We start from the raw sequence: 72089 nt of genomic DNA, 5'->3' as shown, positions 1-72089 counted from the left end.
TAACTGCCATCGAACAAAAATGAGCTCAGCCGAGCCATCTCGATGACTATCAGAGAGCACATTTAGAGAATGTTTTTCCCATATACAATAATATTTTTGAAGATAATTCTGGCTTCAGTTGTCATGAGTGCAGATTAGATCGCATACCTGACGAACCGTTTAATCTCCCGCCTCACTCAATCCCCTAGACGAAACGACCAGCTGTCTAGGAAACGTTAAATGAGAGATTATATTGGGGAATTATTGAACGTGGTTTATATCCTTATCAGGATACGAAAACTTTCTGTAAGTAAGAAAATGTATGCGATACTAGTCATTCCCTACATATGTTTACAGTTTCCCTAAAATGAATTTATGTGACTTGTACATTTTAGATTTAGATCATCGACACAAAGCGCCGGCAGTAGAAGACAGTCCGATAGAGCTACTGATGGCCTTGGGAGGACCAGCCACGGCAAAACTCTTCCATCTGGTGAGCAAGATGTATGAGACAGGCGAAACACACTCAAACCTCATGGAAGAATATAATAACTCCAATTCCAAAGAAAGCATGTGCTGACAGGTGTGTAAATACCTTACTATCAGTTTAATAAGTCAATGTTGCAAAATACCGACACGAATCCTTTACAGAAGAAAGGAAAAACTGGTAGAAATCGACCTCTGGGAATATCAGTTTGTATTCCGTAGAAATGTAGGAACACGCGAGGCAATACTGACCCTACGATTTCTCACAGAAGACACGTCAAGGAAGGGCAAACCTACCTCTATAGCATTTGTAGAGTTAGAGAAAAATTTTGACAATGTTGACTGGAATACTCTCTTTCAAATTTTAAAGGTGGAAATGGTATAATACAAGGAGAGAAAGGCTATTGCAATCTGTACAGATACCAAATGGCAATTATAAGAGTCGAGGGGCACGAAAGAGAAGCACTGGTGGAGACGGGATAGGACGGGGTTGTAGCCTACCCTCGAAGTTATTCAATCTGTATACTGAGCAAGAAGTAAAGGAAACAAAAGAAAAATTTGGAGTAGGAATTAAAGTCCAATGAAAATAAATAAAAACTTTGAGGTTTACCGATGACGTTGTAGTCCTGTCAGAGACAGCAAAGGACTTCGAAGAGCAGTTCAACGGAATGGACAGTCTCTTGAAAGGAGGACATAAGATGAAAATCAGCATTAGCAAAACGAGGATAATGGAATGTACTCGAATTAAATAAGGTGATACTGAGGGAATTAGATTAGGAAATGGTACACTTATTGTAGAAGATGAATTTTGCTATTTGGGAAGCAAAATAACGGTCAAAGTAGAGAAACATCGAGTATAGATTTAAGTGTCAGGAAGTCGTTTCAGAAAGTATTTGTATGGAGTGAACCGTATATGGAAGTGAAACATGGATGCTAAACAGTTTAGACAAGAAGAGAATAGAAGCTTTTGAAATGTGGTGCTACAGAAGAATGCTAAAGATTAGATGGGTAGACCACTTTACCAATGAGGAGGTACTGAATAGAACTGGGGAGAAAAGAAATTTGTGGCACAATCTGACTAGAAGGAGGGATCCTTTGTTAGGATTTTGAGGCATCAAGGGATCACGTATTTAGTTCTGGACGGAAGCGCGGGGGGAGGGGGGGGGGTAAACTCGTAGAGGGAGTCGAGAGATGAATACAGTAAGTAGATTCGGAAGGATGTAGGTTGCAGTAGTTACTCGGAGATGAAGATGCTTGTACAGGAGAGTTTCATCAAACCAGTCTTTGGACTGAAGACCACAACAACATGTGTGTGGTAACAAGTAAGATATTCTGATTTTCCTCGTAGTAAGATAAGGATGTTTCATTATTATATCCAGGCACCTCGTTTGACATCTAGTTCGACTAGATATATCATGGGTAACATGTATTGGGGAAATATGATACAGGGGAGTAAGGTAACTTCATCAATTGTGATGGTCATGTACGTGGAACGCTGCTAAGCGTCAGTTGTGGTCTACGTGTAGATGGTCCGTTATCTTATGGAAAACAGACATGACTGCGCCCTGAATTCCTTCTGTAATTTTCGAGAATGTACTCATGCAGAGTTTGCCTATGAAGGGCCGATAAACCGATAACATTGCCAATACAAAGCGCATGATTGTCCGGGTCCAACTTCTGAACATATACTAAGACAGACGTTGGGGTTCTACAAATTAACAGGGAATAATCTCTATGCCAAGAGGTGTGTCCGTAAGTTACAATTTGGTTCGGTTTGTTTGCTCATTGCATTTAGGTTTGTTTTCCTGTGTTCAGTTTTTGTTATGTAAGAATGTAAATGTTCTGCTTGTGTTACGGGCGGAACGTTTCTATCGACAGATATGTGTCAGAAGCCGTGATGTTTACTTTCACAGGTCCTGATTATGTCTGACATCATACGGGCGTGCATATGCTAGGTTGATATTAGGAAGAAATGGCTGCGAGAGGCTAATTGTTGACTCAAATTCCGTGGTTCAAGTAAAAATGACAGTGAGCTGTCTGAGTTCATGGCGGCAGTCAGATCTCCAGATAATATTAATATTCCAGAAGCACGCTGCAGACCTGTTTGCGGCGATCTAAGAATGCTTTGTCCGAAACTTATCCACCTGTACTGGCGTTAGCAGAATGAATAACTTTAGGCCATTCATGTTTCTACGCAGTTAGTATTCTTTACTTATGTTATCACCTCTTGTGCCTATGTTTTCTGTATAACTAACCCAATCAGAGTAGTGACTATGCGTCCCACAGAACTTATCAGAAAACAGTTGGTTTCTTGTACGATCTGTTGCTTGTGTGACACTCTACGTTGCTGTTGTCGACTTGTGCCGCCTACCCGAAGTCATACTATACCAACAGCAATGGGCTCATGATATCACGATGCCGAATGCCTCTGTGTTTTGGTTTTTTGGAGAGGGTTTCCCAGGCGCTAATGCCAGGGCGAAGAAACCCTACCCTCCACGTAAAGTTAAATAAATACTCAACTTCCTGCCATAGTCAAGGAACCAAGAATAAGCATAATTAAGCTGCTGTAAATAAGGAAACTATGACTGAAAATTTAGTGAGCCAAACTTCCTATCACAAATGTGTAAAAATGTAGATAATGCCTATGCAATGCTTAACTTCAACAAAAAGATTGGGAGAAATTATAACCGAACGATTTCCAAACCAGCATGCACTGCAGGTATATGTACACTTATGTAAAGTATATATTGCTCTGAGCGTCATTCTGAAAAACTTCGCTGTTTATATGAACTGTGCTACAAAGATATTAACTATATACCAGTGTATTCAACATCTCATGTTACACAACAGTTTAACTGATGTGTAAAAATGGCCACTAACGAAGCAACAAAACATGGTACTGATATTTAATATACTGTGACAGAAAGATGGTGTAGTCTTCAATGCAAGTATTTGCATAATGTAAGTTTTGTGTTACAGGTATTCATGTAATTTCTGTCAGCATGTGTAAACTATTATTCTAAAACTATCTAATCTTCTATCAAAGATACAGCAAGGTGATTTTCATTAACTAATAGACTTTAAAAATATGAAAGTGGGCCATGCGGTGTGAAAACAATACACGTGACGTTTGTTACGTAAGGCAACTTGTGTGTAAACTTTCGGAGATATTCCTTGTCAGTTAATCTTAGCAGTTCACTATCTCCATAAGTCAATATGAATAATGTTAACTTACGAAACATTTATTTGGACGTAGGTCAAAATGATACTACCAGAATAATTTCGCCGTACTTTCCTGGCACTGTAACATCTCAGTTTCGCCTCCAGCGTAGATAAGACATTTTCCTTAAGATATACATTGTTTGATCCTCTGCGACTTTTAGCACAATGTAACCAACAGTCGCTACACTCCCTCTATTTTCTGATACCCAGCGTGATAACAGCGCGCCAAGTGGCCAGCAAACTACACTCCTGAATGCGTTATCGCATCTGTGCGGATACTGTTGTTTATACTAATTTGTAACGTAGTTTGTACAATAGGGAGCGTATGTAGTGCAATAAAAATCGACTATAACTAAAAACAGACTGCACTTTTGTCGTTCTTTAGTTTCCTAAGGATTCTGGGAGGTATGAAATTGCGTCTTACAACACAGTTTATAATTATTCTCTTGTTACGTACAGATATTTACTAAAGAATGTCGTTCTTCTTTGGAAATTGGAAATTTGTGGTAAGTTCTATGGGACGAAACTGCTGAGGTCATCGGTCCCTAGGCTTACACACTACTTACTCTAACTTAAACTAACTTACGCTAAGGACAATACACACACCCATGCCCAAGGGAGGACTCGAAACACCGATGGGGGCAGCCGCGCGAACCGTGGCAGGGTGCCCTAGACCGCACGGCTGTTCTTCTTTAATAACAGAAACTTGCTGTAAACACCAGAAGACCTGACCTTTTACAGAGAGGCATCGTGTATCTACCTAGTGGAGAGAAGTTTTCTTCGCTACAATTTCATACAAATCAGTGAATGAGGTACATAGGAAACTCGTACGGAATGTACTACCTACATTGAAGTACAAAATAAGCCACCACACCTGTATCTGAAGGGAAACCGTACAGATGTAATAATAAAACGTCAAAGGAACTAGAAGTGTTTTCCCAACACAGAAGAAACCAGTTCCACAGTAGTTGCTACATCTGAATCAAAAACGGCAAGAATCTCGAACATATTCACTTTTTTTTAAGCAAAAGTAATTGCATTTGCATAAATATTCGTCAAATGTTTTTTATTCCAGTCTCTGATCACAATATCAATTCTTTAGACGATGACCGGTTTCAGTCCGTAATGACCATCCTCAGATGTTTTTTAACCTTGTCGTAAAGTGATAAGGCCATAATGGCCTTTAGGCCATGGTTAAAAAAGATCTGAGGATGGTCATTACGGACTGAAACCGGTCATCGTCTAAAGAATTATTACTGTGATCAGAGATTGGACTAAAAAACATTTGACAGTACTGGATCACTGTTTATGTACGCGATTATGTCGCAGTTGGTGATAAATATTCGTGTATTAGAAAGTCGAATGAAGTGTAATAATGGGCGAACCATGACTGCATAAAAAAAATTTACGTGTAGTGGAGATGTCCCTGTGACAGTAAGAGCAGACACCAAGAGATATACATGTTTTTCAAGCATGAAATATGTGTTTACAATCTCTTGATTTCAGTTGAGTAACCTGTAATTATACAGACATACGAAAGTATTTCTTCATTAACAAGTTGTACCTGTAGTTATGTAATTGAATCAGTGAAACTTGGCTGTTTTTATATTTATTTCACGATAATTTATGTCTCTTGGTAATATAATTATGCATGGAACACGAAATATAACTACTATTCCGTTAATTAATTAGAAAAATAATTAAAAACGAGCATGTTCTTACGACGCAAGTAACTGTTTTCTCACCACTTGGAGCGCTAGTGTCTTTCCAGCTGTCAAGCAGTAACAACATTTCCAACAGTGTAATACTGTGATTTTAGGAAGGTAGTGACTTGCGTTTTTTACTGTCTAGACTTGTCTTCCTCTCTGTGTGGAGGCAGACGATATCAGAAATTACATCTGATTCATTAGACGAGTGGGTTAGAAGGTTTTTCGGAAAGCACCAATTTGCGCGTTCATCCTGCATTTTATGAGAGCATAGTTTAATGAAATATTACTGCGGCAGATTGAAATGTCCCCCCTTCTCTCTATAAAGACTGAGATATTTCAATAAAAAAATTTCCAAGTCACGATATGAAGATACTTTGAATACCAAGAAATTTCCCATAACCCGAATACCGCGACGAGGAAGAAAGCTCCAATGCCGATGAATAAAAGTGTCCTTTCCGACAAAATCCTGTAAAATCCTGAATGATGTTAAGTCAACATGTATTTATCAAATAATTAATCGTCAGACTTGAATTATGGGGCCGTGACATCCGACAATTGAGGAAATTGATGACGTCATTGTTCGGAGGTATCTGACCAAGAAGTTCGAAAAATTCTCACGTGAAAATGTATGCGAGAATGAGAAAACGGTCGGCAAATAAATCTGAGGGTGGCTATGATTTAAAATAAGGAACAAACAGCGAAAAAACATGTGAAATGTCTGGTCGTTATACTACCGTATAATACGCCATCAGTCTTCTCACTGTGGCCTATGTTCAGAGCTCGACATCAGGTAAGGAGGAGGAGCAAATATGAGGAAGGAAAAAAAAATGAAAACATAGTTTCATTTGTCAAAACGAAAATTGATAGTGTGACTTCTGGATATTTCGAGAGGTGTCGCTCGTTAATTACAGTCTCTGGCAACGATACAATTATTACTGTTATTTGACAATTCAGGTTATGTTATGAGAGAGAAAAGGAAACAAAAACAATACATCGACATAAATGTACAGTCACATGCATAGAGTTCTTTTCGACGTTCGAGTGCTGGATTACTGTATTAGACATATATAAACATGTAATGCTTTAATATGAAGTAGTAGCCACAATCGTATTAGAAAGTATTGACTGCACGTTAGAATTTAACACCTGCAGTTCTTAAAAATAACTGAGCAACAAGGTACGGTTTTCTCCCTTTCGTTGTTTAATAATAATTATATATACTTTAGAAATTTATATACACAGAGCTAACTGCTGAACAGTGACGGAAGATCAGAGGTAAAATAAATGTCGTACATGAGGTGGCCAAAAGACAAAATACACTTACGGAAAAAATCACATAAAGAATAATGTACAATAAGGAAATTTCGGGAATGTATTTAAGTGGTTAACATTGTAATGTAAGCGCGAGATAAGCCGTTGCAAATGTGGAAAGCTGGTACATTAATAACTGTTGTAACGGGCAGAGTATTGAATGCAAGCATGCAAACATGTATTCTTGACTGGTACGGGTTGACAATTTGTGGGATGGAGTTCCATGCCTGTTGCATTTGGTTGGCCAATACAGGGACGGTTAGACGGTTAATGCTGTTTGTGAATGACGCTGCAGTTGTCGTTCAGTGATGTCCCGTAGGTGCTCGTTTGGAGACAGATCTGGTCATCGAGGCGGCCAAGGCAATATGTCGACTCTCTTCATAGCATGTTCGGTTAAACAGCGGTTTGTTGGAAAATACCCTCTGGAAACAGTTCATGAGTGGCAGAACGACAGGTTGATTTTTCAGATAGACGTACAAATTTGCAGTGACGGTGCGTGGGATAACGACAAGAGTGCCCCTGTTGTCATACGAAATCGCAGCTAAGATCACAACTCCTAGTGTATGCTCATTGTGTCTAAGACGCAGACAGATTGGTTTCAGGCCCTCAACAGGTCTCCATGCTATCACCACGTTGCAATAACTGGCACCTAGTCAGTACCAGGTTTCATCAGAAAATGCGACAGATCTCTACCCAGCCCTCCAATGGGCTCTCCTTGGCACCAATGAAGTCGCAAAGAGCGGTGGTTTGGAATCAATGGAATGCACGCCACAGGGCGTCTGGCAGGGAGCTGTGCGAGAAATCACCGATTTGTAACAGTTCGTTGTGTCACCGTCACGCCAACTGCAGCTAAAATTGCTTCTGCAGATGCAGTACGATGTGCCACAGCCATACGCCGAACACAATGGTCTTCCTTGCCGGTAGTGACACGTGGCCATTCTGAGACCGGTCTTCTTGCGACCGTACATACCCGTGACTACCACTGCCAGCAGTCATGTACGGTGACTACATTCCTGTCAAGACTTTCCGCAATATCGCACAAAGAACATACAGCTTCTCGTAGCCCTATTACATGACCTTGTTCAAACTCAGTGATGTGGTGAGAATGGCGTCTTTGTCACGTTAAACGCATTCTTGCCTAACGTTAACTCACGACGTCCAGTTTCAAAAGTAACTAACGCTAGCCGTTACAGCGTGTATCTGGAGCAAACCGATTTGTATCCCCACAGTGGTGCTACTAGCGCCTCTCTCATACGACTGGCATCAAATCTGAATAGACATCATCTTTCAGATGTAGGAAGACGTCTACCAATTTTCCTTTATGTCGCACAACTCGTTCTTGGTGTTGAGATTCATACGAATCTGAGACTTATGGGCTTTGCATAAAAAACTGTTGTTTTTAATCGAGACATGGGCGTCGCCTGTATCGTCCAGCATGTTGTAGTAAGGCAAAACTTTTCCATCGGTGTATATGTAGGTGGTTGTGTATTATTAAGATTGTTACGACCTCACGAAACTGTAATCATCTAGTGATAACTGGGGATTCTTTGACTGCTGTGAGAATGGTTGGTCGGAACTATGTGAAACATTAGTCCGTTCTTACAAGAACAGTAAAAAAATTACAATGTATTGCCACTAGAATGTGTCTAATATTTACAGCTGTTATTGAATAGTAAAGTATCACTGATTCACACAACTATAGAATCTGCTCTTGAGGTTCAAGTTCAACATTTACAAAAGCACTGTCCCATCTGAGACTTGAATAGTTCAGGTGTTCTAACTGGATGATGTTGACTGCTTCATCGAAGAATACGAACTGGGCAGAGCGAGCCCATGCTCGGCTCTATATTACCTCCATGTTATGGCCCTGCAGTGCTGAGAGAGAGTGCGTGTCTTCAGGAGCACGTACCATTTGTCGTTGCGGACTGCAGCAAGACATCGCTAATGTTTGTGGTATCGATGTGCGTTGCCTACTTTGGTGTGGCACCGCGATCTTTGGGCGATACCACGTACATATGTCTCATTACGAACCTGTGTCATTGACTGTAACGGTATCTGAAGTAGAGCGCTGTCAGATCAACACAGTATTACAGTAGTTCACTAGAAGAAGCACACATCACCATATTAGTACAGTATTTAATTACAAGGAGCACACATAAATCCTTCCTTCGATTGATCAATGGATTTTGCAGTGTCTTTTGTAGGTATTTTCCTGCAAATGGTAATAGAAAATTTAGTGTTCAGAAATACTTCCTGTACTCCGTATTTTTACTAAGTGCTCTGTTGCAGGAAACTAACAAGATTTACCAACTTTATTCCCAACATCCATTGCCTATCACGTCCTACATTTCTATACACTGCTCAAAAATTATAGATTATCACCCTGTAAACTTGACAATGTACTTCATAGACAGTTACATTGAAATCTGTTTTCGCAGGACAGAGCAGATCAGGTTGTGGTAAGGGGCCCAAATCAGTTTCTGTCAGTTGCACAAACATACAAACTTTACTTTGCTACAACACTTAATCACACATGCGCTCAAAAGAATTCAGAAACAATACAGCTGAATGTCAGAACACAACTTATTAAAATTGCCTTAAGGAATACACATGGCTGAACGCCTTAGTTACAAAGTAGAAGAACTGAGGGCTTAAGGCCTTGATAACAAGAATCTCAGTAAGAAAATTTTAAAAGATTTTAAACAAATGACCTTTCAATTTTTAATTTAAGACAGCTGAAGGCCTTATTTTAAAATATTTAATATAAAGTTCGGCTGAAGGCCATACACAGAACATAGGGAACTCCAGGCTTAAGGCCTGGATAACAAAATTAAGATAGAGAGGAAACTTTTCAAATTTTCAAATGATTTTTCTAATTTTAATTTGTCTGAAGGCCTTATCTTAAAATATTTCACGTAAAAGTTCGGCTGAAGGCCACATGCTGAACATTAAAACAAAATAAATTAATACACCGCTGAAGTCCTTGCACAGTACTTGAGACTAAAAGTAAATCACAATCCAAAACAACAAAACAGTGGTGCTCAGAAGTGTTCCAAAGGCCGGTCTGGGGAGGAAACTCTAACATAAGTTTAGGCGAGACTGGCAGCCAAGCTTAATACTAAATAATCGGATGGCAACACGACCTAAGGACAGCTGAAGAACCAACCAACAACCTAATCAATTTCCTTCCACCCGACTAACGGCACGACAACCGAAAATATCAGCGAAGACGAAGATACCAGCAGCACTATGTCTTGACAACTGGCGTCTAAATACGAGGTGCATTCAAGTTCTAAGGCCTCCGATTTTTTTTCTAATTAACTACTCACCCGAAATCGATGAAACTGGCGTTACTTCACGACGTAATCGCCCTGCAGACGTACACATTTTTCACAACGCTGACGCCATGATTACATGGCAGCGGCGAAGGTTTCTTTAGGAGTCTGTTTTGACCACTGGAAAATCGCTGAGGCAATAGCAGCACGGCTGGTGAATGTGCGGCCACGGAGAGTGTCTTTCATTGTTGGAAAATGCCAAAAGTCACTAGGAGCCAGGTCAGGCGAGTAGGGAGCATGAGGAATCACTTCAAAGTTGTTATCATGAAGAAACTGTAGCGTAACGTTAGCTCGATGTGCGGGTGCGTTGTCTTGGTGAAACAGCACACGCGCAGCCCTACCCGGACGTTTTTGTTGCAGTGCAGGAAGGAATTTGTTCTTCAAAACATTTTCGTAGGATGCACCTGTTACCGTAGTGCCCTTTGGAACGCAATGGGTAAGGATTACGCTCTCGCTGTCCCAGAACATGAACACCATTTTTTCAGCACTGGTGGTTACCTGAAATTTTTTGGTGGCGGTGAATCTGTGTGCTTCCATTGAGCTGACTGGCGCTTTGTTGCTGGATTGAAAAATGGCATCCACGTCTCATCCATTGTCACAACCGACGAAAAGAAAGTCCCATTCATGCTGTCGTTGCGCGTCAACATTGCTTGGCAACATGCCACACGGGCAGCGATGTGGTCGTCCGTCAGCATTCGTGGCACCCACCTGGATGACACTTTTCGCATTTTCAGGTCGTCATGCAGGATTGTGTGCACAGAACCCACAGAAATGCCAACTCTGGAGGCGATCTGTTCAACAGTCATTCGACGATCGCCCAAAACAATTCTCTCCACTTTCTCGATCATGTCGTCAGATCGGCTTGTGCGAGCCCGAGGTTGTTTCGGTTTGCTGTCACATGATGTTCTGCCTTCATTAAACTGTCGCACCCACGAACGCACTTTCGACACATCCATAACTCCATCACCACATGTTTCCTTCAACTGTCGATGAATTTCAATTGGTTTCACACCACGCAAATTCAGAAAACGAATGATTGCACGCTGTTCAAGTAAGGAAAACGTCGCCATTTGAAGTATATAAAACAGTTCTCATTCTCGCCGCTGGCGGTAAAATTCCATCTGCCGTACCGTGCTGCCATCTCTGGGACGTATTGACAATGAACGCGGCCTCATTTTAAAACAATGCGCATGTTTCTATCTCTTTCCAGTCCGGAGAAAAAAAAATCGGAGGCCTTAGAACTGGAATGCACCTCGTAGAGCCAAGGCATAATAACAACTCAAGAAAATGTGAACAACACCAAGGCTGTCGAACTACACACCAATACGGACAGCATAAACACGGTGAGGAAAACACACTGCCTGAAAACTGTGCTAACGACCAGGGCAGGTAACTAGAACGTTAACGGTCACAATGCAGGAGATATCACTGGTACACTTCACTAATAAGTTACAATCAACTCGATAGTTAAACACCATACAGGAAGATGGCTGCAAAATTTTACTGACTCCAGCACACCATACGTTGCCACTTGCGGGATCCGACCAAGAAGCAACACCCGGCAATGAACAAAGAGATGTTACAACAGTTGAGGTTTCATAACAGGTTAACTGATTTCTCAACCCCAGTATCTAGGTTCGGTGGGCGACGAACTTTGCAGCTCTCGCAGCCAGTGCCTCACAAATCCGACCACACACGCACGCCGCCAGCAGCCCCGGCCTGACCTCGAGCTGCGGAGACATCCTCGCTGCTCTGTTGCAACCGTCTGACTGCCTCACACACACCGGCACACGAAAATATAGCGGTCTCACCAAAGATGGTAGAGCAATACTAGTATCGATAATCGCTGCTGCTGCCACTGATGGAGGCAAGTCAGCAACTTGTTATGGTAGTAACTCAGGGAGCGATAAGACGCCACTCTGTTGTGAGAAAATGCCAAAGAAGAAACAGCATCAACACGAGCCAGTAACGGCTCATACGTTGCCATATATACAGTGCATGTTTCTATGACAGATGATGGCATAATAAATGCTGGCAAGCAGTGCTTCGCTTCAGTTGCCTACTGAGTAAAAAAGGTAATTCTCTTTAAAGTGGGAAGTGGACATACTTGCACATACAGTCATGAACCAGTCCACTATGGCTGATTAATAGTATGTTGATCTACTTTCCAAATGTAATCTCGCAACTATTCCGTGGGGTATGGATTCGTCAAGTCCTTGGCAGGTTTCCCAACCCTTGTGGCACCAGGTGTCTAAGCACAAGTCATGCAAATTCTGCATCCCACAGGCGTTCCATCGAGATCAGATCAGGTGAATTCGAGACCAAGACTTTAATGTCATTGTCACTCCCGTTAAATCACTGTGGCGTGATTTTAGGCTTGTGACATGGACAGTTGTCATATTCGAAGATGCCACTGTCGCCAGAAATGACATCAAGCATAAAGGGACACAGCGCTCCGAACTAATGGTCATGTAAGTCACACAGGTCTTATGGTGTCTCAGATTACTAACACAGGCCCCGCGAAAGCCCAGGTGAACGTCCCCCATAACACAATATGCACACAATCATCAGCATCCGTGGCGCGGTGCATATTTCGAAGAACCGTTCGACTGGATAATAGCATATCCCAACATAACCATCGGCCTGGTGAAACGATAAACTTGAATTTACCCGACCAGGCAAAACGTTTCTATTTTTCCACGGTACAGTGTGAATGTTCCAACAGCTACCGTCATCGCAGTTGATAATATCACTGGGTTGACATGTCAACACGTAAGTTTGCTGTAGAGCCCCATGTTTAATAAAGTACACTGAACGTCATCCTACAAAACCCTTATGCACCTGCATTGTACTCTGACGTGATATGTGCAACAGATCGCCAGGCATCCTACTTTACCAAGTGCGCAAGCCAGCGATCTCTACGATGTGTGATGAGCCTTGGACGTTCAATACTTTCTTTTCTGATTCTTAAGTCCTTCAACCACTTTACGTAGATGCTCACGACATTACCACAGGAGCAGTCAACCAACTTTGCCGTTCCTGTTGTGACCAGACGAAACTGTCGTCCGGCCATAACTGTGGGTTCTTTGATTGATCTGGGAAAGGATCATCGTACTAGAACACATGAAATATTAGTTCACTTTATTACAAAACTGATAAAAAGAATTCCAAGCAAAACATCACCTAATGCACTAATTAACAAACTGTTCTGTTGAGGTACAATGTTTAACATTTACTAAAGTGCAAGTTCATCAGAAACTTTAACAGCTCGAAGATCCTACATTATGATGTTGACTGCTTCAGAAGAGGTCACGAACTGGGTGTGAGCGCTTGCATTCTCGACACTATACTGACTTCATTGTGAGGGACTGCTCGACTTTGGTGTGGCATTCGAATCTCTGGACGATTACACATTCCTCCGCCACTTTCCCCCTCCACCCCCAAACGTCCGCAGCATCGTCTTCTAGGATAGACGCACGTGAGTAGTGACTACAGTGATGCTGATGCAGATAAGGTGACAGGGAGGGTAGCTACGGCCGATAATGCCTCCCAGTCAACATCCTGGTATCCCCTGCGAGAGTGACCAAGAAAACCAGCGTAAGACCCATTCATAAGATGCACGTCCCTGTGCAGAGACGCAGACGTTGTGGTCGGCTGGATGGCAGGAGAAACTTCTGGAGCAGTGTGATGACTTCACGAGAAGTTCGTCCATGGACATTGTTTCGAGGAGTTGGATGGGAGCTGGCCCCAGTGACGTCCTCAGCGGCGGCGGCTGGGCGTCGATCTTCATGGGCGCCACAGTTGAAAGTGCTGGACATGACTGGCGCAAAGACGGGTGCAGACTCGGGTGAGGCCCTCAGCGACATGCTGCGTCTGTGGACAAACGTTCTGCAGGAGTGTCACTGATATACGAATGACACGGTACGGGTGGTGTTCGTGGCACCGCAGTAACCCAGCAGAACCGTGGAACCGTGGGCGACGTAAGATTACATGTTTGCTCCAAACGCTGTTTCTTTACAAAGACTTAGAAAAATATTCCATTTTGCAGCTGGGACTTGGTCCGACCTTGTCCAGAGCGGTCACATAAGATTTAGCAGGGTGCGGTTCGTTCGAGTGGGTAATAGTTTTGCCTGTGAATTCCTGCGTCTTGTTTAGTGCGTAGGAGGAACGGAGCCTCTCCATGTGACTTTTGAATGTTCGAACAAATTGTTCAGTTTCACCATTAGACTGTGATGGAAAAGGTGCAGTGGCCACATGGTGGACGACATAGGCGGCACGAAACTGATGGAAATCGTCTGACATGAATTGTGGTCAATTGTCAGAAACAATGACCTCAGGAAGATACTAAAGACGAAAAACAAAAGACAAATTCGCTACCATTCACGTAGTAGTGCTGGATATCATGGTGACAAAAAACGAAATGTGGTGTGAGCATCTACTACTAACAGTCATTGCTTGTTCCAGAACGGACCCACTAAATCAATACGAATGCGTTGCTATAGACTGTATGGATGTGGCCACTCAATAATACACGAGCGGTCATTTCTTCAATCTGACCCTTCGTGCTCTGGCAAGTACAGTGACAGCGGCTGAGTTTATCTTGTGAATTACATCCTAACAAAGTTGGTGCAATAGAGATAGTACTTCACACTGTACGAGGTGCATTCAAGTTCTAAGGCCTCCGATTTTTTTTCTCCAGACTGGAAAGAGATAGAAACATGCGCATTGTTTTAAAATGAGGCCGCGTTCATTGTCAATACGTCCCAGAGATGGCAACACGATACGGCAGATGGAATTTTACCGCCAGCGGCGAGAATGAGAACTGTTTTAAATACTTAAAATGGCGACGTTTTCCTTACTTGAACAGCGTGCAATCATTCGTTTTCTGAATTTGCGTGGTGTGAAACCAATTGAAATTAATCGACAGTTGAAGGAGACATGTGGTACTGGAGTTATGGATGTGTCGAAAGTGCGTTCGTGGGTGCGACAGTTTAATGAAGGCAGAACATCGTGTGACAACAAACCGAAACAACCTCGGGCTCGCACAAGCCGGTCTGACGACATGATCGAGAAAGTGGAGAGAATTGTTTTGGGGGATCGTCGAATGACTGTTGAACAGATCGCCTCCAGAGTTGGCATTTCTGTGGGTTCTGTGCACACAATCCTGCATGACGAGCTGAAAATGCGAAAAGTGTCATCCAGGTGGGTGCCACGAATGCTGACGGACGACCACATGGCTGCCCGTGTGGCATGTTGCCAAGCAATGTTGACGCGCAACGACAGCATGAATGGGACTTTCTTTTCGTCGGTTGTGACAATGGATGAGTCGTGTATGCCATTTTTCAATCCAGAAACAAAGCGCCAGTCAGCTCAATGGAAGCACACAGATTCACCGCCACCAAAAAATTTCAGGTAACCGCCAGTGCTGAAAAAATGGTGTCCATGTTCTGGGACAGCGAGGGCGTAATCCTTACCCATTGCGTTCCAAAGGGCACTAGGGTAACAGGTGAATCCTACGAAGATGTTTTGAAGAACAAATTCCTTCCTGCACTGCAACAAAAACGTCTGGGAAGGGCTGCGCGTGTGCTGTTTCACCAAGACAACGCACCCGATCATCGAGCTAACGTTACGCTACAGTTTCTTTGTGATAACAACTTTGAAGTGATTCCTCATGCTCCCTACTCGCCTGACCTGGCTCCTAGTGACCTTTGGCATTTTCCAACAATGAAAGACACTCTCCGTGGCCGCACATTCACCAGCCGTGCTGCTATTGCCTCAGCGATTTTCCAGTGGTCAAAACAGACTCCTAAAGAAGCCTTCGCCGCTGCCATGTAATCATGGCGTCAGCGTTGTGAAAAATGTGTACGTCTGCAGGGCGATTACGTCGAGAAGTAACGCCAGTTTCATCGATTTCGGGTGAGTAGTTAATTAGAAAAAAAATCGGAGGCCTTAGAACTTGAATGCACCTCGTAATGACTGATGAATCACACTGTCGTTTTCCTGTATGTAACGGCAGAACACCTGATCGCCTAGACAACACGTGGCAATGCGAAAAACAGTGTCGCGGCACTGGATGGGGAATTTCTTTGAAACTGCGTGGCCTCCGATCGTGCATGTATTTCAGAACAATCTGAAGAGCTGCGTCAGAAGTAGTAGTTGTGGCAACATGCCGAAAGTCGAGACGAAAATTTTGAAGACATTCAATACCTTGAGAATCGATCTGAAAACATAATTACTCAAACTAATCGAACACTGTGTTGATACTGATCAATAACCGAGACAACATGTTGGCATTCGATTTCTGGGAGGTGGCCCTTTACAACAACTCAAACAGATAATCAGACAATATCAGAGCACAAAGTTACAATTATTGTGCTGTTCGAGCTGGGATGGAGATCGCAGGTTTCAACAAGGCTGTGAGCAAATACAGCTTCCGACTGTACAAATACTGGTGGAATTTCGTAACACCACAAATAACGGCGAGCACCTCTTGTTCAAGCTGACTGAAGCTACACTGCGCTTTGCTAAGAGTTTTCGAAGCAAAAGGTGTGGTATGTTAGTAGGTAAGGTAGGTATGTCAGAAGAACCAATGTTATGGGAGAGCATTGATCTGATCCAATAAGAAGATGCATCTACAGCTAACACGACAGGCCTAGATGGGCAAAGTGAATCGAACATCTACGGTTTAACAATGCCTCTTTCAATTGCTGAAATGTGGTCTGCCATTCTTTGAACCACACAAAAGTAAAATTTCTCGAACGCAGCTAGATAAGCAGAGCAACATTTTGCACAGCACTAGGAATAAATTTTGTGTAACTGGTGAGCTTCCACTAAACTTATTGAAACTCCTTTATGTTACAGGGAGCAAGCAGTTGTCTAACTACGGCCAAGTGCGATGTAGTTGGATGTATACGCAGTACATTTATTATACGATCTAAATAGTTCAATTATTCCTAGAAGAACGAGCACTTTACCTTTTTGCACCTTAACGCACCTGCAGAAAGAACTTGAAACAAACAGTTTAAATTTAACAATTCTCTGCAGGCATACGAACTGCTTCGACAATGTCGTCCAGGTAGTACAAGAAGGGACTTACGCTGTTAACACTTTCAGCAACCATTGAAAAATTGCAGGATTTGAACCATTTCCAAACGGTAATCTTTGAAACTGGAACAAGCCTAAGCGAGTGTTTATGACAAAATATTGCTTGGACTCTTTAACCACGGCAACTGTACACATGCCTCTCGCAATCTATTTTTGGGATGTATCTGCCCTTTCCCAATCTGTCCATCAGTTTCTCTGGACGTGGAACAGGAGAAGAATCCACTATACTTTGTGGATTTACTGTTGCCTTAAAGTCTGCACACAAACGAAAACTTCCTTAAGATTCCTTCAGAATAATCAAGGGCGATGCCCATTGGCTTGCAGAAATGGGTTTGATAACAGCATTGTCTTGCCATCTTTTCATTTCCTGAGCAATTTACTCACATACTGCATGGGGAACAGGTAGTGCTCGAAAAAAATCGCTGCACAGTGATGTATGCTACAGAGTCATTGTCCCTTCCTATACCTGGTTTGAACAGATCCTTGTGTTTGCTGCACTGGTGAAAAATTTTAGCTTGAGACATAGAAATACCAATTTGTAACATATTGTTCAGGTGGTTCAAATGGCTCTGAGCACTATGGGACTCAACTTCTGAGGTCATCAGTCCCCTAGAAATTAGAACTACTTCAACCTAACTAACCTAAGGACATCACACACACCCATGCCCGAGGCAGGATTCGAACCTGCGACCGTAGCGGTCGCGCGGTTCCAGACTGTAGCGCCTAGTACCGCTCGGCCACCCCAGCCGGCTAACATATTGTTCTGAATGAGTAAGTTGAATAAATAAAATAAAACTCACCCATGCACTGTTTATAGAACTGATTACGTGAAAAGAAACACACTATGTCTATGGAAAACTGCTGGCAGACTGCACATGCCAAATACTGGAATTTCTTGTCCATTGAGGGGAGACAGAATAGAAGTACGCTGCGGTAACTGTGGCTATCGATTCTGGCATAAGTGTCTTTATTTATAATGGAAACTGAAGCACGAGTGCCCAACTGCAACATAAATGTGTGTTGTTCCTCTTTAAAATGAACAAAAACTTTGTTCGTATGCCTTTGTATAGTAGTGGAAGTATTCCGCGATGCAACAACGCAAGGTTCAGCTTTCACCCGAGTGAGTGGAGACGCCTGCTCGTGAACACTTGTTGACAATGAAGCTGTGACCGCCGTGCCCCAGCACGAGGGTAGCTGTCGCCCTAACCGTGTCTGCCTCGTAAACAGTTTAAACGTGACGTTAACCTTTCTAATCATGCTTCGAAAATCACTGAGGGCACGATTTTCTGTCAGTACTTTACACCACTCATTATGTACTATGAGACGGAAAGTTTTTACTTCTGCTATACTTACAGTTTATCTACATAAATGATCTTTTGGATAGGGTGGATAGCAATGTGCGGCTGTTTGCTGATGATACTGTAGTGCGCGGGATGGTGTCGTCGTTGAGTGACTGTAGGAGGATAGAAGATGACTTGAACAGGATTTGTGATTGGTGTAAAGAATGGCAACTAACTCTAAATATAGATAAATGTAAATTAATGCAGATAAATAGAAAAAGAATCCTGTAATGTTTGAATACTGCATTAGTAGTGTAGCGCTTGACACAGTCACGTCGATTAAATATTTGGGCGTAACATTGCAGAAATGAGACACTTAAAGTAGTAAAGGAATTTTGCTATTTGGGGAGCAAAATAACTGATGATGGTCGAAGTAGAGAGGATATAAAATGTAGACTGGAAATGGCAAGGAAAGCGTTTCTGAAGAAGAGAAATTTGTTAACATCGAGTATAGATTTAAGTGTCAGGAAGTCATTTCTGAAAGTATTTGTATGGAGTGTAGCCATGTATGGAAGTGAAAAATGGACGATAAATAGTTTGGACAAGAAGAAAATAGAAGCTTTTGAAATGTGGTGGTACAGAAGAATGCTGAAGATTAGATGGGTAGATCACATACTAATGAGGAAGTATTGAATAGGATTGGGGAGAATAGAAGTTTGTGGCACAACTTGACTATAAGAAGGGATCCGTTGGTAGAACATGTGTTGAGGCATCGAGGGATCACCAATTTAGTATTGGAGGGCAGCGTGGAGGGTAAAAATCGTAGAGGGAGACCAAGAGATGAATGCACTAAGCAGATTCAGAAGGATGTAGGCTGCAGAAGGTACTGGGAGATGAAGAAGCTTGCACAGGATAGAGTAGCATGGAGAGTTGCATCAAACCAGTCACAGGACTGAAGACCACAACAACAACAACAACAACATTGCAGATCGATATGAAGTGGGACAAGCATGTAATGACAGTTGTGGGGAAGGCGGATAGTCGTCTTCGGTTCATTGGTAGTATTTTGGGAAGACGCGGTTCATCTGTAAAGGAGACCGCTTATAAAACACTAATACGACCTATTCTTGAGTACTGCTCGAGCGTTTGGGATCACTATCAGGTCGGATTGAGGGAGGACATCGAAGCAATTCCGAGGCGGGCTGCTAGATTTGTTACTGGTAGGTGTGATCATCACGGGAGTGTTACGGAAATGCTTCAGGAAATCGGGCGGGAGTCTCTAGAGGAAAGAAGGCAATCTTTTAGTGAATCGCTACTGAGGAAATTTAGAGAACCAGAATTTGAATCTGACTGCAGTACAGTTTTACTGCCGCCTACTTACATTTCGTGGAAAGACCACAAAGATAAGAGAGACTAGGGCTCGTACAGAGGCATATAGGCGGTCGTTTTTCCCTCGTTCTGTTTGGGAGTGGAACAGGGAGAGAAGATGCGAGTTGTGGTACGAGGTACCCTCCACCACGCACCGTGTGATGGATTGCGGAGTATGTATGTAGATGTAGATGTTTGTTTGACCACTATTCCTAGTTACTTGAACCCTCTTCTGTACAAGAGACTGAGTGTCTGACTTACTATGAACAACTGAAATATAAGGAGCCTCAAAATCAGTCTCTGTTGAGTCCGAAGTTGTTTGACTTTACAGAATAGACAGAACTGTTCTGTAAATCAGGGTCAGGTAGATTTAGAAGTGCAACACAAATGCATGCATCAGATTCTGAGTAATAGTATTATGCAACGTTACTTCACAATAATTAATTCTACGTTAACGTTTAAACCTACAGTGTCTGTGAAACCTCTGAGAACAGCTGTCCACTGTATAACTGAGAAGGCTGCTGTTTCAGACGAAAAAATTTAAACCGTGCAGCTGTTCCATGAATTTGACTGTCATAGTATTTGCTAGCAACTGCGCAAGATCATCGTACTTGACTTTCTCAGGAATAGTCTCTGCGCACAGTTTCACAGAGTGTTTGCTGTCTTTGGTGCCAACAGTGGACAAAAAGTGCGCTCCATACCTGCTATAGACATTTCCTGCGGTGTCTCCGATATAATGAAAACTAGTACACATACAAATAAAAGAGAACACAACAGGAAGAGCAAGGAATTCGATTGCAACTCACGCACAGGCAGGCAGCTGGGGTAGCGAATTGACAACAATGCGGGTGCGCATACTAATTCCCATCATGCCTCAGGGCCAACCGTGAAATTTGAACCGTTCATAAGTTATGACGATTTTGTTTCATATAGTTCAATAATTGTCACCCTGTACAAAATGGCCATGCAGTGAACGATTCAAACATGCCTTTGCTGATTCACTAATGCTGCCACTTTCGATATCAGTGGGCAATGGAATGGATGAACCACGTGTAGTGGGCGTTGTAAGTGTCCATTTTTTAGAGCAATTTCAGGCAAAATTTTGTCTTCTCAACGACTTTCGCAGCCAACTGCAACTAAAGGAAAGTCTAATGAATGTAAAGAGCTTTGTTGTGTGTTCCGTATATTTGTTTCCTTGCAATGTTGTAGTAGTGGAGAAAAATCTAATACTGTGGTACAGAAACGGAGAGGCGGTTGGCGGCAAACCGTACCCGGGACCGCACGGAGAAAACGACTGCGCAGCTGCTCACGCCGGCACTATTGAGCAGCGGCAGAGATGATATTTGCTTGTTGACGGCGCAGGGGAACGCTGTTCATTTGTTTGGAAAAACTGTTCAGGTTAATTTAGCATGTGGTAGACAGTTTATTTTTGACTCGAGCGGAGATCAGTGTCGCTTGGATTTCAGTGGAGATCAATATCGTTTGGACTCAAGCTGAAGCAGAGTATAAGGTAGTGATGGGCGGTTGTGGGTTGGCGACTGGATTTTTGTTAGCTTGCCAATGATTTGAGGCAAATTACAGCTATCAGCGCAGGGTGTAATAAATGTTTTTTCATGAGATTATTTACGTGGTTATTAGTGAGGAGTTTGAATGTCGGGACCTGAACTTATTGTAGGTTAACATGAAAGTAATTTCGTGAAATATTTTTATGTCGTTGTTCTGGAGGTATTGCAAGTGATGTTGAACTGAAGTAGTGTGCCTGTCGTGCTCGCTCGATGGTAGTTTAGTAGTACTGTTTGTTTACGGTTGTGAATTTGTGGGAAATTCGGAGAAGTAGTTCCATTGTGCGGTTAGATGATTTTTGGCGGATACTACATACGTGGCTGCAAAATTTTATACAGCAGCAGCAGTAAACAATTTATTTGATTTTACGATTCAGATACTCAACTTTAATTTTGGTCCTCATTGGGCGAACCATTTAAGCACAGAACCATTTCACCAAGCAGATAAAGCGGTGTTATCTACTGTAAAAGAAACGTTACGAACGGCTAATTTAACACCTTTAGTTCACCCGGTCCAACACCTGAAGCAACTCTGCAGCTTACTTTGAGAGTGTCAGAGTTTAAGTGGCAGTGACCCTTACTACTGCATATTTAATTAACTGTTTTTAATGTATAATCCGCTCAGTAGAGAGTTCCCTGCCCTCGTAACGTGACGACGATTAACTATTCTGTAAAAGAGAAAAAGTTTTATTTATTTAAAGAGACAAAAGAAAGTGCCCTGAATTAAGCATTAAATAGAATCACACCTACTAACAGACAAAATAAAGAAAGAAAGACAGAAAAAAATATTAAACTAAAAATAAAACAGTTTAAGAAAGACAGTTACGTAAAGTAATCCATAGAGATTACTACAAAGAATCGTTAACTTCTGCGTAACAGTCAAAGATGTTTAAAGTATATTACTCATTAAATAATCAATAAAATGCTTATGACATTTTAAAAGGTGGTATTTATATTTAATGTTTTTGAAGGAAAAATTCTGAACTATTTTGAGCTATGTGATACCATATTTCGAATAGTTAATATTACTAAGCTTTTCTTTGATAGCAAGGAAAGAGATTATTGACTGTCAGGAGGCCAATGGTTGTATCGCTGACTTGTAGTTACGGTCATCGCTAACGGTAGGTGAAGACTTATACTCTGTAAACGAGAATAATTAACATTGAACCATCGTATACAGATGGCAATAAAAATATGAGGTTCGCTTATTTAAAGAGCTTTGCTATAAAGGATGTGGATTTCATAAATATATCATCCGTGATTCGGTAAGTTTCAAGAAGTGAATAGCCAACGATATAATTCTGTGACGTTAAGAAAAGTACGCGACGGAACGCCATTTAATTGTAACTATTATTACTTTCTAGAAGGAAGAGATTTAATAGTTATTTCGAGATTTTGTCGCCGTACGAGAGTTACGTATAAAATCCAATATTATATCCACATAATAGGTTTTATGTAACGGTGACAGAAAAATGCTTAAACAAATTACGACATTTTTAAGTTGTTAAATCGTTTGTCTGACAGAAACAATTACCCAAGAGGTATCTCGCGGAGGAATTCGATTATAAAGAAAAGAATTTATTGCGAGCTGATTGAACTTTCTTTCGTAAACCATGATTACCGAATACTATTTTTCCAAAACTTTAGACGAAATGGATATACTTCAGAGCGCTATAAGCGTCTAAATAAAATCTAGAAGGCGCAGCATAATTAAAACTGAAGACAAAGTAACTATGGTCATTGAAATATTTGGACTGTAGGCGTGATCGCATTGCAAGATCCTGCGTCTTTCTGACAGAAAAGCAGCGCGTACAGAGTTATCGTGTCGTTCTTTCAGTGATAGTACAAACTCGTTTGAAGTTGGCGCGACTTGTACGTAACTGCACGGTTGTATGAGTACAGCTGCATCAATTAACACGAACGTGGTATCGAATAAATCTCACATCAAGAGTTTTATCCGCCGTTACTGAAGTTGGATTACTCACGTGAAGGAAAAGGGGCGACATAAGACAACATACAACACGAGCCAGCAATAGTGGAACTGCTGCATCCGACGCAGACGATTTTTTCACTGCTTTCTTTCTTGAAGTTGTGTTTGTGATGAGCATTACACCGTATTGCGCTCGGCACAAGTGTTGTTGGCGATAAGTGAATAAATCTGAGAGAATACGATGTATCTAAGGAAATATTGTATACAGGGTTGTCCGTTGATAGTGACAGGGCTAAATATCTCACGAAATAAGCATCAAACGAAAAAACTCCAAAGAGCGAAACTCGTCTACGTTGAAGGGGGAAACCAGAGGCGCTTTGGTTGGACCGCTAGATGGCGCTGCCATAGGTCAAACGGATATCAACTGCGTTTCTTTTAAATAGGAACCCCCATTTTTATTACATATTCGTGTAGTACGTAAAGAAATATGAATGTTTTAGTTGGATCACTTTTTTCGCTTTTTGATAGATGGCGCTGTAATAGTCACAAACGTCTAAGTACGTGGTATCACGTAATACTCCGCCAGTGTGGACGGTATTTGCTTCGTGATACATTACCCGTATTAAAATGGACCGTTTACCAATAACGGAAAAGGTCGATATCGTGTCGATGTATGGGTATTGTGATCAAAATGCCCAACGGGCGTGTGCTATGTGTGCTGCTCGGTATCCTGGAGGACATCATCCAAGTGTCCGGACCGATCGCCGGATAGTTACGTTATTTAAGGAAACAGGAAGTGTTCAGCCACAGGTGAAACGTCAACCACGACCTGCAACAAATGATGATGCCCAAGCAGGTGTTTTAGCTGCTGTCGCGGCTAATCCGCGCATCAGTAACAGACAAATTGCGCGAGAATCGGGAATCTCAAAAACGTCGGTGTTGAGAATACTACATTAACATCGACTGCACCCGTACCGTATTTCTATGCACCAGGAATTGCATGGCGACGACTTTGAACGTCGTGTACAGTTCTGCCACTGGGTATAAGAGAAATTGCGGGACGATGACAGATTTTTTGCTCGCGTTCTATTTAGCGACGAAGCGTCATTCACCAACAGCGGTGCACTACTGGGCAATGGAAAATCCACGATGGCTGCGACAAGTGGAACATCAGCGACCTTGGCGGCTTATAGTGCGGCATTATGGGAGGAAGGATAATTTTTCGATGGCAGTCTAAATGGTGCAATGTATGCTGATTTCCTACGTAATGTTCTACCGATGTTACTACAAGATGTTTCGCTGCATGACAGAATGACGATGTACCTCCAACATGATGGATGTCCGGCACATAGCTCGCGTGCGGTTGAAGCGGTATTGAATAGCATATTTCATGACAGGTGGATTGATCGTCGAAGCACCATACCATGGCCCGCACGTTCACCGGATCCGACGTCCCTGGATTTCTTTCTGTGGGGAAAGTTGAAGGATATTTGCTATTGTTATCCACCGACAACGCCTGACAACAAGAATCAGCGCATTGTCATTGCAAGAGCGAACGTCACGGAAGGCAAACTACTCGCTGTTGAAAGGAACGTCGTTACACGTATTGCCAAATGCATTGAGGTTGACGGACATCATTTTGAGCATTTATTGCATTAATGTGGTATTTACAGGTAATCACGCTGTAACGGTATGCGTTCTCATAAATGATAAGTTCACAAAGGTACATGTATCACATTGGAACAACCGAAATAAAATGTTCAAACGTACCTACTTTCTGTATTTTAATTTAAAAAACCTACCTGTTACCAAGTGTTCGTCTAAAATTGTGAGCCATACGTTTGTGACTAACACAGTTCCATCTATCACAATGCGAAAAAAGTGGTCCAACAGAAACATGCATATTTCTTTACGTACTACACCAATGTGTAATAAAAGATGGGGGTTCCTATTTAAACAAGCGCAGTTGATATCCGTTTGACCTATGGCAGCGCCATCTAGCGGGCCAACCATAGCGCCATCTGGTTTCCCTCTTCAAGCTAGACAAGTTTCGTTCTTTGTAGTTTTTTCATCTGACGCTTATTTCGTGAGATATTTGGCCCGGTCACGATCAATGGACCACCCTGTACTGTAACCACTGAAAGAAAGACCAGCAGGTGTTCCTAATGAGTTATTAACAAAGCCAGTAATTGGAAGTTATATTTAGTTGTCATTTGAGTACAGAGTTAGTTACATAGTTAGAAAGTGGTTTGTATATCGAAATTCAACACAGTACGACTTTCTAAAACAGTTAAGAAAATATAGTTCTTCGTCCATAAGCTGGTTTTGTATACGTTTTAGGGGCACTCAAATGACAAAAAGATGTATGACGAAAAGTAAGTGAACTGTTTATTAATTCAAAAATAATCACTGTATTTGTTAATACATTTATCCCACTGGGAGACAAGATAGTCAATGCCTTCGCGCAAAAATGTTTTGCGGTTGCTTACTGAACTACTATTGTACCCAGGCGTGCAGTTCTTAGTCTGGAGCAACTCAACGCCCTCCAACGTCTTTCTTCGTTGCTCCAACAGTATGGAAATCACACGGGGAGAGATCGGAATTGTATGGATGATGTAGAAGGGCTTCCCAGCGAAACTTCTCCTCGGTAGTCGAAACAATCTTGGCAACATACCGGTGGGCCGACATAAAATTACTGAATGGCATATAAAGTAATAGAGATTGGTAATGAATTCACAGAACCTGTTGAAGATTTCTCATAGTTATGACTGTTCAGCACAACGAGTGCTGTGACAGGAAACGAAAGAGACATATAAAAATGGCCTGGATTATTTTTGATAAAAAGGGTTTTCAAACGAAGTTTCCGATGTGTTGGAAAGGTAAGTTCACAATCAGGGCGTATTATCAGTTTCTATTTAAGTTAGTGTTACAGAGAATTTTAACGAGGAAACCGTTCAAAACCTGAGGGTTGTTTTTAAGAATTACCGAGTGAATCTGTCAGGAGAGATTAAAAAATGAGAAATAGACAGTAGTGGAAGAAGCATTTATGACCGAAATGAAAATGTTACGGTAGACGGAACAAGTAGCCAGTTGAATGGGTGGTAAATGAACCATGGAAACTGTTCATCAGATTTCTTGACGAAAGCCGAGGCAGCTATCAAACTAAATGACAAAAGCAAACATGTAGCAGTTTTATGCTTGTGTACAGTACAAGTAGGAGATAAAAGAATGTCAAAGTCCTGAAGCGACCTTCAATCAGCAGTGGATGGCAATTACACGTATTGACATATTAAAACTGCTGCACGGAATATTTACTCTGCTAAATGCCAGCAGGCACGGAGAAAAGGTATTTATTTTTATAAATTAATTGTAATGTCCTACTTCGTAGCAGTATATTGTGAAAAGGAGCAATGAAAATTTAAATTAATGAGTAACCAACAATAAGTTGTTCTCTCCACAATATTATGGGGATATCGTGTCACATTAATGTTACACGTTCTAGTTCATCGTCATGATGGATCGGTGACACTTTCTGAATTATCGATTCGGTGTTTCTGCAAACCTTTTTACAGATGTTGAAACTGAAAACTGTGGACGTGATGGATATCCCTATCACAGTATCCACCTGGTTAGCCATAATTACACATTTTCAACCCATAAAAATATCCACTTTAATTTTTTTTTCCTTTTCTGATGCACTCCTTTGTCACACGAGAATAATAAGAACGTGAAGACGTCGTCCTTAAGGAAAGTTTCAACACTTTCACACTCATTATAATGGCAACGAGGTGGCGTCAGTATTTTTAGGCAGGAGGTAGCCTGGAATTGATCTTTGTCAGACCCAAACGTATATTGGTTCTTTTAAAACATTTTTTCAAACGACTTCCCCTATCCCTGAATAATGATCAGATACCGACTAGTTTCTGACATGCAAGTAAGTGTTGACATTACGTGGAACCTTATTCGCGAGAAGCTCTTGTCTTACAAGAAAAAAGATATTGTTTCGCTCCATTTAGTTTTACTTATATTTAGGAAAAACTATAGAATCGAATTTCGAGGAGTCGAATCATATCTGCTATATGCACTGTCACTTCTGCCTTTATACAACACCATCTGACGTTTCTGGGCTGTTTTGAAAAAAGTGGTAAGAATGTTGAAGAGTAACAAATAGTCGGCGTCGAGATAACTACAGATAGAGCGCAGACTTAGACAAGAATCAATTTACCATCTAAAACTTGGCTCGAGGAGAAATCTAAATATGTATAGCCAATGTCTGAACTTTATTTCTCCCAAAGCCGAGACTACGGTTTTAACGACAGGACCATCCTGATAAACCCTTGGCGTTTTAGCTCTTAGCTACTAACTCTTTATGTTTATATTATCTGAAACTATTGACGAATAAGTCCCACGAAATATCTTATGTCTTTACGAGAATTAATTCTGAAGCTTTAGAGTGTTGTAGCGTTGGAAAACTAAACCTGAGCAACTCAGCTCTTAAATCACTGTACATCTTTGACGGTTGTTCTTCATGTAATTACCTTACCTTCAAATGAAGTCACCCTTAGACGAAACCTGGTCAAGGTATATAGAAAACCTATGCAACCGGTTGGCTGATTTTTACATATTTTTCAAAGTTGTTTATACTGTTGCTGCAAACGTCAGCCATGTTCATCATTGCATCACTTGTTTCTTTCCTGTATGTTCCCGGTAGGTGCCAGGATCAACTTAAAAAACTGTTTATCGTAGTGTCAGCATGTCTTCGACTAATAAAGGCAGTTTTGTATATTTTTAGTAATTTTGGATTAGAGTGCGTTTAGAATACGGTGTAATATGATAATATACCATAAAAATACCCAGTAAGAGATTGTTCATTTCATTACAGCAGTTTAGCGATATATTTTTTCGATGTGGAATTCAGCAACGACCTATATCTTCACATTACAGTGGCATTGTTTTCATAATTTTTAGGTGGCTACTATTGAGTTTTCAGAGTAGTAAATATTTTCAGTCATTTTTCGAACATAAATGGTATTATTCTTAAACATCGTCCAAGAGCTGGTGAATCACACCAGTTTTCTGTACCTAGTATTTTAATCTTACTTTGTGCCAGAACAACTCATTGATTAACGATATAAACTTTTCAGGTCTAAACTCAGGGCTGAGCCGAATTAAGGAATTTTGGAATAAAAAGGGAACAGATTACTTTAACATCCCTTTATATTACAAAATGAGTGTGTATTGTCAAAGAAGAGCGTTACGACAGTATCCCAGTAACTGCAAAATAAGTTGTAATGAAATTAGTAGAATCTCATTAAAAAACTCGTTAATATCTGCTTTAATTCCGGACAGTTGTATAACTAACATTTTGTAGTCTAACTTGAGCAGAAAACGCCTTCTGACACGAGCAGATTGTGTGAGGTAGTATGGTGACTTTTAAAAATTTCTTCGCTAAATATAGTCCTCAAACAAATAACCCAAAGTTTTGCAATATTTTCTTCTTTATAGTTCTTTCTGGACGTAATTCTATAAAACTCTCCTGGTCAACGACAATCAGTTCTTGCACTTCACGTATAATTCAGGTTCTGGATGTATTCCACGAAAACTTAGCTGCAACTCGTGAAAATGCTGTCTAGATGTATAGTACCGTGAACTGATGTTAACGCTCGAATACACGCGCAACCACTGGGGACTGCAGAGTGAATCACAGCAGGAACTAGTTCTAATTTCCTTACGACAGCTTGGATTTTGTCGTTCAAACGAAACGTCGTCTAACTTTATTGTCTTACAGACGTGGGTTTAATGATTTATAAATTATTTGAAGTAATTCAGTCATATACAAGGAATTGTTTCTTTTATAAATGTTTTTCTTCTAGACTCGTAGCAGAAAAGAAACTTTCGATAACCATTGAACTTCGGAATTTAGTGTTAAGCTTCGTGAGATTTCCATACCATTAGAAGACTGTGCGTATAGTATTGTATGTGAAGCTCAGGGGTTGGTAAAATTTACGATGTTGAGCACATGTTTAACATTCCCTTTAATTTTTTCCGGTATTCTCCTAGCTATGTTTCCTGTACACGAAAGAGTAACATCAAGACAACGAATGTGTTTTATGAACTTTTTGTTGGTGAATACTGTTAGCAGGACTTGTAACACAAGCACAAACTAAAAAAGGATGCCAAGGGCGTACAACTATTAATCTTTACTCTGACGGTTAGTTAGCGCTAGTGGAATGAGACGTTCGAGATACTTTCTCCAAAACGTTGTTAATGTAAATCGAGGGTAATGGAGGTACATTATTGCTTATAAGTGCAATTACGGGAAAACAATAAAACTCTCGTGGCTCATAAATGACGCGGATCCCATATTGAAGAACGATGGTGCTATGAATCGCGAATAGACTTCATAAAGATTTAAACCAGACTTTCGGCTTGATTGTAAGCTGCTCGTTAAAAAGGAAAGTCTGTTGGTAAATTACCATCAGTTCCGGCTTCAGAGGCCAGTTTCACGAAATACATGGAACTGCCAAATAATTCTCTATAATACTAGGATATAGGTTACAGCACTTTTCTACGAGACGTACGAGTAGAGATGCTTCAAAACACACCAACTGCTGAAATCTTGGGAAACGAGACAGAACATATGTGTGCAAATCGTTGAGTCGAGTGAATTAGAGTCTCCTTTGATGTTTATGTAACAGATGCCCTACCACTAATGGTATATATAAAACAGTATACATTTCCTTTGTTTTTTGTCTTTTAAATACTTTTTACTCATTTTGCGACCTTACAGTTTTGAACATTTTATGTAAAATTCTTCTATAAATTAATACTACCGTTTTAAATTGAAATATTATTCTCAGTGTACATGTACACATTGTCTATGAGTTTCTGGAAGCTTCGGCCCAGTAGGAAAAATTATATCTACGAAAAAGTTCTACGAACGCGAGAGAGACAATTCATGAGCAGTTAGTTCATGTGTGACTCGGAGGCGTTTAGTCGGATCGGTTGTGAGTACAGTATAAATCGGTGGAAATTTTCATTTAATTGTGAAGAAAAAATCAGTTTGCCAGTACTGGATGGAGGAGAAGTTTGTAAGAATTCAGAAGCAGGAATTCTGCATCGGGGAAAGATGTTATCATGAGGGAAGGCGAATCCAACGTGGAATGTTCCGGAAGACAACTGCTGCCCTTTTGTTGTTACAGTTTGCTAAGACTTTAAAGAAGAATTTATTTTGCGATCGATGCAAATGCGGAAGCGGAAGAGTAGAAGACTTCAGAAAGAGAAAGAAGAAATTACAAATAATATGACTGATAGGTCATCGCAGAAAATGTCAAGAAGGAGGATATGCCACAGAGCCATTAGAATCTTCTAGAATCAACAGCAATCAGCTTACGAGAGCGCCATTGTATCATAACGAATTGCAAAGTGCTAATCAAACAATTATCGTGATCTGCAAGACAAACTACAGCATACGAATTTTGCTGTTTCCGTACTTGAGGTGGTATGTGATCAAATGTGTTATGTACAACGAATTGGGTTTGAAAGCGTGAGGGCCAAGCTTCCAGTCTTTTATTTTACGTGGAATAATAAGCCAAAGGCTGGATATCTAAATTATGTAACTACGTTATGGTCATTTTTAAAATGGAACATCTGTGTCTGTATTGCTAAGTCCTCAATCCAGTTGAAAACAGTTAAAGTGTTATGTACAGTGCATTTTGCTACCAAATGAAGCGCCGGCGCCACAGTGAAGTTTTATTTTCATTTTTGATAACATTTTCATAAATCAACGTAATCGTCACACCATTTTACTCCAGATCAGATCAGCGACATTCAAGGACAGCAGAGCGTCGATTTCACTGCAATGATCATGACGTAGGAAGCATCTGAGTCTACACCCCTGAATTCAGCATTAATAATCCGCCGCCATTTACCTATCATCATATTAAAGTGTGGTACGCAGCGAAACGGTGTTCATATCTCTCGAAACGGTAACTGCCGGTATTCTGTAGTGTACTAATCAAGTTTACAGTCCGATAGATTTCACACGTTGTCAGAAAGATGCATCCCATTGGCATAGAGTAGAGATGTTAAAAATACAGATTATGAAAGACGTACTGAAGCTCTTAATTACTAATCGGCTCTGTCATTTACGGCCACGGTTTTTTAAAATTAATCTATAAGCAAAATTAGAGGAGATATTAATTTACTGGAACTTACGAGTTTAGAACAGTCTGTTGTGAAGCATAGCATTAAATTGCAGTTAACTGACAGCTACATTTAAGCGAAACGATAAACAGAAATGTTGTTATTAATCACTGGATTCAAGTCAGTGATGCCACATTGAGGGAAAATTGCCCACAAACGAGGAGAAAATAACCAAAAATTTGGTCTTGTAAAAAAAAACCGAAGAATGAATAACTTCAGCAAACGAAGGAATTTCGAAATGATTAGCGAAATAACTAAACTGAGAAAAAAGTTCAAATATGTACCTCTATTACATATAACGCGATGGTTCTCGACATCTCCTGCTACCAGTGACCTCACTGCAGGGGATTTCCCCGTTTATGGAACCTATACTGCGTAAGAGCAGCTTTTGAGTGTTAGTTTTCCATGCAGTTGTGTTATGTCAGTCGCAGTGAAACTGTACCTACATAGTACGCATGATTAGTGTGTAAAATGAGTGACAAACAAAGTACTCCGAAAGGAAAAGAAGAGATAGTAGTGAATTAATGCCAGAAGAAAATGGTGAGAAAATTTCGAGAAAGAAGAAATTTCAAGGCCAATGACTAACTGATCTTACATTTAAGGGACGGTGAAGACAGATTCCAGGTAATGAATTCAAATGTAGATGTGCTGCATGTAAAGTGGAAATACAATGTGGAAAAATTGTAACGGAGGAGAAAAAAAAGCAGAGGTTAAACCGTCAACTTTTGTTGCAGTACATAATGTTACATTTCAGATTGTTGACAATTTAATCCTCTTCGTGAAAGATGTATTTTCTGATTTTAAATTGCCTAGAACATTCGAATAAAAAGCTCTAAATGCACCAACATTATAAAAGAAATTGTTGCCAAAGTAGAAGCAGATGATATTGTAGAAGGTATTAAAGCTACGTCCTTCTCATTGTTGCTGGATGAATGTTCAGAAATTAGCATGCAAAAAGCCCTGTGTGTTGTGGTCAGGTAAGTTTCTACAGATCTGGGTGGGATCAGAAGGCTAATTTCGGAACTCATTGCTCTGCAGATAAACTTTATATGACTTTCGTCGCCTCAGTACATATATTGAGAAGGTTCGTGGGGTGGTGTGATGCCTAACGTTTGGGAAACGCCCGTATTTATTCCAGTAGGCCTACACGTATGCTTCATTTGGCTTTTTTTTTACTGAAACTCTAACGGAATTATTTCCTCTATCTGGACTATTCTCTAGCTGCGTTGTTGCTAAATACGGAAAAAGCGGTCTGAGTTTGGTGTGGCAGGTTCCCGAGATGATTTAGACGTTGGTTGATCTGGCAGAAGTCTTTGGGGAAATTTCGCGGAGACAATAGGATCCGGCCTATAACAGGCTGATACAGCAAGGAAGACTGTCAAAGTGAGTTGTATAGACTTTCGTCGAGGGTCATAATCGGGATCACACTGGGCGTAATGCTCTTAGTGTAAGCTGCGCTGCTGGCGGGCCATTGGCGTCTGGAAGGACGTCTGCAGTGAGTGGTGGGTGGTCCGGCGCAGGGCAGCACGTCGCAGTCCGGTGTGGCGGCTCGCCGTGCCCGTCGGCCCACCGGCATCACGGCTGGCCCGCGGGCGGGCGTTCAATTATCGGAGTCGGGATTACGGCAAATTGAAGCGCGGCGCGGGGTGGACGCCACAGCCACGTGGCCGGTTCCAGACTGGCCGTGAAAATCAAACTGCTTTCCTATCGCTCCTCCGCTGTATCGCTGGCGGGCGCCTACCGAAATGCGATGATTGTCGGACTGCATTAATGACGCGTATCGACCGGACAGAGGGGAGGGCGACACAGATGCCGAGTCAACTGGCGAACTGCAGGGGTGTGGAAAGCTGTAGTGCCAATGGAATAAGACTGACAGACCCACGTACCTATACGTGCTCTGCTTATGTTTCCAGATGAGTCTGTCACCTTACACAGAATTGCCAAGGAGAAACGGTCTATATCAAGGAAATGACAGGAAACACAATTTGAAGCAAAAATTTTCATATAAATATGTACTCTATTCCGAAAGGCATCCGAGCACATATAACGTTTTTTTTTTTTTTTTTTTTTTTGTCATCAGTCTACTGACTGGTTTGATGCGGCCCGCCATGAATTCCTTTACTGTGCTAACCTCTTCATCTCCTCAGAGTAGCACTTGCAACCTACGTCCTCAATTATTTGCTTGACGTATTCCAATCACTGTCTTCCTCTATAGTTTTTGCCCTCTACAGCTCCCTCTAGTACCATGGAAGTCATTCCCTCATGTCTTAGCTGATGTCTTATCATCCTGTCCCTTCTCCTTATCAGTGGTTTCCACATATTCCTTTCCTCTCCGATTCTGCGTAGAACCTCCTCATTCCTTACCTTATCAGTCCACCTAATTTTCAACATTCGTCTATAGCACCACATCGCAAATGCTTCGATTCTCTTCTGTACCGGTTTTCCCACAGTCCATGTTTCACTACCATACAATGCTGTACTCCAGACGTACATCTTCAGAAATTTCTTCCTCAAATTAAGGCCGGTATTTGATATTAGTAGATTTCTCTTGGCCAGAAATGCCTTTTTTGCCATAGCGAGTCTGCTTTTGATGTCCTCCTTGCTCCGTCCGTCACTCGTTATTTTACTGCCTAGGTAGCAAAATTCCTTAACTTCATTGACTTCGTGACCATCAATCCTGACGTTAAGTTTCTTGCTGTTCTCATTTCTACTACTTCTCATTACCTTCGTCTTTCTCCGATTTACTCTCAAACCATACTGTGTACTCATTAGACTGTTCATTCCGTTCAGCAGATCATTTAATTCTTCTTCACTTTCACTCATGATAGCAATGTCACCAGCGAATCGTATCATTGATATCCTTTCACCTTGTATTTTAATTCCACTCCTGAACCTTTCTTTTATTTCCATCATTGCTTCCTCTATATACAGATTGAAGAGTAGGGGCGAAAGGCTACAGCCTTGTCGTACACCCTTCTTAATGCGAGCACTTCGTTCTTGATCGTCCACTCTTATTATTCCCTCTTGGTTCTTTTACATATTGCATATGACCCGTCTCTCCCTATAGCTTACCCCTACTTTTTTCAGAATCTCGAACAGCTTGCACCATTTTATATTGTCGAACGCTTTTTCCAGGTCGACAAATCCTATGAAAGTGTCTTGATTTTTCTTTAGCCTTGCTTCCATTATTAGCCGTAACGTCAGAATTGCCTCTCTCGTCCCTTTACTTTTCCTAAAGCCAACCTGATCGTCACCTAACGCATTCTCAATTTTCTTTTCCATTCTTCTGTATATTATTCTTGTAAGCAGCTTCGATGCATGAGCGATAACTCTCGCACTTGTCAGCTCTTGCCGTCTTCGGAATTGTGTGGATGATGCTTTTCCGAAAGTCAGATGGTATATCGCCAGACTCATATATTCTACACACCAACGTGAATAGTCGTTTTGTTGCCGCTTCCCCCAATGATTTTAGAAATTCTGAATAAATGTTACCTATCCCTTGTGCCTTATTTGACCGTAAGTCCTCCAAAGATCTTTTAAATTCCGATTCTAATACTGGATCCCCTATCTCTTCTAAATCGACTCCTGTTTCTTCTTCTATCACATCAGACAAATCTTCACCCTCATAGAGGCTTTCAATGTATTCTTTCCACCTATCTGCTCTCTCCTCTGCATTTAACAGTCGAATTCCCGTTGCTTTTAATGTCACCAAAGGTTGTTTTGACTTTCCTGTATGCTGAGTCTGTCCTTCCGACAATCATATCTTTTTCGATGTCTTCACATTTTTACTGCAGCCATTTCGTCTTAGCTTCCCTGCACTTCCTATTTATTTCATTCCTCAGCGACTTGTATTTCTGTATTCCTGATTTTCCCGGAACATGTTTGTACTTCCTCCTTTCATCAATCAACTGAAGTATTTCTTCTGTTACCCATGGTTTCTTCGCAGCTACCTTCTTTGTACCTATGTTTTCCTTCCCAACTTCTGTGATGGCCCTTTTTAGAGATGTCCATTTCTCTTCAACTGTACTGGCTACTGCGCTATTCCTTATTGCTGTATCTATAGCGTTAGAGAACTTCAAACGTATCTCGTCATTCCTTAGTACTTCCGTATCCCACTTCTTTGCGTATTGATTCTTCCTGACTAATGTCTTGAACTTCAGCCTACTCTTCATCACTACTATATTGTGATCTGAGTCTATATCTGCTCCTGGGTACGCCTTACAATCCAGTATCTGATTTCGGAATCTCTGTCTGACCATGATGTAATCTAATTGAAATCTTCCCGTATCTCCCGGCCTTCTCCAAGTATACCTCCTCCTCTTGTGATTCTTGAACAGGGTATTCGGTATTACTAGCTGGAACTTGTTACAGAACTCAATTAGTCTTTCTCCTCTTTCATTCCTTGTCCCAAGCCCATATTCCCCTGTAACCTTTTCTTCTACTCCTTCCCCTACAACTGCATTCCAGTCGCCCATGACTGTTAGATTTTCGTCTCCCTTTACATACTGCATTACCCTTTCAATATCCTCATACACTTTCTCTATCTGTTCATCTTCAGCTTGCGACGTCGGCATGTATACCTGAAATATCGTTGTCGGTGTTGGTCTGTTGTCGATTCTGATTAGAACAACCCGGTCACTGAACTGTTCACAGTAACACACCCTCTGCCCTACCTTCCTATTCATAACGAATCCTACACCTGTTATACCATTTTCTGCTGCTGTTGATATTACCCGATACTAATCTGACCAGAAATCCTTGTCTTCCTTCCACTTCACTTCACTGACCCCTACTATATCTAGATTGAGCCTTTGCATTTCCCTTTTCAGATTTTCTAGTTTCCCTACCACGTTCAAACTTCTAACATTCCACGCTCCGACTCGTAGAACGTTATCCTTTCGTTGATTGTTACATCTTTTTCTCATGGTAACCTCCCCCTTGGCAGTACCCTCCCGGAGATCCGAATGGGGGACTATTCCGGAATCTTTTGCCAATGGAGAGATCATCATGACACTTCTTCAGTTACAGGCCACATGTCCTGTGGATACACGTTACGTGTCTTTAATGCAGTGGTTTCCATTGCCTTCTGCATCCTCATGTCGTTGATCATTGCTGATTCTTCCGCCTTTAGGGGCAATTTCCCACCCCTAGGACAAGAGAGTGCCCTGAACCTCTATCCGCTCCTCCGCCCTCTTTGACAAGGCCGTTGGCAGAATGAGGCTAACTTCTTATGCCGGAAGTCTTCGGCCGCCAATGATGATTATTTATCAAAATTTAGGCAGTGGCAGGGATCGAACCCGGGAGCGAAGACGTTTTGATTATGAATCAAAGACGCTACCCTTATGTTTATTTTTTATTGTATTTTTTTAAATTTAATTTTGTTCGTTTTCGTTCGTTGCATCTGGTCGGGGCGGACGTCGTAAGACACCCTTTTATGTTCGTTGTTGATATATTAACTCAGTTTTTTTTATTACAGAGGGCAGCTAACCTCCCTAGACCACAGGTGATAGTAACGTACATTGTTGTTATTTTCTCTGTAATTCAGTACATGTCAGGTTTAAATGGTTCAGATGGCTCTGACCACTATGGGATTTAACAGCGGAGTTCATCATCCCCTAGAACTCAGAACTACTTAAACCTAACTAATCTAAGGACATCACACACATCCATACCCGAGGCAGGATTCGAACCTGCGACCGTAGTAGTCGCGCGGTTCCGGATTTGTCTGGTTTACACACGTACACATGTGCAACAGTTAGTAAGCATTACGACATACGTTTTAAAAGCGTAAGTTGAAAAATGCGTATTTTCACCACATCCACCTCTAAGCACTGTCGTACATGTCAGTTGACAGCAGTTTCACAATTTTCAGTAAATGTACGAATATGCCGCCATCAGCTTCAATGCATTTGCGCACTCTTGGAGGAACGTGTGTTGCTTGTCTGAGATTCTCTACATGTTTCCAATAGAGGGCAGCAGCATCCATGACGCGTTCAAGTAGTGCGTGTTACCTTTCGTGCGTACACTTCAGACTTCATCCAGCCCCTTAAGCAAAAAGCTAAGAATGTAACGTTCGACAAGCTTGGTGAACATTTAACTGTGCTACCACGACCAATCCAGTGATAGGTCCTACACGCACAAGTGCACACCAGGAGGCCATAAAACAAATAATATACACCTAGTCTGTGTCCGTCTTTGGAACGAAATATATCACTGATTCTGCGTTTCGTGGATCTGACAGTTTGTAGGTAGGTTTGTGGAGGTATGCGGCATTAGATGTCTACGCAAATGTCATGTAAATCCCTTAAATAACTGGTCGCTGCGTACCTGCTGATGTCGCCCGATGACGACCCAGATGGCGAATTTGGTCACCGAGACACTCTAATGCTCCTCAAACCACTGCAGCACGGTTCTGTTTCGGAGACACGGATCCAAAATGCTACTCCAGGCAGGTGTAGAAGTGAATGTGCCCAACGGAAAATAATAAACGCTAAAATGATGATTTGGCCCTTTCTGACTACCGCCTGAAGTAGAACTTAGGATCTTTTTTACATACAATATAAACATTAATGAATGATGAAAGCAACTTATACTACTAAATGATAAACGTTGTTGTTCAATATATTTATTATACACTACTGGCCATTAAATTTCCTACATCAAGAAGAAATGCAGACGAGAAACGGGTATTCATTGGACAAATATATTATACTAGAACTGACATGTAATTACATTTTCACGCAATTTGGGTGCATAGATCCTGAGAAATCAGTACCCAGAACAACCACCTCTGGCCGTAATAACAGCCTTGATGCGCCTGGGCATTGAGTCAAACAGAACTTGGATGGCGTGTGCAGGTACAGCTGCCCATGCAGCTTCAACACGATACCACAGTTCATCAAGAGTAGTGACTGGCGTATTGTGACGAGCCAGTTGCTCGGCCACCATTGACCAGACGTTTAAAATTGCTGAGAGATCTGGAGAATTTGCTGGCCTGCGCAGCAGTCGATCATTTTCCGTATCCAGAAAGGCCCGTACAGGACCTGCAACATGCGGTCGTGCATTATCCTGCTGAAATGTAGGGTTTTGCAGGAATCGAACGAAGGGTAGAGCCACGGGTCGTAATACATGTGAAATGTAACGTCCACTGTTCAAAGTGCCGTCAATGCGAACAAGAGGTGACCGAGACGTGTAACCGATGGCACACCATTCCATCATGCCGGGTGATATGCCAGTATGACGGTGACGAATACACGCTTCATACACGCTTCCAATGTGCGTTCTCCGCGACGTCGCCAAACACGGATACGACCATCATGATGCTGTAAACAGAACCTGGATTCATCCGAAAAAATGACGTATTGCCATTCGTGCACCCAGCCTCGTCGTTGAGTACACCATCGCAGGCGCTCCTGTCTGTGATGCAGCGTGAAGGGTAACAGCAGCCATGGTCTCCGAGCTGGTAGTCCATGCTGCTGCAAACCTCATCGAACTGTTCGTGCAGATGGTTGTTGTCTTGCAAACGCCCCATCTGATGCCTCAAGGATCGAGACGTGGCTGCACGGTCCGTTACAGCCATGCGGATAAGACGCCTGTCATCTCGACTTTTAGTGATACGAGGCCGTTGGAATCCAGCACGGCGTTCCGTATTACCATCCTGAACCCACTGATTCCATATTCTGCTAACAGTCATTGGATCTGATGGTACGCATTTCTCCTCCTTACACGAGGCATCGCAAGAACGTTTCACCAGGCAACGCCGGTCATCTGCTGTTTGTGTATGAGAAATCAGTTGGAAGATTTCCTCATGTCAGCACGTTGTAGGTGTCGCCATCGGCGCCAACCTTGTGTGAATGCTCTGTAAAGCTAATCATTTGCATATCATAGCATCTTCTTCCTGTCGGTTATATTTCGGGTCTGCAACACGTCATCTCCGTGGGGCAGCAATTTTAATGGCCAGTAGTGTAGATTAAAATCAACCCTTTAAGTTCAATGCCTATATTTCCTAACTAAAATTATTAATCAATTTCCCAACTCTGTCCATTTTTATGGCCACGCGATGTAACGTAAATAACGCGAAGTGACTGACATTATCTACGTATGCCTATGAGCAGCACACCACGCCCGGACACGTGGCGCTCGGGGACCACAGCACAGCTACGACACCTGTGGATGGGTATATAAAGTCCGAAACCGGTCGTGTGAAAATAAAGTAATTTAGAACTGAAGAGGTATTTTCAACCTCTGCTATAACGCACATTTGCGTATGTTCTTCCAACAGGATTGTTTCCACGATTATTAATTCACATCGTTCGCTTCATTTTTAATCATATTTTCTCTTCATTCCCACAACTACCCTTATCCCAACGGCTATACTTATTCCAAATACTGTCACTATTTAAAATGACAAAAGTGCGAAAGTTTTGCAAGGGTCCCTAAATGTATTCAGTCTCAGACACCATTCGGAATAGGACATATGCCCATATGAATTTTTTCCTGTCATGTCATGTCCATGGATACTGATCATTCCTTCTGAGACATACTGTATACAAAACATTTAAAAAGGTGTCACACATCCGTTCAGGCGATAGTGTAGATCAAAATTATAAGAAAACTTCGTGTAATTATATTCCCGAAAACCAGTACGTGTTGGCATATGCGCCGGTTTTGCTTGTGAAGAGTAACGTGGTCTATTCGGCAGTGTACGTCGTCCTTCTGTTGCAGTCCACTGCGCATGTCTGAATGTCTGTGGTTTGCAGGACACTAAGGGTGGCGCCGACATCAGTCATAGCGGTGCAATAATCTGCTGCGCCAGTCAGTTGAGACTATGCTTCCTATGCACGACTATAACAGAGCAAGATTAGCGAGTCTGTGCAAAGTAAACAACTTTAAACAATGCAATCGAGGCCCACTGTTTCACGACGGAAGTGGCAGACATGGTAAGTAGTCGATACTCTTCCCTGTAACACTCGCGAATGACTCTTGAGAAGAATGATTGGCGGTAAACGTGCGAATGTCTCTAATTTCTGTGATTTTCTCGCCTTGGTCATTTCGTGGGACGTATGGGGGAAGTAAGTAATGCATTGCCCAGTAAGTAATACGTTGACCGACTATTCCACAATGTACGTTTTCGGTATTTCATCAGAAAACCTGGGCGTGAAGCACAACACCTCTGAAGTTTGTTGAACAACTCTGTAACAATCTCGCGCCAACTAAACGACGCCGCGATGAAATTCGCTGCTCTTCGTCGTTCTGCTGTTCTATTCAGCCAACCTGCTTACGGTCCCAGACCGTTGGTCAACACTCAAGAATCATTACAGCTAGCGCTATGTAAACCATTCCCTTTTTGTATTACATTTTCTTAAGTTTTGTTCGCTGAATATCAGCTTCGCATGTGCGTTTCCTACAATTTATTTCTTGTCGCCATTCCACTTTAAATCGCTCCTAATAGTTTATCCTAGGTCTTTTACGCTACTTACTGTTTCTAGTAAATTATCGCGAACAATGAATGTATTAGCCTTTCATGAGCAGGCCGTTACATTAAATCTCTTTTAGGGTCAGCAACTAGTTACAGCACCAGTCACCGATCCACTGTCGGTCTTCTTGCAATTCGCTACGGTCTTCTGGTGTTGCTACCTTCTCACAAACAAGTGCAGCCTGTTCGAACAGCCCCATGCAACTCCCGACGTTACGTATGAGACCCGGCCAACGGCCTGAAAGGCACAAAGATAGTAGAGGAATTTGTCTTCCCAACGGCAGAGAGAGAGGAAGAACCACCGAAACACGTCAAGTAGCAATTGTACTCCATGTTAAGGGCGGTATCAAAGATATCTGCTGTACCATATCAAAGGCGGCATGAATTCGACTTCTGGATCTAACATCCTCTTTTGTATAACTGAATTTAATAGTAACCCCAACAAATAGTGTTTTTAGCTCATGGTATGGATCGCACAATCCAATCAAGATTACCCCAGGGCGACAACCCCTGTCGGTCAAGTTGACGCAAGCAGCCATTCCGATTCTGTGGTTCTGGCGAAAAGTGTGTTAGAAGTATTTTCAGAATAGCGACCATAAATGTGCAGACAACGATCAAGAGTGATGAACAGTTAATAGACGAGATGAAAGAGTGAATACTAGCCATCCAAGAATAAGGTACATCGACCATGATACATCGATGCCGCGATTACGAATATGTGCTCTTCTTGCATAGTGTGTGCCGAACAACAGTCAGCACCACCGCGGAAATTCTTTGCATGGCCAAAAGCCACTTCCCCTTGGCAACGCTTACACATAGATTTTGCTGGTCCATTCTGGAATGCTCGATGGTTGGTTGTGGTAGATTCATTCAGTAATTTTCCTTTTGTTGTCCGGATGTCTTCCACGACGTCATCTGCCACCATCCAAGCGTTGTGTGCTATCTTTTGCATTGAAGGTCTTCCACAGACTATTATTTCCGACAATGGCCCACAATTCATGTCCGCAGAATGTCAGTCATTCTGCAAGGCCAATGGTATTCAACATCTGACGTCCGCGCCGTTTCCGCCACAGTCAAACGGTGCCGCTGAACGATTGGTCAGGTCTTTCAAGTCACAGATGTTGAAGTTGAAAGATTCGCATTCTCGGGAGGACGCGTTATTGCTCTTTTTGTCCTCGTATCGCTCTCAGCCCCGAGATGGTCGCTCGCCGGCTGAGTTGCTCCACAGTCGTCATCATCGAACCTTGCTGTCTTTGCTACATCCGCCGCATCAGGTTCCTGTGCAGCGGCAGACACCTGCTTTTGCTCCAGGCGACGTTGTCTACTATCGCCACTATCGAGGTCCACGGCGTTGGCTCGAAGGGCGCATTCTTCGCTGCCTCGGCCGCGCTATGTATCTGGTTTTGGGGGCCTCTGGTGAGGTGCGTCGTTATGTCAAGCAGCTGCGCCTCTGTCGTCGCACGGGATCTGCCGCTTCCCGTCTGCTTTCAGCGACGGTGCCGTCCGGTCAGCGCCCTGGGGACCCATCTACTGGCTCGCCTCAGCCCCAGGTGTTACCGACGCTGCCTTACCGCCGCCACCGCCGCCGCCGCCTGTTCTCCCGTCGGCAACGCCCGCAGTGGACGCTTTGCTGCAGCCGCCGGGCGCCTCCCTGGGTCAGGCGCCGCCGATCGCTTCCCGTGACCAATTGTCCTCCGCCATGGAACTCTTGCCCTCTCCGGACCATATGTCGTCTTCGCCCGTCGGGTGCCCCGGCCCGATGGAGGTCGACCCTTCGGCCCCTCCTGTCTCTCTGCGGGCGCATACACCGCATGTTAGCGTGCACCCTGGAGCAGGTTTTCAAGCGTTTCCTAGCTCCCCGCGGTCCGAATGGCAGTGGCACAGCCTCACCTGTTGTTAGGCTCCCCACCTCGTCGCATACGTCAAAATGGGGTCCTCCCCACAGCGGGCGGAAGCCTTATGCCACAACTGCACGCCGATTTGCGGGGGAGGAATGTGGTGTCACCTCCAGACACCACATTTGCTAGGTGGTAGCTGAAAGCAAGGGGAAACTAAGGCCGTAATTTTTCCCGAGGGCATGCAGCTTTACTGTATGATTAAATGATGATGGCGTCCTCTTGGGTAAAATATTCCGGAGGTAAAATAGTCCCCCATTCGGATCTCCGGGCGGGGACTACTCAAGAGGATGTCGTTATCAGGAGAAAGAAAACTGGTGTTCTACGGATCGGAGCGTGGAATGTCAGATCCCTTAATCGGGCAGGTAGGTTAGAAAATTTAAAAAGGGAAATGGATAGGTTAAAGTTAGATATAGTGGGAATTAGTGAAGTTCGGTGGCAGGAGGAACAAGACTTCTGGTCAGGTGACTACAGGGTTATAAACACAAAGTCAAATAGGGGTAATGCAGGAGTAGGTTTAATAATGAATAGGAAAATAGGAGTGCGGGTAAGCTACCACAAACAGCATAGTGAACGCATTATTGTGGCCAAGATAGATACGAAGCCCACACCTACTACAGTAGTACAAGTTTATATGCCAACTAGCTCTGCAGATGACGAAGAAATTGAAGAAATGTATGATGAAATAATAGAAATTATTCAGATAGTGAAGGGAGACGAAAATTTAATAGTCATGGGTGACTGGAATTCGAGTGTAGGAAAAGGGAGAGAAGGAAACGTAGTAGGCGAATATGGATTGGGGCTAAGAAATGAAAGAGGGAGCCGCCTGGTAGAATTTTGCACAGAGCACAACTTAATCATAGCTAACACTTGGTTTAAGAATCATGATAGAAGGTTGTATACGTGGAAGAACCCCGGGGATACTAAAAGGTATCAGATAGATTATATAACGGTAAGACAGAGATTTAGGAACCAGGTTTTAAATTGTAAGACATTTCTAGGGGCAGATGTGGACTCTGACCACAATCTATTGGTTATGACCTGTAGATTAAAACTGAAGAAACTGCAAAAAGGTGGGAATTTAAGGAGATGGGACCTGGATAAACTGAAAGAACCAGAGGTTGTACAGAGTTTCAGGGAGAGCATAAGGGAGCAATTGACAGGAATGGGGGAAAGAAATACAGTAGAAGAAGAATGGATAGCTTTGAGGTATGAAGTAGTGAAGGCAGCAGAGGATCAAGTAGGTAAAAAGACGAGGGCTAGTAGAAATCCTTGGGTAACAGAAGAAATATTGAATTTAAATGATGAAAGGAGAAAATATAAAAATGCAGTAAATGAAGCAGGCAAAAAGGAATACAAACGTCTCAAAAATGAGATCGACAGGAAGTGCAAAGTGGCTAAGCAGGGATGGCTAGAGGACAAATGTAAGGATGTAGAGGCTTATCTCACTAGGGGTAAGATAGATACTGCCTACAGGAAAATTAAAGAGACCTTTGGAGATAAGAGAACCACTTGTATGAACATCAAGAGCTCAGATGGAAACCCAGTTCTAAGCAAAGAAGGGAAAGCAGAAAGGTGGAAGGAGTATATAGAGGGTCTATACAAGGGCGATGAACTTGAGGACAATATTATGGAAATGGAAGAGGATGTAGATGAAGACGAAATGGGAGATACGATACTGCGTGAAGAGTTTGACAGAGCACTGGAAGACCTGAGTCGTAACAAGGCCCCCGGAATAGACAACATTCCATTGGAACTACTGACGGCCTTGGGAGAGCCAGTCCTGACAAAACTCTACCATCTGGTGAGCAAGATGTATGAAACAGGCGAAATACCCTCAGACTTCAAGAAGAATATAATAATTCCAATCCCAAAGAAAGCAGGTGTTGACAGACGTGAAAATTACAGAACAATCAGTTTAATAAGCCACAGCTGCAAAATACTAACACGAATTCTTTACAGACGAATGGAAAAACTGGTTGAAGCCGACCTCGGGGAAGATCAGTTTGGATTCCGTAGAAATGTTGGAACACGTGAGGCAATACTGACCTTACGACTTATCTTAGAAGAAAGATTAAGGAAAGGCAAACCTACGTTTCTAGCATTTGTAGACTTAGAGAAAGCTTTTGACAATGTTGACTGGAATACTCTCTTTCAAATTCTAAAGGTGGCAGGGGTAAAATACAGGGAGCGAAAGGCTATTTACAATTTGTACAGAAACCAGATGGCAGTTATAAGAGTCGAGGGACATGAAAGGGAAGCAGTGGTTAAGAAGGGAGTAAGACAGGGTTGTAGCCTCTCCCCGATGTTATTCAATCTGTATATTGAGCAAGCAGTAAAGGAAACAAAAGAAAAATTCAGAGTAGGTATTAAAATCCATGGAGAAGAAATAAAAACGTTGAGGTTCGCCGATGACATTGTAATTCTGTCAGAGACAGCAAAGGACTTGGAAGAGCAGTTGAATGGAATGGATGGTGTCTTGAAGGGAGGATATAAGATGAACATCAACAAAAGCAAAACGTGGATAATGGAATGTAGTCGAATTAAGTCGGGTGATGTTGAGGGTATTAGATTAGGAAATGAGACACTTAAAGTAGTAAAGGAGTTTTGCTATTTGGGGAGCAAAATAACTGATGATGGTCGAAGTAGAGAGGATATAAAATGTAGACTGACAATGGCAAGGAAAGCGTTTCTGAAGAAGAGAAATTTGTTAACATCGAGTATAGATTTAAGTGTCAGGAAGTCATTTCTGAAAGTATTTGTATGGAGTGTAGCCATGTATGGAAGTGAAACATGGACGGTAAATAGTTTGGACAAGAAGAGAATAGAAGCTTTCGAAATGTGGTGCTACAGAATAATGCTGAAGATTAGATGGGTAGATCACATAACTAATGAGGAAGTATTGAATAGGATTGGGGAGAAGAGAAGTTTGTGGCACAACTTGACCAGAAGAAGGGATCGGTTGGTAGGACATGTTTTGAGGCATCAAGGGATCACCAATTTAGTATTGGAGATCAGCGTGGAGGGAAAAAATCGTAGAGGGAGACCAGGAGATGAATACACTAAGCAGATTCAGAAGGATGTAGGTTGCAGTAGGTACTGGGAGATGAAGAAGCTTGCACAGGATAGAGTAGCATGGAGAGCTGCATCAAACCAGTCTCAGGACTGAAGACCATAACAACAACAACAGCCTTTAAATCGGCCGCGGTCCGTTAGTATACGACGGACGCGCGTGCCGCCACTATCAGTGATTGCAGACCGAGCGCCGCCACACGGCAGGTCTAGAGAGACTTCCTAGCACTCGCCCCAGTTGTACAGCCGACTTTTCTAGCGATGGTTCACTGCCTACTTACGTTCTCATTTGCCGCGACGACAGTTTAGCATAGCCTTCAGCTACGTCATTTGCTACGACCTAGCAAGGCGCCATTATCAGTTACTATTGATATTGTGAATCATGTACCGTCAAGACCGACGTTCATCATTAATGGATTAAAGTTAAGTATTCCACCAGCTACGTCCGTTTTTCTAAATTCTAATTTCCCTGTCCTGTTCCAGACCTTACGCCAGCCTGCGTGAGCTAAAACGCGTGCTTTTCGGCCTCCTCTAGTAACACGGTGTTGGCTCTCCTGTCAACCACAACAGAATATGTCCTTGAAGTTTTTCTTTTCCCTGGAGGTGACAGATTTTGACGCTCTTCTAGTAATAATTTTTTACCATGTGCAACGCTAATGGAAGGCGATCGAACTGTCTGTCTGTGTTTTCTTTTCTTCTGTCGCTGATTCGTATTTGCACATTGGGTTTCAAATAGCTCAGAGAGACAATATTTCAAATTTTCTTGAACTATATTTAATAACATGTAGAAAAATAATTTTATCATGAAATATTCAGACCAGTACTACTAAAAGTGCAGCTCATGCAAGAACATAGAACAGATAAAGAAGATAGAAAATGTGATTCTTGAGTTTCTCCCGGCGTATTTGATAATCAAAATATCCACGGGTATGCTGCCGGTCTATAGTGTCCAACGGGCACAATATTTCGGCGATCAAACATGTCGCCATCATCAGGTGAACTGACGGACTGAGCTCCTGTGAACGTACCGGCACGGAGATCCGTACGCTATGGCTGCTCAGAGGGAACTGGGTTCGGTCGCGGCGGCGGCCGATTTAAATACCCTCCGCCCGCGGCGCGCTCCCTCCGCCGTCCGCGCCCAGCGCCACGGTCGCGCGGTGGAACAGCTTGCGACGGCGTCTGAGATGACGTCGGTGTGATGGCTCTGTCCGCCGTGGTCGTCACAACTATACGTCTGCTCGATTTACTCTTGATTAACCCGATCGCTGGTTCCCAAGCCTTGCTAAGATTATAGCCACAGTCCCGGTTTATGAGGTCGTCATTGGTGCGAATTTCGATGGCCTCTCTAACAACGCTGTCCCAGTATCTCGACGTCTGTACCAGAATCCTCGTGCGGTCATACTCCATGGCGTGATTTTCCGACAAACAATGTTCAGCGACCGCCGACTTGCTCGGATACATCAGTCGAGTGTGCCTCTGGTGTTCACGGCATCGATCCTCGACGGTACGTGAAACTTGTCGTGCGTTGACGAAATCCAAGCCGATGAAGTCAAATATCATCAGTAAAGAGAGGGCGGCCATTCGTGATCTGAGGGAGCGCTCTGAAATTGTTGTCTTACCAGCTGACAAAGGCAATGCTACAGTTGTTGTCTCCCATAAGGACTACACTGATAAGATGCAGAGCCTGCTAAATGACGATTCCTACCGGAAGATCAGCGTTGACCCTACAAAGAAGGTGGAGAACAAGACGAGGGCGCTTCTCAAAGACGCAGATTTACCGGAGGGTGACGCTAAGAAATTGTTACCCCAAGGTCCGGTACCGCCTAGACTATATGGACTCCCGAAGGTTCACAAAGAGGGGGTACCATTACGCCCCATTGTCAGCAACATCAGGGCACCTACATATTTGTTGGCCAAATACCTGACGGGAATATTAAGTCCTTATGTGGGTAAATGCCCTCATCACATCCGTAATTCCGTGGATTTTGTTAAACGCCTTGATAGCTTCAGGTTGGATGAGTCAGATATCATGGTGAGTTTTGATGTCGTTTCCTTGTTTACGAGGGTACCCCTGCGAGAGTCACTAGAATTGATTAGTCAGAAGTTTGATGAGAAGACCACTGAACTTTTTAGGCATGTCTTGACTTCCACGTATTTTCTTTTTAATGGAGAATACTACGGACAAACGGAGGGAGTCGCCATGGGTAGCCCACTCTCACCGGTGGTAGCGAATTTGTACATGGAGAACTTCGAGGAGGAAGCCCTGTCGTCATCCGTATGGAAACCTACTTGCTTTTTCCGTTACGTGGACGACACGTTCGTCATCTGGCCACATGGTATGGATAAACTCCTTGACTTCCTTACACATCTAAACTCCATACACCCCAACATCAAATTCACTATGGAGACTGAAACGGAGGGTAAATTACCTTTCCTTGACGTCTTGGTCAAGAGAAGGGCTGACGGCACCCTAGGTCATGGGGTGTATCGGAAGGCTACGCACACTGATCTGTATTTGCATGCAGACAGCTGCCACCACCCTTCACAGAGGAATGGGGTACTTAAAACTCTAGTACATAGGGCGCGCACTATCTCTGACGCAGAGAGTCTACCCCAGGAATTGGAACATCTGAGAACTGTATTTCGAAAAAATGGGTACTCAGAGTGGCAGATTCAACGTGCTCTCCGCCCAACCACTGCAGCACAACCTGTTGAGATGGATGAAGTCACGAGGGAGGAGGTAGGCACTGCATTTATTCCATACACAGGCGCACTCTCGGGGAAAATCGCCCGCATTCTGAAGAAACACCGGGTCGGAACTGTGTTTTGTCCTCCAAATAAAACTCGTGCACTGGTGGGGAGCGCCAAAGATGACCTCGGTTTGAGGAAGGCCGGCGTGTACCAGATTCCGTGTCAATGTGGCAAGTCGTATATTGGTCAGACGATGCGTACCGTCGAGGATCGATGCCGTGAACACCAGAGGCACACTCGACTGATGTATCCGAGCAAGTCGGCGGTCGCTGAACATTGTTTGTCGGAAAATCACGCCATGGAGTATGACCGCACGAGGATTCTGGTACAGACGTCGAGATACTGGGACAGCGTTGTTAGAGAGGCCATCGAAATTCGCACCAATGACGACCTCATAAACCGGGACTGTGGCTATAATCTTAGCAAGGCTTGGGAACCAGCGATCGGGTTAATCAAGAGTAAATCGAGCAGACGTATAGTTGTGACGATCACGGCGGACAGAGCCATCACACCGACGTCATCTCAGACGCCGTCGCAAGCTGTTCCACCGCGCGACCGTGGCGCTGGGCGCGGACGGCGGAGGGAGCGCGCCGCGGGCGGAGGGTATTTAAATCGGCCGCCGCCGCGACCGAACCCAGTTCCCTCTGAGCAGCCATAGCGTACGGATCTCCGTGCCGGTACGTTCACAGGAGCTCAGTCCGTCAGTTCACCTGATGATGGCGACATGTTTGATCGCCGAAATATTGTGCCCGTTGGACACTATAGACCGGCAGCATACCCGTGGATATTTTGATTAAGATAGAAAATGTTTATTTTAACTAAGATTCCTTTGAACTCTTGAACAACACTTATCGTAACTTTCTTGTACGTCGCTACACAAGGTATTTACACATTTTCAATAAAAATTTATTTTCATCAGTTCTTGCACCAGTCATAAAAATTATCATTCTATTATTCCCGTACATACGTTAAATCATATATGTCGCTACTGTCCCCTGTAAGTGAAAACTTCAGTACTGACTTGTTTGACAAGGAATATCGCCGAACAGCCGAATGATTTGTTTTACTTTAATAACCAGTTTCGCCAATTTAACTTGCTGTCTTCAGACCCTATGTGCATTTCATGTATAGACATCAAAACGTATCGATATTGGCGTACTGGAGTCGTCAGTATCTGGATACCGTGAATGCGTATTTCGAGTGCTTCCTTCGAAGACCTGACAACAACTGAACACACCTGAGTCTGTGCTCAGCAGTTGTGAAGCCTACGAAGGAAGCACTCGAAATACACATTCACGTTATCCAGAGACTGATGACTTCAGTAAGCCAATATTGGTGCATTTGAATGTCTATACATTAAGTGCATATGGGGCCTGCAAATGGCATATTGAATTGCCGAAACTGGTTGTCAAAATATAATAACTTCGCAACTTACACGTCTTTATCGCGATTTTCGTTGTTAAATATTGAGACCAGACACTGTCTCGCGTCCACAATGGATCAACAGAGATTCCGTACTGATTTGTCAATGACAGCAGACAGCCCTTGAACATCTCATTGAACACATGAAATTACAAATGTTTGCTTGTGTAGTCCCAAAGCCATAAAACAATGACATAGGTTTGAAGTTACGTTTTTATATTTGGAAAGCATGATTTTGAATTTCATACAGCCTCGAATACCGTTGGATTAGCATCATGGTCCGGAGATATAATTCCTTCGTTACTGGACCAAGAATACGGGCGAGGGTGTCTTCCCGTTTTACAGAAACGAAAAATTTACAAACTGCAATTATAAAATAGTTAAGTTTACCTTAGATATTACTTTCAGACAGCTCTTTACATATAGGTACAATGAAAGATTTGTTTACATTTGTGTTACATTGAAAATTACCCCACATAGAACTGCATCATCTCTTTTGTTATCTATTTTGGGCATTTCACGTGACCTATTAATTCATGGCATACGATATCGAGTAATTTTCTCAAGGGACGAGAGGCTAATTCATTTTGCCTCACTTTACAGGCAAGTGAATGCACTGAGTGTTATCAACTCCGCATGAACTATAGGAAAATAAGCGAAAATCAATGAACCACACACCTGCAATTATATTCAGAGTAAGGGAGAGATTACTACTGCATTTACTTAGAAGAAGTCTTTCAGTTGCAGAAATTAAGACAAGACTCAACATAATACACATATCCAACAAACAGAAGAGGCGTGAACAAACTGCAATGGAAATAAGTCACTGAGAAAGAAACCAAAGTGGACAGTGTAGTTTCATCTACTTCCTGCTTATAATATCTACAGTTTTACATAGACGAATTCAGATAGGAGGTACCATCGTATTCGCACTATGTTGCATCAAAGCATTATTTCAAATTCGCATTGATGGCGCTGTCCACATCTCTCCTAATTCAACACCTTTTAGATATGTGCAAATATATAGTTTTCAATAGTCATACATGTATGTATCTACCTCTGGTAATTTTTCCATCAGTCATTGTTTTAACTATAAATGTTTGCATAAGTAATCTCGATCTTCGGCGTGGCGAGTCGTAGTAACCCATGTCTCTTTCACATTCTTATACAGAAATGCGTGACTATTCTCTCTATGGACGAGCAACACTGAGTATTCTACTTATTGTAGGTGCTAGGGAAGGTTCGAAATATGAATTTTGTGTAAGCGTTTTACCGTCTGTTACTGGTTCTGTATTATATTCACGTGAAATTCAAGTGGTTACATCTTGAGCGAGGGGCCGGGGGGGGGGGGGGGGGGTGTAAGCGAAGGGTTACCTCTGTTTCATATTGTTAAACCTTTTTACGTTAGTCGGCGTAAACATACGCTGTCAGTTGATGTGTAACTTCATTCTTCAGTCATTCTTCTATGACTCACTGTCTCTGTCAATACACGCACCACACATTTTCAGTTCTAACGTTACAGTTTCCGTTATTTTTACATCCACAGTAATGAGTATTCATATGTCTCTTCCTCTTCCACACATCTTTCGTCTTCCCACACCCTCACACATTCAAACACTCATAAATGATTATTTTTCATACCAGCAAAGTCCTTACAGTTTCTACCACTGTATCTATACATACCTATATAAGAGTCCTCCTTTCAACTAATTGGGACGTGCACCTACGTCATATCCTTAAAATTTCCCACTGGATGGAATAATTAAGTGATTGACTGGCTGTAGGTTGGCCAGCGTACTATTCATAGCTAAGCATAACAGTTGTAGAGTTCCATGATTTTAAACATGGCTGTGGCAGCAACTGTTAAAATTCTTCACAATAAAGGATGACAGCCAAAAACAGTTGCAGGATAAAATTTATTAAAATTCTTGACCAAGGTTTCGGTACATATAAATATACCTTCATCAGAAGTAAAACTACCTGAACAGAGAGACATATTCATTAGCAAAGCCATATCAACGAAAGTGAGAAACAGAAGCTTAAGTAACAGTGAAATTACTACAGTAATGTAGGCACAAAATCATTAGTACTTACTAAAATTACATCATGTAATGGAGAATAATAAAAACAATTATGCACAAAGGCATCGTCAGTAATTAAAACATCATCTCCATTTGTACAACATGTGTAATGAGCACAGGGTCAAAGCGAACAGTATTAGCAGCATTACTTCACTTATGAACTATTGAGACATGAGTGTGACAGCACTAGGGCAGATGGTTTCGCCGAGAGATGGCACTTGCATGTGCCAGACTCGCGCATATTAAAATTAATAAATACATACATAAGCGCATCAAAAAATTATTAAAGGTTGTGTTAATTCAAACTCTGTCTTAATAAGTAAAACATATCAGGCCAATTAAAGACATTTATGTAAAATAGAAATATAGAACCAATTTATCTGTATCCTAGTGTCAAACGGATAAAACTTGCGCTTGGAACATCTGACGAGAGAGGGCACTAGTGTAATGCGCGAGAGTCTCACGTAACGTAGGCAGCGTTAATGAACAGGTGCAGCTTCGAAACAAAAATTTTTTAGACAGTTTCAAACCCCTCATTGCCTTAATGTAACATAGTCTGGCTGACTAGTAGTTATTTTCTTGCTTGTTAATGCCGGTGAAATGCACTTTTCCTGTCTTGTTGGGATTCTACGTATTGTGATGTTTGTTTGTTATGAATTTCAATGTGTATGTATGGTTAAATGACTACTATGTTTTATTCATAATGACAGATGTTTTCGTTTTATTATAACATTTTTTTGGTTGTTTCGCTAGTATGTATTTCGCTGCCTACGTTACGTGAGACTCTCGCGCATTACACTAGTGCCCTCTCTCGTCAGATGTTCCAAGCGCAAGTTTTATCCGTTTGACACTAGGATACAGATAAATTGGTTCTATATTTCTATTTTACATAAATGTCTTTAATTGGCCTGATATGTTTTACTTATTAAGACAGAGTTTGAATTAACACAACCTTTAATAATTTTTTGATGCGCTTATGTATGTATTTATTAATTTTAATATGCGCGAGTCTGGCACATGCAAGTGCCATCTCTCGGCGAAACCATCTGCCCTAGTGCTGTCACACTCATGTCTCAATAGTTCATAAGTGAAGTAATGCTGCTAATACTGTTCGCTTTGACCCTGTGCTCATTACACATGTTGTACAAATGGAGATGATGTTTTAATTACTGACGATGCCTTTGTGCATAATTGTTTTTATTATTCTCCATTACATGATGTAATTTTAGTAAGTACTAATGATTTTGTGCCTACATTACTGTAGTAATTTCACTGTTACTTAAGCTTCTGTTTCTCACTTTCGTTGATATGGCTTTGCTAATGAATATGTCTCTCTGTTCAGGTAGTTTTACTTCTGATGAAGGTATATTTATATGTACCGAAACCTTGGTCAAGAATTTTAATAAATTTTATCCTGCAACTGTTTTTGGCTGTCATCCTTTATTGTGAAGTTGTAGAGTTCTTTAGAACATATTATTTCTCATACCTGTGAAATGTTATTCTTGAGTCTTACACAGACCGCAAGTACTAAAACTAACTTATCCTGACGAAGCTCATACTCTCGTGTTGGCAGAATATCTTGCCCAGTTCGTTGCAACTGTAGCTGGAAAGCTTACCTTTTGACCATTTTACTCGTTGAATAATATTGTGAGCGCTTTATAATAGTACGACATTCTGTTACATCTCATAAACCTTACTAATTCCACCCAACGTTTATCTTTGCGTTTTGAGTTATTGGAGCTGCGATTTATATCTATAAGGATAGATATTAGTAAATACTATACGTTTGATTAATTTGTAGTATAGTGCAGCACGAATTAGTATCCTGGTGACTGCGGAAACCTTGATCCCCTTGTATGACCTCCCTGTTTTGTATTGGACCAGCAGTCATTAGACTATACCCATTATATGTCCCCCCGTTGGTGGGGAGGCTTGCGTGCCTCAGCGATACAGATGGCCGTACCGTAGGTGCAACCACAACGGAGGGGTATCTGTTGAGAGGCGAGACAAACGTGTGGTTCCTGAAGAGGGGCAGCAGCCTTTTCAGTAGTTGCAGAGGCAACAGTCTGGATGATTGACTGTTCTCGCCTTGTAACAGTAACCAAAACGGCCTTGCTGTGCTGGTACTGCGAACGGCTGAAAGCAAGGGGAAACTACAGCCGTAATTTTTCCCGAGGGCATGCAGCTTTACTGTATGCTTAAATGATGATGGCGTCCTCTTGGGTAAAATATTCCGGAGGTAAACTAGTCCCCCATTCGGATCCCCGGGCGGGGACTACTCAAGAGGACGTCGTTATCAGGAGAAAGGAAACTGGCATTCTGCGGATCGGAGCGTGGAATGTCAGATCCCTTAATCGGGCAGGTAGGTAAGAAAACTTAAAAAGGGAAATGGATAAGTTGAAATTAGATATAATGGGAATTAGTGAAGTTCGGTGGCAGGAGGAACAAGACTTTTGGTCAGGTGAATACAGGGTTATAAATACAAAGTCAAATAGGGGTAATGCAGGAGTAGGTTTAATAATGAATAAAAAAAAATAGGAGTGCGGGTAAGCTACTACAAACAGCATAGTAAACGCATTATTGTGGCCAAGATAGACACGAAGCCCACACCTACTACAGTAGTACAAGTTTATATGCCAACTAGCTCTGCAGATGATGACGAAATTGATGAAATGTATGATGAGATATAAGAAATTATTCAGGTAGTGAAGGGAGACGAAAATTTAATAGTGATGGGTGACTGGAATTCGAGAGTAGGAAAAGGGAGAGAAGGAAACATAGTGGGTGAATATGGATTGGGGGAAAGAAATGAAAGAGGAAGTCGCCTGGTAGAATTTTGCACAGAGCATAACTTAATCATATCTAACACTTGGTTCAAAAATCATAAAAGAAGGTTGTACACATGGAACAATCCTGGAAATACTAGAAGCTATCAGACAGATTATATAATGGTAAGACAGAGATTTAGGAACCAGGTTTTAAATTGTAAGACATTTCCAGGGGCAGATGTGGACTCTGACCACAATCTATTCGTTATGAACCGTAGGTTAAAACTGAAGAAACTGCAAAAAGGTGGGAAATTAAGGAGATGGGACCTGTACAACCTGATTAAACCAGAGGTTGTACAGAGTTTCAGGGAGAGCATAAGGGAACAATTGTCACAAATGGGGGAAAGAAATACAGTAGAAGAAGAATGGGTAGCTCTGAGGGATGAAGTAGTGAAGGCAGCAGAGGATCAAGTAGGTAAAAAGACGAGGGCTAGTAGAAATCCTTGGGTAACAGAAGAAATATTGAATTTAATTGATGAAAAGGGAAAATATAAAAATGCAGTAAATGAAGCAGGCAAAAAGGAATACAAACGTCTCAAAAATAAGATCGACAGGAAGTGCAAAGTGGCTAAGCAGGGATGGCTAGAGGACAAATGTAAGGATGTAGAGGCTTATCTCACTAGGGGTAAGATAGATACTGCCTACAGGAAAATTAAAGGGATCTTGGGAGAAAAGAGAACTACTTGTATGAATATCAAGAGCCCAGATGGAAACCCAGTTCTAAGCAAAGAAGGGAAAGCAGAAAGGTGGAAGGAGTATGTAGAGGGTCTATACAAGGGCGACGTACTTGAGGACAATATACTGGAAATAGAAGAGGATGTAGATGAAGACGAAATGGGAGATGCAATACTGCGTGAAGAGTTTGACAGAGCACTGAAAGACCTGAGTCGAAACAAGGCCCCCGGAGTAGACAACATTCCATTGGAACTACTGACGGCCTTGGGAGAGCCAGTCCTGACAAAACTCTACCATCTGGTGAGCAAGATGTATGAAACAGGCGAAATACCCTCAGACTTCAAGAAGAATATAATAATTCCAATCCCAAAGAAAGCAGGTGTTGACAGATGTGAAAATTAATAAGCCACAGCTGCAAAATACTAATGCGAATTCTTTACAGACGAATGGAAAAATTAGTAGAAGGCGACCTTGGGGAAGATCAGTTTGGATTCCGTAGAAATGTTGGAACACGTGAGGCAATACTGACCTTACGACTTATCTTAGAAGAAAGGTTAAGGAAAGGCAAACCTACGTGTCTAGCATTTGTAGACTTAGAGAAAGCTTTTGACAATGTTGACTGGAATACTCTCTTTCAAATTCTAAAGGTGGCAGGGGTAAAATACAGGGAGCGAAAGGCTATTTACAATTTGTACAGAAACCAGATGGCAGTTATAAGAGTCGAGGGACATGAAAGGCAAGCAGGGGTTGGGAAGGGAGTGAGACAGGGTTGTAGCCTCTCCCCGATGTTATTCAATCTGTATATCGACCAAGCAGTAAAGGAAACAAAAGAAAAATTCGGAGTAGGTATTAATATCCATGGATAAGAAATAAAAACTTTGAGGTTCGCCGATGACATTGTCATTCTGTCAGAGACAGCAAAGGAGTTGGAAGAGCAGTTGACCGGAATGGATAGCGTCTTGAAAGGAGGATATAAGATGAACATCAACAAAAGCAAAACGAGGATAATGGAATGTAGTCGAATTAAGTGGGGTGATGCTGAGAGAATTAGGCTGGGAAATGAATAAGTTGAATAAATAAAATAGAACTCACCCATGCACTGTTTATAGAACTGATTACGTGAAAAGAACACTTTGTCTATGGAAAACTGCTGGCAGACTGCACATGCCAGATACTGGAATTTCTTGTCCATTGAAGGGAGACAGAATAGAAGTACGCTGCGGTAACTGTGGCTATCGATTCTGGCATAAGTGTCTTTATTTATAATGGAAACTGAAGCACGAGTGCCCAACTGCAACATAAATGTGTGTTGTTCCTCTTTAAAATGAACAAAAATTTTGTTCGTATGCCTTTGTATAGCAGTGGAAGTATTCCGCGATGCAACAACGCAAGGTTCAGCTTTCACCCGAGTGAGTGGAGACGCCTGCTCGTGAACACTTGTTGACAATGAAGCTGTGACCGCCGTGCCCCAGCACGAGGGCAGCTGTCGCCCTAACCGTGTCTGCCTCGTAAACAGTTTAAACGTGACGTTAACCTTTCTAATCATGCTTCGAAAATGACTGAGGGCACGATTTTCTCTCAGTACTTTACACCACTCATTATGTACTATGAGGCGGAAAGTTTTTACTTCTGCTATACTTACAGTTTATCTACATAAATGATCTTTTGGATAGGGTGGATAGCAATGTGCGGCTGTTTGCTGATGATACTGTAGTGCGCGGGAAGGTGTCGTCGTTGAGTGACTGTAGAAGGATAGAAAATGACTTGGACAGGATTTGTGGTTGGTGTAAAGAATGGCAGCTAACTCTAAATATAGATAAATGTAAATTAATGCATATAAATAGGAAAAAGAATCCTGGAATGTTTGAATACTCCATTAGTAGTGTAGCGCTTGACACAGTCACGTCGATTAAATATTTGGACGTAACATTGCAGAAATGAGACACTTAAAGTAGTAGAGGAATTTTGCTATTTGGGGAGCAAAATAACTGATGATGGTCAAAGTAGAGAGGATATAAAATGTAGACTGGCAATGGCAAGGAAAGCGTTTCTGAAGAAGAGAAATTTGTTAACATCGAGTATAGATTTAAGTGTCAGGAAGTCGTTTCTGAAAGTATTTATATGGAGTGTAGCCATGTATGGAAGTGAAACATGGACGATAAATAGTTTAGACAAGAAGAGAATAGAAGCTTTCGTAATGTGGTGCTACAGAAGAATGCTGAAGATTAGATGGGTAGATCACATAAATAATGAGGAGGTATTGAATAGAATTGGGGAGATGAGGAGTTTTTGGCACATCTTGACAAGAAGAAGGGACCGGTTGGTAGGACATGTTCTGAGGCATCAAAGGATCACAAATTTAGCATTGGAGGGCAGCGTGGAGGGTAAAAACCGTAGAGGGAGACCAAGAGATGGATACACTAAGCAGATTCAGAAGGATGTAGGTTGCAGTAAGTACTGGGAGATGAAGAAGCTTGCACAGGATAGAGTAGCATGGAGAGCTGCATCAAACCAGTCTCAGGACTGAAGACCACAACAACAACAACATTATATGTGTCACTGTTTATTCGCCTGTTGTCCGTAGCACTTTGAAAGTTGTTGTATCGACCGTGTTGTAATGATTCGGGGATTCTGATATCCGAGTTTTTACCTATGACCTATTTTCTTTTCATAGTGTTTATTTTTTCGATAGCCAGAACTTCTAGGTCGATTGCCTTGTGGTGCCGCATAAGTATACCAGTCACTGATGTTCTTGGTTTTACGGGGCGGTGTGTCCCCATTGTCCTGGAAATTTGATTACGTGCTCGTGTTGGCTCCTTGACCTCGCCCTTCTTCGTAAATTAAGTCAATGGGAAATATTCAGTATCTGTTTCTGGCGGCAACCTATCTTAAAAAATTTTTTGCACATCTACATGAGAGATAGGTTTGCTGCAGTATCTCGTTTTATTTATACAGTTCCCGAAATATTTTCATAATCTGTCGCTATATACTGTTGAACGGGACACTTCTCATTGTAATCGTAATTGTGCCGGAGCACCAGTGTACCAAACTTTCCCTAGTAAAGCTTGTTGGAACTGATCATATGCATTTGACCACGTTCTGCCACATTCACTGTCCGGGGCAATGGATCTCCTTTAGTGAATTCCATATCGCTGAGTGTTTAATCCAACTGCACGTGAGTTCTTTGCGGAAGACTCCTATAAAAGCTGCGCGGGATTAGCCGAGCGCTCTAGGTCGCTGCAGTCATGTACTGTGCGGCTGGACCCGGCGGAGGTTCGAGTCCTCCCTCGGGGAAGGGTGTGTGTGTTTGTACTTAGGATAATTTAGGTTATGTAGTATGTCAGCTTAGGGACTGATAACCTTAGCAGTTAAGTCCCATAAGATTTCACACACATTTGAACATTTGAACTCTTATAAGAGCAACCGGGGATACCTTTTTTGACTTAGTAGAAACATCTGAAATTGACGAAGCCGTAAGAGACTTTCATCTACCAATATTGATGAAAGACAGGGTCCAGTCCCCACTGAATGTGATACTGACATGTGTGGCAATGGTGGTAATTCATTTGGTTTGTAATTGTCGTCACCGCCTGATTATCCGAGCCGAAATCTCGTTCAGCAGCATCGTGAGTCTTCGGAGATGAAAAGGTATTGCTTTTCTCATTTTCTAAACTCTCCCGCATGTTTCCTGCGTTAAAAGTAGTCGACTCGTTCAAAATGATACTGCCAGTGGTCATTTCAGAACGAATTCACCGTACAGCAACTTTGATGCACACATCTACTTCGGTAGTAAAGTTGTTTTCTTTTTGAGACATAAATTTTTCGACTTCGTGCTGCAGTATAAACTTTTCCGTGAGTTTGCTGTCGCTATCGAACGCCCCCAACTCCACGCGGAAGTTCAACTTCCTTACTACAGTTTTTTTGTTCCAGTTTCATAAACACAGCCTCTTCTGACTTCTGAGTTCGTTTCAAACTGTCTGTACCTCTGAAACATCTGAACTGTCAGCTAACAGTCATGTGCAGTTTGCAGATTGTTTTGCTTTTCTATCAGCTCTCTTGTTCTTTGAGTAATTGTGAAAATTTCTGGTAGAAATCGTTGTAAATTTCTATAAATTTCTGATCAAGTTTCTGATCAAATAGTTTGACATATTTGTAAACATATTTTTAAAATTTTGCCTCATGTCGTTCAAATCGCTCCGCTCAGGCGAAGTTATTTCTCTTGACATTTGTGATGGCATTTCGCCCGTAAACAATATTTATTTTCGCAACATCGGACTGTCATAAATTCCGGATTCATTTACAATACCTCACTCTTAACTACTTTGATAAAAAATACTTCCTGGTATTAACTGTGACGGTAATTCATGTATCGTTTGCATCGAAATATCTCCTAGAAACATCCCCTCGATTGTGTTTTGCGTCAAATTCGGGTCGTGACTAGCATTTAGAATAATATAAATGTGAAACAATGTCATGCAAGAGGCAGGCGACAATTATTATAATACACTACTGGCCATTAAAATTGCTACACCACGAAGATGACGTGCTAGAGACGCGAAATTTAACCGGCAGGAAGAAGATGCTGTGATATGCAAATGATTAGCTTTTCAGAGCATTCACACAAGGTTGGCACCGGTGGCGACACCTACAACGTGCTGACATGAGGAAAGTTTCCAACAGATTTCTCATACACAAACAACAGTTCACCGGTGTTGCCTGGAGAAACGTTATTGTGATGCCTCGTGTAAGGAGGAGAAATGCGTACCAACACGTTTCCGACTAGGGCGGATTGTAGCCTATCGCGATTGCGGTTTATCGTATCGCGACATTGCTGCTCGCTTTGGTCGAGATCCAATTACTGTTAGCAGAATATGGAATCGGTGGGTTCAGAAGGGTAATACGGAACGCCGTGCTGGATCCCAACGGCCTCTTATCACTAGCAGTAGAGATGACAGGCATCTTATCCGCATGGCTGTAACGGATCGTGCAACCACGTCTCGATCCTTGAGGCATCAGATGGGGCGTTTGCAAGACAACAACCATCTGCACGAACAGTTCGACGAGGTCTGCAGCAGCATGGACTATCAGCTCGGAGACCATGGCTGCTGTTACCCTTCACGCTGCATCACAGACAGGAGCGCCTGCGATGGTGCACTCAACGACCAACCTGGGTGCACGAATGGCAAAACGTCATTTTTTCGGATGAATCCAGGTTGTGTTTACAGCATCATGATGGTCTCAACCGTGTTTGGCGACACCGCGGTGAACGGACATTGGAACCGTGTATTCGTCTTCGCCATACTGGCGTATCACCCGGCGTGATGGTATGGGGTAGCATTGGTTACACGTCTCGGTCACTCTTGTTCGCATTGACGGCACTTTGAGCAGTGGACGTTTCATTTCAGATACGACCCGTGGCTCTGACTTTCGTTTGATCCCTGCGAAACCCTCAATTTCTGCAGGATAATGCACAACCTCATGTTGCAGGTCCTGTACGGGCCTTTCTGGATACAGAAAATGTTCGACTGCTGCCCTGGCCAGCACATTCTCCAGATCTCTCACCAATTGTGTGGTCAATGGTGGCCGAGCAACTGGCTCGTCACAATACGCCAGTCACTACTCTTGATGAACTGTGGTATCGTGTTGAAGCTGCATGGGCAGCTGCACCTGTACACGCCATCCAAGTTCTGTTTCACTCAATGCCCAGGCGTATAGAGGCCGTCATTAGGTCACATGTCAGTTCTAGTATAATATATTTGTCCGATGAATACCCGTTTATCATCTGCAATTCTTCTTGGTGTAGCAATTTTAATGGCCAGTAGTGTAATCAATAGTTGTGGATTCAGGCTGACTGGATCACAATGGTAAGCTTTTCCAGCTGTATATGCAACAATCTCACCAGAGTTTTGCAGTGTCGATAGCGTATCTCCAAGTGGTGGACAGAGTCATTGATTGACCTGTACGGTTCCCTCTCGTTTCTGTCGTCTCATGGAGACCAAGCTATGGCACGCCGCCGCTAACGAAAGTCGGCTCTTCATGCTACTGGGCAGCTACCTCTCATGAGCATAAATCTGCAAGTGTTTCGATTGTGAAAGGGGAAACCTCTGCGTTAGAATACCATACAAGCGGCCATTATGCCACACTGTCCCCATGTCGGGAGATAGCCTTCGTGACTGCAAATCGCAACGCCTGTAAACTGGACCTCCCTCCTGCAACGGAGCTTGGACGGGTCAGCCAACACACAGGTGGAGAAAATACACCTATATCATTCAGCAGCCTACTGAGGTCGCTAGCAGCATGGTAACTACATTTCACGCGAAACATCACATGGGAGAAATAGTGCGGAGAATAGTATCTCAGCGCACCACGATGTAAGTCGCACTCCATGACTGAGAACCAGTCACAGTTTATAGCATCTCATCTGTCAGTAGAAGAAAGCGCCATCCTCACCGTAGACGAGTCCGACATAGTACCAACCACCACCGTCAACGCATGACAGTACCACGGAGGAAGGTCTACACCAGAAAGAAGAGAACTATTGTTCAGCGATCTGGCATATACCCTGAGCGGGAAGGGTCTGGCTCACGCTGTCTACATCTACATCTACATGATTACACTGCAATTCACATTTAAGTGCTTGGCAGAGGGTTCGTCGAACCACAATCATACTACCTCTCTACTATTCCACTCCCGAACAGCGCGCAGGAAAAACGAACACCTAAACCTTTCTGTTCGAGCCCTGATTTCTCTTATTTTATTTTGATGATCATTCCTACCTATGTAGGTTGGGCTTAAAAAAATATTATCTCATTCGGAAGAGAATGTTGGTGACTGAAATTTCGTAAATAGATCTCGCCGCGACGAAAAACGTCTTTGCTTTAATGACCTCCATCCCAATTCGCGTATCATATCTGCCACACTCTCTCCCCTATTACGTGATAATACAAAACGAGCTGCCCTTTTTTGCACCCTTTCGATGTCCTCCGTCAATCCCACCTGGTAAGGATCCCACACCGCGCAGCAATATTCAAACAGAGGACGAACGAGTGTAGTGTAAGCTGTCTCTTTAGTGGACTTGTTGCATCTTCTAAGTGTCCTGCCAATGAAACGCAACCTTTGGCTCGCCTTCCCCACAATATTATCTATGTGGTCTTTCCAACTGAAGTTGTTCGTAATTTTTACACCCAGGTACTTAGTTGAATTGACAGCCTTGAGAATTGTACTATTTATCGAGTAATCGAATTCCAACGGACTTCTTTTGGAGCTCATGTGGATCACCTCACACTTTTTGTTATTTAGCGTCAACTGCCACCTGCCACACCGTACAGCAATCTTTTCTAAATCGCTTTGCAACTGATACTGGTTTTCGGATGACCTTACTAGACGGTAAATTACTGCATCATATGCGAACAACCTAAGAGAAGTGCTCAGATTGCCAACCAGGTCATTTATATAGATCAGTAACAGCAGAGGTCCCAGGACGCTTCCCTGAGAAACACCTGATATCACTTCAGCTTTACTCGATGGTTTGCCGTCTATTACTACGAACTGCGACATTCCTGACAGGAAATCACGAATCCAGTCGCACAACTGAGACGATACCCCTTTGGCCCGCAGCTTGATTAGAAGTCGCTTATGAGGAACGGTGTCAAAAGCTTTCCGGAAATCTAGAAATACGGAATCAACTTGAGATCCCCTGTCGATAGCGGCCATTACTTCGTGCGAATAAAGAGCTAGCTGGGTTGCACAAGAACGATGTTTTCTGAAGCCATGCTGATTACGTATCAATAGATCGTTCCCTTCGAGGTGATTCATTATGTTTGAATACCGTAAATGCTCCAAAGCCCTACTGCAAACTGACGTCAATGATACAGGTCTGTAGTTCGATGGATTACTCCTACTACCCTTCTTAAACACTGGTGCGACCTGCGCAATTTTCCAATCTGTAGGTACAGATCTATCGGTGAGCGAGCGGTTGTATATGATTGCTAAGTAGTGAACTGTTGTATCAGCGTAATCTGAAAGGAACCTAATCGGTATACAATCTGGACCTGAAGACTTGCCCATATTAAGCGATTTGAGTTGCTTCGCAACCCCTAAGGTATCTACTTCTAAGAAACTCATGCTAGCAGCTGTTCGTGTTTCAAATTCTGGAATATTCCATTCGTCTTCCCTGGTGAAGGAATTTCGGAAAACTGCGTTCAGTAACTCCGCCTTAGCGGCACAGTCGTCGGTAACAGTGCCATCGGCACTGCGCAGCGAAGGTATTGACTGCGTCTTGCCGCTTGTGTACTTTACATACGACCAAAATTTCTTCGGATTTTCTACCAAATTTCGAGACAATGTTTCGTTGTGGAACCTATTAAAAGCATCTCGCATTGAAGTCAGTGCCAAATTTCGCGCGTCTGTAAATTTTAGATAATCTTCGGGATTTCGCGTTCTTCGGAACTTCGCATGCTTTTTCCGTTGCCTCTGCAACAGCGTTCGGACCTGGTTTTTGTACCATGGGGGATCAGTTCCATCTCTTACCAGTTTATGAGGTATGAATATCTCAATTGCTGTTGCTACTATATCTTTGAATTTGAGCCACATCTCGTCTACATTTGCATAGTCAGTTCGGAAGGAATGGAGATTGTCTCTTAGGAAGGCTTCTAGTGACACTTTATCCGCTTTTTAAAATAAAATTATTTTGCGTTTTTTTCTGGTGGATTTGGAAGAAACGGTATTGAGCCTAGCTACAACGACCTTGTGATCACTAATCCCTGTATCAGTCACGATGCTCTTTATTAGCTCTGAATTGTTTGTGGCTAAGAGGTCAAGTGTGTTTTCGCAACCATTTACAATTCGCGTGGGTTCGTGGACTAACTCCTCGAAATAATTTTCGGGGAAAGCATTTAGGACAATCTCGGAAGATGTTTTCTGCCTACCACCGGTTTTGAACAAGTATTTTTGCCAACATATCGAGGGAAGTTGAAGTCCCCACCAACTATAACCGTATGAGTGGGGTATTTATTTGTTACGAGACTATTGTACAGCCATCTCTTGGAGTTGAATATCCGTTTTATCAAATAAAAAAATGGTGTGAGATTAGAATTTATAGTCATTTCTGTAGGCGTGTCTTATATATATGCGTGACTGATTGGCGCTTTTTTTTCACACTGACACACCAGCGGCACCTTGTGGTTGTGCTGTCACTGAACGAGCGTACTCTGTATGTGGAAGGCTCTGGTGCTTGCAACGATGGCCAGTTTGAATCACGTTATTCTCGGTATAGAACTGTAGTACCAAAGAATTTTCTCTCCCTGTACTTAAAGCTCATCTCTCACTGTGTCAATTTAGGTTGTTGGATTCCAAAGCAGCACTAACGAATTAGACCGCTTAGCGCATCTTGCACCGATATATTGCCACGGTATCCAGGAAAGCCTTGAAGACTTCACGAGATATTCAACTATAACACACAGCACTCAGTGCAGATGGAGAGAAACAACTGAGATTGGAGAGCTCATCAAAGTGAATCGCTTTACCACAAATGTTTACAAAATTGGAGATTCTGAAATGGTAAAGTGAGCTGTAGAATTGACTGCCGTACTGAAAACGCTGCTGATGTGTCGTAGTGTACTGAAGGACTCAAGATGACAATGGTTGTTGATCGGGGTAATTATATAAGAGACTCAGAAGCAAGAAAAACATCCAGTAGTTGAGATGTATTACTTTCCCAAGGAAGTTATGAGCTTAATGAATGATCAGTTAAAGAAGTGTACCGATAGTAACTTCGGAACAGCGGTACAAACAGTAGTACTATAGATGAGGTAGCTGATGAACGAGTGAAGAGTACTTTTGTAATGGTAGAAATTAGCTTTTCTGTTTTCTTTTTTATTCTGTTTCATTATTTATAGTATTGTTTTTTATTTGTAATTTAGGCATGTCCTTGTTACGTCCTGATATTCAGTGCCTTTATTGTGTGTGGTTAGTTTGTGATTTATTTCTCCCCCTCTTTCTTGGTTTAAGTTTTTCCGATTGGTCTTTAATTGACCATTATTCTGGGCATGCAATTTTAATTCGTGGGTTGCTGTGTCTTTAATTTATATACTCCTTGATCAGTGTAAGTCATAATTTTTATCTTGTTCTTGTAGTTCCTATCACATAAGATGGTCTATAGCCAGCTGCTCTTCTTAAAAATATTTCCGCAGCTTATATTCTTCATTCGTTTCCAGCCGTTATTGTCGAAGTCTCATTGTCACAAAGTGTAGATAGTATTGCCACTGTTTTGTAGAAATTTATTAGTGTTTTTTTCCTCGCTTTGTTATTCGGTGTTAATTAATGTAATTGAATATTTCAGTTATTTCGGTACGTCTTTTTCGTTTGTGAATGAGACATTATTTCCCAAAAAGTCGAATTCATTTCCGTTTTCTAATTTCTGGACTTTATTGCAGTTTAGCTTGGGACCGGATCTTGATCTTTGAAAACCACCACATTCGCTTTTTGAGCAGAGATTGTCAAGTTATAGCTTATAATTTACATATGACTTTTTCACAGTTGTCCCCAATGTCAGCTATGGACAGCTGGCCATCAACAAAGAGAGTTGGCAGTAATTAATTTCGTTCTTTAAATTTATGGGTATAAACTCTATTTCTTTCAGACATTGTATCAACGCACATACCAAAAAGTATGAAATGCAAACTTAACTCTGTTGTTATTAAACATTCTCTTTTCCGGGAATGGCAAGTTTGGGGTCGTCGAACATTATTCGGATTATGCGTCTCCTGTTCAGTATTTCCCAAAACTTTCCCTTGTCTGTATTGTTTAACGTTTTCAAGTAGTCAGTAAGTAGTAGATATGTTTTTCTATTAGTTTCTAGATGTTTCTGAATTAATTGTTTGATGACAAATATATCTGGAACAAAGCTTGTTCTTTCAACAAGATATCTGAGTCCTTGTATTATCATCCTTGAAAATATCTCATGCAGGGAGCGATAATAAGAAGTATACAATAGTTATTACTACTCACTTATTAAAACTGCAGGAAACTGATACTGACTTGTATTGATATGGTAATACTATCACTTTTGTAGTGTTAATAAGCAACAAATAGCAATAATTCTGTATAAGCGTGTTTATTATACACAGAATATAATTTGTATGATGCACTTCAGTGAGGAGAATATGTATCTGAAAATGCAAACGTCATAATTTCAGTGGATAGTAGTAACAATGCAAATAGAATACCAATAATAATAATGGTAAAAAGAATATGATGATAACACTAATTTGCAACATCTGCCGCATGGAGACGCCTTGTTTATTCGACACATTGCACAAGAATAGCTTACACAACTTACGAAACCAGCGCACAGAAACAAGTCCAGACACAATCGTAGTCGGTGTAGTCGCCGGATCATCGTGTCTGAAACGGAGCGATGTGGAGCAGTAGTTGGCACACTGGACTCGCATTTGGGATCACCATTTGAATGCGGATTTGATCCAGAAGATCGGCGCGAATACCATTTTCCCTCCGATTCTCTCTGATTGCCGTAATTTTTCTAATCTTAACTTTGGTGTGGCCCTGTGATCTAAGGACGACGTCACATTTACAGCGCAAATATGGTTTGCTCATACGTACAAAGAGTTGTGGAACGAATGCCGAAAAGTATTACGACAGGGTCTTGAACAATAGTACGTCTTTGGAATGGGAATGCTTAAAGGAAATTTGGTTTAAAATAATCAAACTGCTGTAATTATCTTGTTTTTAACACTGCGTTAGGACGAGCAAGAGAAATATGTTAACATTTGATACAAAATTTGAGTGTTACGATGATGTTTCTGAAAGTATTTGTTTGGACCGTAGTTCTGTATGTAGAGAAACGCTTACGATGAACGCACAAGAAGGGAACAGAAGCTTTTCAGATACGATATTGCAGAAGAATTGTGATCATTAAGTAAATAATCGAATAATTAACGAAAAAGTGCTAAAAATAATAGTATGGTAGAAAGCTTAGTGGTATATCTTGGTTAATAGGTTACGTGGACACAGAGACAACAATGAATAGGTAACGAGGCCATAGAGGTGATTCACTTTGGCGGGTGGAAGGGAAGTGCGAGGGTGGGGGGTAAAATTTATAGAGACAGAGCGACAAGCGTTGGCTGTTTCTTTCACAAGTTAACCTCTAGAGTCCATCGATGTTTGTTTCGTTTTACTACGCCGTACATAAACGTTAAATTTTAAATGGAAGTGAAACGCTTCCCCCACAGAATAAGGTACCGAGCGAGGTGGCGCAGTGGTTAGCACACTGGACTCGCATTCGGGAGGACGACGGTTCAATCCCGTCTCCGGCCATCCTGATTTAGGTTTTCCGTGATTTCCCCAAATCGTTTCAGGCAAATGCCGGGATGGTTCCTTTCAAAGGGCACGGCCGATTTCCTTCCCCATCCTTCCCTAACCCGAGCTTGCGCTCCGTCTCTAATGACCTCGTTGTCGACGGGACGTCAAACACCACTAACCTAACCTAACCCACAGAATAAGGATGTTCTGCAGACGAAAACTCCTCTTCCATTTATTCCTTTGGCTAACTGCTAAGTCAATAGTTAACGTCAAAGTAGTTTTGTGTATAGGACGACCTTCACGTTTGTGATGCGCCCATTATAGCTAGTTACTCGTGGACGTTGGAACAATGTGCTTCGCGGGACATTTCTGCTTCCTATTGACAATGCGCAGATGTACATACAAGGGAAACTATGCTGCAGTTGATTAATAGCATTTGCGAAGTGGCTATGTCTACCAAGTCAATGTAAGATAAAGTGTTTCCAAATAACAAACCTAATTCACCTTGTAAGTTGGCTGTTGAGGTCTGTATGTTGGTAATTCCATGTATCGCACTGTATGAAAATCACTGAGAGTGCTGTGTGCAGTCTGTGGCTGGTTGGGCTCATTGTTGGAATATTCGCTTGTATAGTGTTGGGCAGTTGGATGGCGACAGCGCGTAGCGTTGCGCAGTTGGAGGTGAGCCGCAAGTAATGGTGGATGTGGGAGAGAGATGCCAGAGTTTTGAGCGGACGATCTGGACGTGTGTCCATCAGAAAAAGGAAATGTGTTTGATTGGATGTTACAAAATTATGTATATATTATGACTTTTGAACGCTATTAAGGTAAATGCATGTTTTGTTATTTATCAAAATCTTTCATTTGCTAAGTATGCCTATCAGTAGTTAGTGCCTTCAGTAGTTAGAATCTTTTATATAGCTGGCAGTATTGGCGCTCGCTTTATTGCAGTAGTTCGAGTAACGAAGATTTTTGTGAGGTGAAGTGATTCGTGAAAGGTATACGTTATTGTTAGTCAGGGTCATTCTTTTGTAGAGATTATTGAAAGTCAGACTGCGTTGCACTAAAAATATTCTGTCAGTTTAGTGATGATCAGAATAAGTAAAGAGAGAACTGTCTGAGTACGACGTGTATTACTCAGCTATTCCTATATCAAAAAACGTAAGATATTTTCCGGTACTGTCATTCACAATTTTTCTAAGGGAACGTTTCAACCTGGTTCATTACCGAAATATAATTCGACATAAAATAACCTCTGAGTTCTTAGTGTCAACTTGCTCCGTCGAAGGCTTGCGGAAGTCAACATTGCCGCAGTTCTCTACAGCTCCCTGTGGAGGCATGAAACACGGGACAGCGCAGCACTCCCCTGCAAGAATGTCCTTTGCCTTGAATATCACAACAAGAACTACAGTCAACATCAACATGGAACTACGAGTAGCTGGCGTTATGTAGCTTCCCACTACAAACTGAGCTATCTCTCATTTATTTTATTCAAATGTTTTTGTAATTTGCTTCTATTTTTTTTACTTTGCTTGCGTTTCTTTTCCACTTTCACTTTTATAGCTAACTGTTGTAATCGCAGTATAAATTGGAATAAGAGAGACAGAAATGTTCGCGAAGTTTATTCGAACTTCATCCTTTACAGTAGCAATTCTAGAGTCATTACAATATAGTCAATTGTAAACTGATTTATGTAATCAATATTTAGCTTAATAACTGCGATACAATCTCCTTGCTTCGAAACACAGCCACCAGGAGACAGTGGTGAAATGAAAGTGGCGCTACATAGTCAACCAAGTTGAAATTTTTGTGGCAGGAAAAAAGTTGCATCTCTTTCGTTACTCCACTAAAAATTCGGAGTAACACGAAACTGCATTGCAACTGCAGTACGCCACTGGCTGTGGCGACATTTTTCTTACTGTGTCTGTGAATTCAGTTTTACCTGTTAACGCTTGCAGTACCTGCTGAAAAGTGATACTGCCTGCTGACACTTTCTGGAGTTCGTTGCCGCGTGTGTGTGGCCGAGCGGTTATAGGCGCTTCAGTCTGGAACCGCGCGACCGCTACGGTCGCAGGTTCGAATCCTGCCTCGGGCATGGATGTGTGTGATGTCCTTAGGTTAGTTAGGTTTAAGTAGTTCTAAGTTCTAGGGGACTGATGACCTCAGATGTTAATTCCTATAGTGCTCAGAGCCAGAGCCAGTTGCCGCGCGGGATTAGCCGAGCGGTCTAGGGGCGCTGCAGTCATGGGCTGTGCGGCTGGTCACGGCGTGTGTGTTTGTCCTTAGGATAGTTTAGGTTAAGTCGTGTGTAAGCTTGGGAATTGATGACCTTAGCAGTTAAGTCCCATTAGATTTCACACACATTTGAACATTTTGGAGTTCGTTCCCTAAGAAATATCAGGAAATTCCAGCCATCCTGTGAGAAAGCATGCCTTTGAAAACGGCGCAGTTGGGCCACAACATTTCGCTTTAGCCAGATTAAACAGAGACCGGAAACTATCTCCAAGTGGAAGAATGGTCCCAAGAGCCGAGAAACCTGCTGTCGCTCTCAATAGCGACCAGCACTTTCAGAGAATCGTGACCTAGAAATAACACGTTACAAGTGCTACGAGGGTTGACCAAATGCTGCCTTCCGCGTCGGACCCAACATATCTCAAGTTTTATGACCAGTAATGTTTCAATGTGATACTCTTGAGTAAATGCCTCACGGAATTTTTGCCGCAGTAGCAACTTCATTCGTCGTCATCATCAGGCCTACAGAAATCTCCTGACGATGTGACGAATGAAGTTGTCGAAAGCTGTAAATCGATTACAAATATGTTTCGACAACAGTTACGTGAAGCATTTGGTCATGCGAAAAGTAACTTCTGCAAACTTTCTCTATTCACGTAAGTCTTTCTTTGTTTCCAGTCGGATTATCGTGCGTGGCCGGCACAATATTTTGTCGACGCACCCTGCTGACGTCATCAGGTGCTCTTGATGCACTGAGCCGTCGTGGGAGATGATGCTCCGTTTATAGCTACCCGTTGCACCTCCATTCGCCCAACTGTCCGTCGTAGGGTGCTCTGTGACGCCATCCGTGACCTGGTTCGTCCCCACGTCTGCGCTTTCGTTCGCGCTAGCGTTTGCTCGCTGTCGGGTTAATGGTGTTTGATGTCGCCTCCACCAACGGAAAACGCGAAGAAGTTGAACCCCTTGGAATGCCGTCGCTCCTTCAGTAATTTGAGCGTCCCCTGAATCTCGGAGTCTGCGCAAGGATTTCCCTCTAGTCATACTTCGTATAACGCTTCTATTCCAGAAGGTGCACTTATACTGCAGACCTACAGGCTTAGCCCAGCCTAGGAACACCGGCAGTTGGACTAAATGGGAGTAGGCGGCAGGTGTAAAGCGACGAGCAGCTGTAGTGAAAACTGAGTACACGAGCATCTGTGATACCAGTGATGTACGTTGGCGTCCTTCAGACGCAATTTTCCGCCTAGAAATGAAGGAACAGTCAGTTCTATCTCAGTGCCTGTTGAACATGAGAACACGGTATATTCTGTTCCCAGCTTTGCACATCGGAATTCCAAGACGTCACATTCCACAAGAAAACCACACGGTCAGAAAATTGTGGATTTTATTTGCCTATTTTCTTCTTTTCGGTGTATTTTGGGCTTATATTTTTATTTCGACTAGTAGTGGCTATTCTCATTTCGAATAATCATCAGGTCACCTCTAATACAGGTTTTCTGAAGTAAGCAGAACTATCTCTAAAAGTCGAGATCTTTTGTACCTAAGAACCTGAAGATTTTTAGTACACTGCAACGCCAAGTAACCTTTCGTAAATCTAGTTTCTGTAGCCTTCGCATTTTCCAGCCAAATACACCAGTTATAAAGATTTAGTTACTTTTACCATGATGTCTCTATCGGTTTCGCTGAATTAATTCTAAGGGGCCGGAATAGTTCATTCTAGATTCCCGAAATGGATTTTAGCCAATGCGAAGTATTATATACACTTGTTGTAGCTGGGATTCGCAGTCATAAAAAACTTTTTGAAGGACATCATGTTTACGCCAGTAACTGGTATAATTTTTTATTACACACT

Source organism: Schistocerca cancellata, chromosome 5, assembly GCF_023864275.1.
Source record: "Schistocerca cancellata isolate TAMUIC-IGC-003103 chromosome 5, iqSchCanc2.1, whole genome shotgun sequence".
Lineage (NCBI taxonomy): Eukaryota > Metazoa > Arthropoda > Insecta > Orthoptera > Acrididae > Schistocerca > Schistocerca cancellata.
The sequence above is the reverse complement of the archived record's forward strand: the minus strand, read 5'-3'. Positions refer to the sequence as shown.